Raw genomic sequence first — 72,089 nt, forward strand, 5'->3', positions numbered from 1 at the left:
GTTTAGTGTATGCATGTGTGCTAGATATCAGTCTAATCCTAAGGAATCCATCTAATTGCAGTCAAGAGAATCTTTAAATATCTAATAGGAACAAAAAATATAGGTTTATGGTATTCTAAAGAATCTAGCCTGAACTTAATAGGATACACAGATTCAGACTTTGCTGGTTGTAAATTGATAGAAAAAGCACCAGCGGGTCATGTCAATTCTTAGAAGAAAATTTAATCTCATGGTTTAGCAAGAAACAAAACTCGGTTGCATTATCTACTGCTGAAGCTGAATATGTTGCTGCCGGGGGTTGTTGTGCTCAAATCATGTGGATCAAACAACAACTGGAAGATTATGGAATTAAACAAGATAAAATTCCTATTAATTGTGACAATACAAGTGCTATTAATTTAACCAAGAATCCAATTCAGCACTCAAGAACCAAACACATTGAAATAAGACATCACTTCATAAGAGATCATGTACTGAATGGTGATGTTACACTTTAATTTATTTGCACTGATGATCAATTAGCTGATATCTTCACAAAACCCTTGAGTGAAGAGAGATTTAGTGTGCTTAGGAGAGGATTAGGAGTGATTGATCCATCCTAGTGATGTTCTCTTCTAGTTCATTGATTTTGTTGATTAGGTTGTGTTAAATATAGAGTCTCTCATCGATGATTATCAAATCAGATCATAAACTTAGTAATTATCCCTTGTTTGGCACGAAATAGCATGATTTTTAGGTGTGTGCCAGAGTTCGAGTCGACTCGGATACGTTTCAGAGTCGGCTCATGAGGTGGAGTCGACTCGCACACAGATGGGAGTCGACTCGAGGTCAATGGCAGCATAGGGGGAGTCGACTCGCACATATTTTGGAGTCGACTCGAGGTCGAGTCGACTCGCGACTTACTGGAGTCGACTCGCGGTCGGGATCCGAGGTTTTAACCCTAATCCAAGCGTTTAATCAACACTTCTATTCACCGCCTCCACTGTTCACAAAACCCTAGAGCCGTCTCCGACATCGTCTCCGACCTCCGTTAGGGTTTTTCCGTCGAGGTTCTTCCGTCCATTAAGGTTTTACGCCATCCCTAGGTCAAACATGCCCCGTAAGACGGTTGTCCCAAGCCGGAAGAGGCCCCAACCCGCGAGCGGCGCCGAGCGACGGTCCAAGGCTCGGAACGATCCCGTGAGGCCACAACCTCCGGTTCGTTCCCCGCCGAGGCCGGTTCCCTCGCGCCCGTGCGCCGGGAAGGCGGTCTCCACCGGGAGATATGTCAACTTCGACTATCTCTCCCGGGAAGGCTTCACAATAGGGGATAGGTTGAGGGCCCAAGGACTCGAGTTCTTTTGCTCCCTAGATCTCCCCACATACCCAGGGCTAGTTAGGGAGTTCTATGGGACAGTGTCTAGGGAGAATGGTGGAATACAGGGAACCGTAGCGAGTGTCCCTTTATTCATTTCAGAGGATTTTATAGCGCAGATCCTACATCTTCCCCAAGTAGGGGTGTCCCCTACTCACCCGGCTGATAGGACTGAGGCCCTTACGGCCATATTAGGGAGTCCACCCCAGTCCCCACTAGATGAGGTGTCCGCTAGTTCACTGTCAGTTGAAATGCGGCTCCTCTTGAGTATCATTTCTAGGACCCTTTTCTCTAAGACAAGCCGTTTTGATTTTGTATCTGAGAGGGACCTAGTCCTTATGTTCTACGTCCTTCAGGATACTCCAATTAACTTCCCAAAACTCATTTACAAATACCTATGTGAGCCACTAGACAGACCTAGGCTCACCCTTCCGTATGGGATGATGTATACCCTGATCTTTAGGGAGTCCGAGATCCCCATTCCTGAGAGGGAACCCTCTCGCGCACTGCGATGGACAGATTGCATGGGTGAGGGAACCCTTCACAGGATGGAATTTCATAAGGTAGAGGGAACCTGGGTCAGGAAACCATCCTCCTCCACACCTACTACTAGACACTCCCCAGTCCTGATCCTGATTCTGACCTTCCCACCTATCCCTCCACCTCAGCACCATCTACTTCTGCCGGACCCTCCTCTTCAGCACCACCCACTCAGCCATTAGAGGTCCGGATCTCTTCTGAGCAGCTCCGGGAGCTGCGGCAGGAGATCGTGTGGGATCTTCGGGACGACCTACTGAGGGAGCTCCGAGGTCCAGCCACTGCCCCCTCTTCTGCATTGGTTCCCTCACTGTCAGCCGTGACCGAGATGACGGCTCATCTGAGGGAGGAGATCTACAATGTCAGAAGCCTCATACAAGCCCAATTCTCCAATATGAGCGATGTCACAAGCAACACAAGAAAGATGCGAGATGACATCCGACACGACATGGGCAGCCTGAATCAGGGGGCTGAGCGTCTGGCGAATGTGTTGATCTCGAAGTTGGACACCCTCCAGGAGAGTCTGACTGAGCTTTCCTCGATTCACAGTAGGGCCACCTCGGCGATCATCACACAGCTAGGGCACGTCACGGATGGGGTCAGTCTACTCATGGAACAATCAAGACTGCCCAAGGGAGCCACATCCTCCTCGAAGAAACCCTAGCCTGTTGTTTTATTTTGACATGTATTTATTGCTTTACTCTTTGTATTCACAAGTGTACCTACATATACATCAATACAATGAGTAGACAATTTTCTTCAATACTGTGCAAATTTAATCTCTAATTGCTTGTGTGGTGTGCTTTCTTCCTTTTTGCTATGATGACAAAAAGGGGGAGAAAATATATTGAATAGACATGTAAAGGGAATCAATGAAAATCTATAAAAAGCAAACTTTTAAAACACACAATAATTTGTTCTTAGTGGATTCGATACCTCGAGGCTCATTATATCTCTGTTGGGGCTCCTAACGGAGTAATCTCCAGAATCTATTCAAGGGATATTCGGAGATTAGTTGAATCATACTCAAGAACAAATTGGTAGATTTTCCCTCTAAAAACCAAAAATTTAAGTTCAAAAGCTTCAATGCACTAAAAGAAAATTCTGAGAATCAAAACAAAGTTGAATGCATGTGTTGAGGAGGAGAATCTGAATTTTGAAGAAAGCAAAATTATTAAATATATATAAGCCAAACAATTGATTGCATGACATGAAGGCTTATATAATTCCAAATGAAAGGGGGAGCTTTAACTTCAAAATTTACTGTTTCACACCTTTCAGTTTTGGATAAATTAAAATAACTAGACACTTGAATTCATTTTAAAATTTTACTATAAATCTTCTTGTTTGTTGAGCAATTCACTTTACATATACTCAATGTTTTGTCATCATCAAAAAGGGAGAGATTGTGGAGTGATTGATTATAACCCTATTTGATTTTGATGAGCTCAAAGCATTTGAGTATATCTTATGTTTACTAATGAATTCAATCTAGTATTTCAGTGAAATTCTTGTAAATTTATGGTTAAGTGTCTCTAGATTTGGTTCAAGACATTTTGGATAAGTTAAGAAGTCAATATGAACCAAAGTCTGAGACTCGAGTCGACTCTGGAAGATTACGAGTCGACTCCAAGCGTATCAGAAGCACTGGCACAGGCTCGAGTCGACTCCTGTACATTACGAGTTGACTCCGTCTGAGAACAGGCAGACAGACAGAAAGATCCAACTCAAAACCTGTCAACGAGTCGACTCCTGAAGAATGCGAGTCGACTCCGATACTGCCGAGTCGACTCCAGGGTAGCACGAGTCAACTCCAGGGAGTTACAGACAGAAAGACAGAGAAGTTAATTTGGACCCTGAGAGCCGAGTCGACTCCTGAGGAACTCGAGTCGATTCCGATGGTTGGGAGGTCGACTCCAAAGGAAGTGAGAGTCGACTCCCAGTGTGATACAAGGCAAAAGTCAGAGAGCAACTTTCGGACACTAAGAGCCGAGTCGACTCCCGCAAAGTCCGAGTCGACTCCAAGGCAGCGCTACCCCAAAAAAGACAGAAGACTATTTTTTGGATACTGAGAGCCAAGTCGATTCCGAAACAGTTCGAGTCGACTCCAGGACGGCACGAGTCAAAAGACAGAAGATCGGGAGTTCGGACTCTGAGCGCCGAGTCGACTCCCAGAATTTTCGAGTCGACTCGAGTGAGCAAAGTTGAAGAATACATCTATGGATTCCTTGGAATGAGTCGACTCCAAAAGTGCCAGGTCAGCTCCAAACTTTGGAGAGTCGACTCCGGGTTAAGTCGAGTCGACTCCCAGTCGAGAAGAGTACTTTAATTCAAATCCGGAACAGTTACCGAGCCGACTCCAGAAAAGCATGAGTCGACTCCTGCTGCAGCCGAGTCGACTCCAGATCGCGCGAGTCGACTCCGATCCCAACGGAAACATTGTCAGGATGTGCAGAATGTGCAGAACGGCTAGAAGATTGTGTCTAACGGCTAGTTTCCGTGGAAAATGGCTTAAATAGCCACAGAGAACTGTAGCAAAGTAGTGAAGCGACATTCCATTCAAAAAAACAAGAAATCTTCATCTACCAAAGGATTTCAAAGGAAAAGAAGGGAGAGGGCCATTAACTCCATTCAACCAACTCTTTCCAGCATTAAAGGAGTCTCCTTCAGTCTTCAAGTCTTCAAGACATTCAAGAGGAGACCCCGAGTTCCAGAAGCCCTCCCTTACATCTTCATAAATTTGTTTGAGGGCTCTTAACTTCTCTCTTATTTATATCGCTGTATATCTGCTTGTTTAGAAGCTCTATTTTTTTGTTTGTCTTTGTTCAAACCGTTTGTTCCTTACTTGATTCAATCAGGGGATTGAATCAAGGGTGTAAAGATTTGTTGGTGAGCCTAGGTTGAAACCAACGTGTAAGGGTTTGATTGTGAGCCTGGAAAAACAATCGGGTGGTTCTAGTCGGTGAGCCTGGAAAAACCGACCGAGTTCGTTGTGATCTCGCAAAACAACAAGTTAGGTTGTGAGCTTGTAAAACAACCGGCTGTAATCCGAGGGGTTATAGTGAATTCCCAAGTGAGGCTTGGGGAGTGGACGTAGGAGCAAGGGTTAGCTCCGAACCACTATAAAATTATTGTGTTTGTGATTGCCTTTGTGTATCTTACTTTCATTTCATTCACTGCACATAGCATCTAATTAATCTACTCGCAAAAAGTATTAATTAGTATTTCACAAACCATTTAATTGTAATAATTATTTTAAAACCCAATTCACCCCCCTCTTGGGTTGTCTATCTGGGCAACAGAATTCACTAATGAGTCCTAATTGGCTTGCTCTTTAGAACTTCAATTTTGTACCAATTCATATTTTGGTATTTATGCCACAATGTTTCCATATATTAAAAGAACTTTGAAATCATTAAGAATTAATGATCCAACATGATGTTATATATATATTTTTTTAAAAAGTTTTGTTCTTATACTTTGAAAATTAGTTCAATTGCTCTCATATTGCTAAAATACTTAATATATTGGGTAAAAGATCTTAAATGAACAAGCTTTCATATTTATTACTAAAGAAGGGTTAGATTTTCATTCGTGCTTTCTTTGAATATCATTCTTGGTACTTCTTGAATTAACTTGAGAAAGATTCCACCTACACTTGATTTGAAAACTATCTTTGGAACCACATTCGATGTGTTCTCATTATAATTGGCTCTGATCTATGCTCATTAATCTTTTTCTAACATTATTGCCTTGAGTTATATGATTCATATTCTTGCAATAATTTGACATGCAAATCAGAGTACAAAAAGAAAAAGAAATATTTGAGTATTCTTATCTTTGTGCTTAATGTTTCATTATCTTGCAACCTTTTTGATGTTGTCAAAAAGGGGGAGAAATATCTGAGTATATGCTCATAATGCTTTATGTGTTGAGTATGTTAAGATTAAATCTAAAGCATTATCATGAAGTATATTTTAAAGATATATATTTTCTACTTCATGCAACTTAGCTATGCATTACTTCTAGAACACAATATATTTTATATTGCATATACTCCAAGTTTTGTCATCATCAAAAAGGGGGAGACTGATGACCGAAAGATTGATTTAAAGATTGATTTTGATGATCACAAAACCTTGAAGTATAAATACTAATGTTTGTGTTGTAAGAAGAAAGATAATTTATTTTGCAAGAAACATAACAAGTTGAAAGAATAGAAGAAGGCCTCAAAAGCTCTCAAGAAAAGTTGGAAGAAATCTATACTTCATTGGGCCAAGTTTCAAGTTCAAATGATTCAAGTTAGAGGAGCAAATTTAAAGAAAGATTCAAAAGAATAGTCCTCGAGTCGACTCCTGAAAGTTTAGAGTCGACTCTGGCACTCCAGAGTTTCAAGAAACAGTGCTCGAGTCGACTCCGATATTCTACGAGTCGACTCCGACTGAGAACAAATAAAAAGACAGAGAGTTGATTTTCAGCGCTACAGTGCTCGAGTCGACTCCTACTTTAGTGCTACAGTGCTCGAGTCGACTCCTACTTCAGTGCTACAGTGCTCGAGTCGACTCCTACTTTAGCGCTACAATGCGGAGTCGACTCCCAGCTACAGTGCCGACAGACTACTATTCACAAGTCGACTCCTGTTTCAGCCGAGTCGACTCCTACTTCAGCCGAGTCGACTCCAGCACGCTGGGAGGCATAACGGCTAGTTTTTTCTTGATTCCAACGGCTCTATTTTTGTCTCTAACGGCTAGATTTTTGTTTCCACGCCATCTAAAGCTATAAAATCAAGTGGAGAGCTAGGGGAGAAGGTATGAAAGTGGGAGAGAACATTTAGGAAAGAGATTTCAAAGAGATTACAAGAGAAATCTCCCAAAAGCACAAAAGGGCCATTCAAAGCAAAATAGAGAGAAAAAGAGCATCCAAGTGAATCCCAAAGCTTTCTCTCCAACTGTGCGCTGCCTCAGTGATCCTCTACCTCGTGCCAAATCAGAAGAGGGTCAAGAAAAGAAGAAGCCAAATTCCTTCATCTTCAAAACTTGTTTGAGGGCTTCTCTTTACTCTACTTGTTTACATTGCTATATTTGCTTAGTTAAGAAGCTTGTATTTGCTTTAAATTCTTAGTTTAATATCTTGTAACTTGATTCAATCAAGGGATTGAATCAAGGGGTTAAGGTTTGTTGGTGAGCCAAAGAAAAAACCAACGGTGTTAAGGTTTGTTGGTGAGCCAAAAGAAAAACCAACGGTGTTAAGGTTTGTTGGTGAGCCAAAGGAAAAACCAACGGTGTAAGGTTGTGGTTGGTGAACCGGGGAAAACCAACTGGGTTGGATTGTGAGCCTGTGAAAATAATCGGTTGGTTCTAGTCGGTGAGCCTATGAAAACCGACCGAGTTCGTTGTGATCTCGCAAAACAACAAGTTGGGTTGTGAGCTTGTAAAACAATCGGCTGTAACCTGAGGGATTATAGTGAAATTCCCAAGAGATCTTGGAGAGTGGATGTAGGTGCTGAGGTGCACCGATCCACTATACATCTTTGTGTTTGTGATGCCTTATCTCTTATATTTCATGCCTTACACTCATACTTGATTGTGTAATATCTCTAGTTTTCCATAGAGCTATAAGTGATTGTTTAGAATTTGTTTAGCTTTCACTCCATTCTTACCATACACATAGATTAAACTTGATCATACAACTATAAGTTAATTTTAGATCAATTGCACCCTAAAGCCATAGTATAATTGCTCTAGCTTAATTTTCCACTGCTTTACTTGTAATTGCCTAGAGCTTAAGTAAATAACATCTTATCATTCCGCTGCATTCAATTCAAAGTAAAAATTAGGGAACATAATTTTTAGAAAACCCAATTCACCCCCTCTCTTGGGTTGTCACCTTGGGCAACACAACTGTTAAGGGCTATGACTCCAACCAAAATTACAAGCCAAGGGTTCCTGGCGGCGAAGTGTCCCGGCGTTGCGGGGGCCCGGCAGTCTAAGGGTTCCGGGCGGCGGGGCGAGCGACGGAAGCGTGCTTCGGTGTCTCCCAGAGCCACCCCGCTCATCATCTTCTTCCTTGCAGGGCGTGCTATGGAACGGAAGGGGAAGCAACCGGCGGGGACGGCATCGGAGGGATCCGCGAGAGGCAAAGTTAAGGGTTTCGGTGCCTGGACGAGGCCGGGGCCGTGGGTGACCCAATGGCCCACAGCCATGGAGGTGGAGAGGCTGAGCCGCTGCTTCCTGGAGGTGCTTGTCCTCCCGAAGGGGCCGATTGAGGCGGCTCGCCTGGAGTGGGAAGGGCGGGCGGCAGTGGCCTGTAGCTTCGGCCGTCGTGTCCCAGCCGAGTGGGTGGCGAAGGATGTCACTGCTCGGATAAAAGCGAAGGAGGTGGTGGCTGTCCCGCTAGCGGACGGCTACCTAGCTCTGCAGTTCCGGTTGACGGAGGATCGGGACTGGGCGCTAAGCGAGGGCCCGTGGGTGGTGGCGGGGCAGCTACTCGCCATGAGCCCATGGGTTCCGGACTTCGAACCCGGGGAGGAGGCTGTGCAGACGGCAATGGTGTGGCTCCGCCTGCCTCGTTTGCCGCTGGAGTACTGGTCGACGTCGACCATCCTCCACATCACCGCTCGGGCGGGCCAGCCGGTTGCTGTGGACGGCGTCACCGAGCAAAGGTAGGCGATGGGTTTCGCCCGGGTGAAGGTGGCAGTCGACACCTCAAAACCCTTGCTACCGGGGGTGTTGATCCAGGGGAAGACGAAGGTGAGGTGGCAACCCTTCGTCTTCGAGAATGCCCCGGCTCTCTGCTCCCGGTGCGGGCGGATGGGGCACGAGGCCGTGGCTTGCCGCTTTCCGGCGACCGCTCGTGCCGGGGGGGGGGTACGGCCTCTGCGGAGGTGGATCCGGGGGGCGGGCCTGCTCAACCTCCTCCGGACGTTGGGGTGGAGGTCCAGGGACCGATCTACGGCCCCTGGATGGTGGCGTCGTGGCAGAGACTTCCGTGGGAGAATCGACCGCCGCGGCCAGGGGAGACGATCGAGCCACAACCGGGGCCCGGGTCGTCTTCGACTCGGCCGCTATCTTCGGCGGCTCGCCCACCCACGCCGGTGTCTCCGGCGAACACCGACGGCTGGCAGAAGCCAGCGAAAGTGGCACGCCGCCGGTCGCCACTGGCCGTTGGGGGGGAGGGGCACCCGGAGCTTCCCTTCGCCCCCCTCCAGGCGGACTCGGTCGTTGAGTTCCTGGCCGAGTCAGGAGACCCGGGGTCGAGTCGGCAAACCGGCAAGGCCCCGGTGCGGGCCGATCCGGAGCCCAGCCGGGCGGCCACGGCCCACGTCAAAACCCAAAAGCGGCCCAGGCCGCCGGCGGGCCATGGCCCGCTTGGGGGTCCTGGACAAGGGGCCCAGCAGGCCCACACAAATGTGGGCCGAGGAGCCCAGCATACCCGGGCCCACAGGGCTGGGCGCCGAGGTCGCTGGCTGGCGGGGACGCAGGCCGCTGGCATGGCCCAGGCCATCGGCGCGCCCCGCGCCGCTTGCGCGCCATGCCCCAGTGGCGCGCCACTTCCCGGGCCCGCGCCAGTGGCGCACCACTCCCCGGGCCCGCGCCGGGCGTTGAGATCGCGCCCGACGCTTTGGTTGCGAGGGCGCAGGCTCCGCTGGGCCCGTGCGAGGACGTGCGCGGCCAAACTCCCCTGGCCGCGCAGTCTGCTCAAGGGAATGGGGTTTTGGGCCTTCAGGCCCACCCCACAGGACTTCTCTTGGGCCAGGGGGGTGCAGGCCGAGAGGCCCAGTTACATCCGGGCCTGGGGAGTCAGGATGACCTCGTTCTGCAGGGCCAGAGCGAGAAATTGGTAGGGCCATTTTGGTACAGCCCTCCTTGTGGGGGGAGTGACTTGATGTCTGGCCCCCCGTGCACGACAGCCACGCCCTCCTCACGTCGGATGTGATGCGTAAGGCACAGCCTTGGGACGTGCAGGTGGGCACTGATCCGGATGGATTTTTCCGGTTCGGCCCTCTGCCTCTGGCCGAGGGAGAGCAGGTGGTGGCCACCTCCAGTGGGAGTGGGGCGGGGGACCACCCTGTGCCGCTCTCGGAGGGGAGTCAGGCCGTGCCACTGACGCTTGGAGGGGATTCTGACCACACGATTATTGTACAACATGTCAGGGCGGCAGTCATGCAGGTCATATCTGATGAGCTCGAGGCGGGCCCAGGTAGCGTGCTTGAGGCTAGCCCCACGATCCAGGGGGAGGATGGGTCTGAGGCCGACTATGTGGACTGTGATCCATGAGGATCCTAGCCTGGAATTGTAGGGGGGCGGCCAAGCCGTCCTTCATGTCTTCCTTTAAACGGTTAGTGCAAGTTCACTATCTGGAGATCTGCTTTTTGAGTGAGACCCGGCTATCTGTTGAGGGGCTTGCACGTCTGAGACGGCGCCTGGAGAGGGATTGGGAGACATATGCAGTTGAGTCCCAAGGGCTGTTGGGAGGTATCCTGCTCCCGTGGAGGCGAGGGTGGCGACCTTTGATGTCTTCCACAACTGCCCCCAACAGGTGATTATGATTGTATCGGCACCAGACGCCGCTCCATGGGTACTGTGTGGGGTGTACGCGAGCACGGATTACAGGATCAGGAGGGTCCTCTGGCGAGAGATCACCAGTCTCACTGCCCAAGGTGTCCCGACAGTTGTAGTTGGCGACTTCAACTGCATCTTGAGTTCGAGTGATAAGAGTGGTGGGGCTGCCTTCATGGATAGAGTGGACAGGAGGGAGTTTCGCGACTTCATGTCGCGTATTGGCCTGGTGGACTTAGGGTTCTCTGGACCTCAGTTTACTTGGTGCAATAATCAGCTCGGCAGTGCGAGGGTTTGGGGGCATCTAGACAGGGCCTTTGCATCTCCGGACTGGATCCTCCATTTTCCCACCTGTAGGGTTAGTCACTTACCTCGAATCGCCTCGGACCACTGCCCCCTGTTGATTTCTACATCATCAGAACCTTGTCATCATAGCCCCTTCCGCTTTGAGAAGGTTTGGCTATCGTACCCGCAGTTCTGGGATATTGTCCGTGATGTTTGGCACACCCCGGTGCGTGGGGATGCTATGCACCGGATGTCACGCAAACTAGAATTGGCTAAGAGGCGTCTCCGGCGATGGAATTGCGAGGTTGTGGGCGATATTTTTCGAAGAGTTGAGGGGGTTGAGACTGCGATCGCTGAGTTGCAGAGGAAGGAAGATCTTGAAGGTGCGCTCTCGGAGGATGGCATGGGTGACCACCGGGGGCTTCTAGCGACTCACCACTCACTACTACGGCAGCACGAGATCTTCTAGCGACAGAAATTCCGGGTTCAGTGGGTACATGAGGGGGACCGTAACACCAATTTCTTCCACCGGACGACGGTTATCCGGAGGCAGCGAAGCATGATCCACTCATTGCGAGATGGGTCTGGACATCGGGTGGAAGGTGTGCCTACCATCCGACAGATCCTGCTGGATTTCTTTCGTGCCAGATGGACGGAGGATGAGGACTCCGACGACAGAGTCCACCCCCCGAGGGTGGATGCGCGAATCAAGGATGATGAGAATGCAGTCCTGGTCCGACCGGTGTCGGCTCAGGAGGTACAAGAGGCAGTCTGGGCCTTGGCTCCAGACAAGGCCCCTGGACCGGACGGTTTTCTCCCATTTTTCTTCCGACAGTATTGGGGTATCATTCGGATAGTAGTGGTAGAGGCTGTTCAGTGTTTCTTCTCTCAAGCGGTGATGCGAGGGGATTGGAAGGCTACCTTCATCACGCTTATCCCGAAGCGTCAGGAGGCAGCAGAGCTCAATCACTTCAGGCCCATCGTTTTGTGCACAACCTTGTATAAGGTTGTGGCAAGAATAATGGTCGGAAGAATGAAGCCTCTTCTGCCTGGCATTATCAGCCAGGAGCAGGGGGCGTTTATAGCTGGCAGAAACATTTTCCATAATGTTCTGTTGGCCCAAGAGATGATGTGAGATCTCCAGCGAGCATCGAAGCGACGTAGCTTGATGGCTATTAAGCTGGATATGGAGAGAGCTTACGACAGGGTCAGATGGAGTTTTCTTCAGCAGGCACTGGAGGCATATGGGTTCCACAGGCAGTGGATTGGTTGGGTCTTAGGGTGTGTCAGGGGGCCAAAGTTCTCTATCTTGGTCAACAGCACACCGTCACCTTTCTTCGAGTCCACTATGGGGCTGCGTCAGGGATACCCTCTATCACCTTATTTGTTTATTATTTGTGTTGACATTTTGTCTCATGATTTGCAGAGAGTGAGTGCTCGCAGGGACTTGGAGGCCTACGTCCCCGCCCCGGGGGCCAGTCCTCTTTCTCACTTACTCTTCGCTGACGATTATCTTTTGTTGGCCAGGGCGCGGGTCTCTGATGCATGGATCCTTTGTAGGGTGGTGGCGGATTATTGCGCGGCGTCAGGTCAGAGAGTTAACTTCCAAAAGTCAGCTGTTCACTTTAGCCCGAGCATGGAGAGCAGGGTCAGATAGGAGATCCGAGGGATTTTGCAGATACCTGAGCAGGAGGAGACATTGACCTACCTGGGAGTCTCCATCACAGGACGCAGACTACGGGTGGCAGAGTGCTCCAGTCTGGTGCAGCGGGTAGAAAGCAGGCTGGAGAAATGGAGAGCGGCCTCCTTATCTATGATGGGGAGACTGACTCTGATCAGATCGGTGTTGGGGTCCATGCCAGTATATCTCATGGCCAACACCGTGGTTCCAAAGACGACCTTGCTGAGAGTCGAGCGATTGCTGCGGTGCTTCCTGTGGCGGTCACACGGCGGAGGTCACGGGGTGCATTTGGTGGCCTGGGAGCACGTCTGCCGGCCTACCAGTGAGGGCGGTCTCGGGGTGCAGTCCCTGTTGGAGTGGCGTGAGGCCTTCATCGCTCGGCATGCAGTTCGATTTTTATTAGAGCCACATGGGTTGTGGAGTCAGGTGATGGTAGCCAGATATGGCCGCGAGGGCTCAGGGGTGGCATGGAGAGGGCGGCGACTTTCCTTCATGTGCCATGAGATTGCGAGGTACCTGCCGACGGTGTCGGCAAATACCAAGTGGCTGATAGGTGCTACGTCTTTAATCTTGCTCTTTTTAAAAGAAAAATTAAATGTAGAATACCCCAAGTATAGGGTGTAGCAAAATAATATTCTCGGTGAGTCCGAGATCGTATCCACAGGAATTTGACAGTGAACAAAAACTAAAGGCTAAACAATATTCGGATTGATAAAAATATAACTAAGGTATTAGGATTCAGCCTAACACTTAATCATGGTTTTCTTAAAATCATCTATTAATCATAATAAAATAGATTTAGTTTTATGGGCAGTATTACGGTAATTCTATTTTAAACTACAGGGATTTCTAAGTATCTGTTATACCCGGGGGAAATAACAAATCAAAAAAATATATAAGTTTGAAATAATTCTTATAAATCTACTGCACCATAAATCAAATCAAAAACATTAAAATCCCATTGATGATTAAAGAAAATACATGAAGAAAATGCTAGGCTTTTCCCTAGCCTTAGCTAAAGGAGATTTAGCTATCCATATGAGATGCAAGCATTTTTATAAAAGGGATTAGCATAAAATAAATAAAATAAGCATAAATCCCTTTTTCTTTCTTTTTTTTTTTTTGATTTCGTTTGGTTGAGAAAACAGAGTGCTCTGTTTTCTCTTCTCTCTCGCGTCTCCTCCTCCTCTCGCCCGGCTGGCTCCCTTCCTCTTCCGTCACGGCTTCTGGCCTCTCCTCCTTCGCACGCTCGGCTGAGTAGATGGATCGGAAGAGGAGGTGCAGATGGATGGCTTCCTGGTCGCCTCTCCCTCTTGTTCCGTGTCCTTCTCTCCTCCGTGGCCTCTTGTCTTCTCTCGCTCGGCTGGGAAAGATGGAAGAGGAGATGCTCTGGATCGATCCCTTGGTCGCTTGCTCGGCTGCCTTCTTATAGCATTTTGAAGAGGCCGGATGAAATGCGGCTGAGATGCGGGGTGGAGGGAGTTGCGAATATGGGAAGACTCCTCGTGGATGGAATTAATTTGCTGGGAACGGCTGGAAGAAGATAAAATGATCGGATGCATGGAATATGTTGATGGCCGTTGGGGTGTTGAGAAGACTCCTCGGCTGGAAGCTCTATTCCGAAATGGATGATCCGATTGCATGTGCTGGGACGGTTCTCTGTTGCTTGGAAGCCGAAAGAGCTTGGGGAGTTGCTTCACGGATGAAAGAAAGAGCCAGTTTGGCTTTGGATTTCCCTCGCTGCCGTTGGGAATTTGAAGATGAAACAATTGTTGTGACGCTTCTGCTGCTGGAAAAGAAGTGGAGGACTCGGCTTGGGACTCTTCTCCTCCCGATGGCTGCTGGCCTCCTCCTCTTCCATCGCACGCTCCACGCTTGGATGAGCTGGGAAGAAACAGGGGAGACGGAAGGATGCTGATGAGAAGCGGGATGAATGAAGTTGAATCGACTTTGGGACTCTTCAGTTGGGAGCGTCGTAGAAGTTTGGGAATGGATGAGACACGGGGTGACGCATGCTCTGTTGTGCTTCACGGGTAGATGGGATGAAAAGCTGGGAAGAGTTTTATGTTGGGTTTGTTCCTAAATAAAGGAGATGGGATGTTGATCTTGCTTCAACCCGTTGACGTAGATGCATGAAATTTGTTTTGATGTTTGAGTATAGATGAATGATGGGAAGAATGGAATGCAGCTGAATGTTCTTGAAACAGGGGAATCCGAAACCATGAATGAGATGTGGCTTGAATTGAAGAGCCGGTTTGGCTTAGGTCCCTTGGGTTTGATTTAGGTCCCATGGAGGAGATGCCATGATGCTTGGAAAGCCACATGGATGGTTTTGATGATGCTAGGAAGCTCCACGATGCGGGCATTTGTGCTAGCTGAAACATGTGGTTACAGTGATATGGATTTCATGCGAATGACGGGCGACGTGAGGCTCAGATGAGACGCTAAGGATTTGTTGAGCTCGAACTACCGGGCATTGGGCTAAAATCCAGCATTATAGGGTCTTTTGAATTACATGCACTCAGACACAGATAAAGCATTAATTAATTAATTTTATTAATAAAGATTAGCTATAATACTAATTAAGATAATATAAAAATTTCACTTTTGTACTCTCATCACACCCCCCAACTAGCTTATTGCTAGTCTCTAGCAATTTAGTATGAAAATGATAAAATGAGGGTGCAAAAGTATTGCTTATTTTATTAATATATATATATATATATATCAATATGCATGAATTAAAATAAATACTCACTTTCGTAGAGCATTACGATTGCACTTAGCACGTGCAACAAGCCGTTAAACCCCTAGGTTACCCTAGTGGACGAGTGTTGTCTCGTGAGGGTTTGCAGTGATGTTACCCACAAACATCGTTTTTAAGTTAGAAGATACTTTAAAACATAGCAACTCTTAAGGCAAATGTAAATGTGACGTCTCAGAATACCTATACCTCCACCACAATTGGGTACCCTTTGAGTTCTAGGTGCACTACTCAAATTCACAAGTGTTAACTACCATTTGTTAGCTCCCGATCCACAAAATTTTCCGAATATCACATGTTATTTATCCAGAATGGTTCGCATATAAAAATGAAGCTATCAATCCCAACTAGACATCCCAGGTACACAGAGTTCTAAAACAATGGAGTCAAACCAGTCATCCACACGTCACTTGGTTTAAGTTTAACTAACTTACTCATGTTTAATTTATTTTTATTTTTTATTTTTTATTTTTATTTTTATTTTTTTTTCACATAGTGACTACAACAGTCCAACTCCATTAGGCTCTAGTAAGGTCCATGTAACGAGCTTTGGGTCAATGACTCTTGATCCACTTGGCTCAAGGCATTAGGTGAAACACCCCTCGGACTTAATTACTCGAACCAGACTACGCCACGAGGCCAGACTAGTCACTTATTTTAGTCATTTTCACCTTTTTACGCGAACACTCGCTGCTTTGTAGGCAAGAGGCCCGGTTACTCAGTGAAGACAAACTGTATTATTTCTCTCTTTATATATATATATATATATACATATGTAACGTGACTGTATTGTGACTATAGGTTAACCGAGGTCAGAACATAAGGCACCCAGGTGATCTAGCCGGGAATTTCAAACTCTATCTTTATGTGAAAACCAAAACATGGACTTTAAGACAAGGACACTCGTACTTCTTTTGCGAATAAGGTCAACAAATAAATAGGTAACACAAGTAAACTCCTGAGGCTTTCCTATTGTCATTGAATACTTGTGTGGGGATCTAATAATAGGTCTCTGATAAGTCATAATATGCTCCTTGCCTTAATAGCTACACATGTTTAATTCTTTGAAAAAATTAAAGTGGTAATTAAATGAAACAAAATATATGTTTGTTATTATTATTACTATTATTATTATTATATATATATTATTATTATTATTATTTTGAAAGATTTTTTTTTTTTGAAAGATATGACAATTGGTATGATATATAGAAAAATACAGTAATCTCTCCCCCCCAACTTAATTTCAACATTGTCCCCAATGTTTCAACATGAATACATTAAATATGATAGTATGAAGGATAATAAGGCTGAAGGTTAGAATTTACCTGATAGAATGACTGCACACTGTTGTTGCTCACCAATTGTCATATGAAAGAAAGAAAAATTATGTACAAACAAAGGATCTCTAGCAGATATAGAGATCAATCCTGATAAACAGGATCTCCCAGATTAGTCGATTCAACCTCTGGGATAAAGTTGTCTAAAAATAACTTCAAACGTTGGCCATTTACTTTAAAAATATTACCAGTGTTTGGATTCTCTATCTCAACGGTTCCATACGGATAAACAGTTTTAACTATAAACGGGCCGGTCCACCTAGATCTCAATTTTTCTGAAAATAAATGAAGTCTTGAATTATACAATAGAACTTTCTGGGAAGGCTCAAATGTTTTCCTTATAATATTTCTATCATGAAAGACTTTCATTTTGTTCTTATAAATTCGAGCATTCTCATATGCTTCATTCCTGATTTCCTCTAGTTCATTAAGTTGAAGTTTGCGTAGTGAACTAGCCTTATCCATATCAAAATTAAATCTCTTAACAGCCCAGTATGCCCTATGCTCCAATTCCACAGGCAAGTGACAAGGTTTGCCAAAAATAAGACGGTACAGAGACATACCAATCGGACTTTTAAAAGCAGTACGATAAGCCCACAGTGCATCAGTTAAACGCAAAGACCAGTCTTTGCGATTTGGGTTAACTGTTTTTTTCAAAATATTCTTAATTGATCGATTTGATACTTCAACTTGTCCACTTGTTTGTGGATGATAAGGGGTGGCAACTTTATGGGTGATCCCATATTTTCGCATTAAAGCCTCAAAAGGCTTATTACAGAAGTGTGAACCCCCATCACTGATGATGGCTTGAGGCATTCCAAATCTGGAAAGAATGTTTTCCTTTAAAAATTTTAGAACAGTTTTGTAGTCATTATGTTTGCAAGGAATTGCCTCAATCCATTTGGAGACATAATCCACAGCTACTAAGATGTACAAATTTCCGAATGAAGGAGGAAATGGGCCCATAAAATCTATTCCCCAACAATCAAATATTTCAATAATTAAAATTGGGTTGAGAGGCATCATATTCTTACGAGTTATCCCACCTAACTTTTGACAACGCTCGCAAGCTTTGCAAAAGTTATGGGAATCTTTAAACAAGGTGGGCCAATAGAAACTGCACTGTAAAATTTTTGCAGCCGTTTTCTTACCAGAGAAATGACCACCGCAAGCTTCAGAATGACAAAAGGAAATGACACTAATAAATTCGTCATTAGGTACCATCTCCTAATAATTTGGTCTGGGCAGTATTTGAAAAGATAAGGATCATCCCAGAAAAAATTTTTTATTTCAGTCAAAAATTTTCTTTTGTCTTGTTTGTTCCAATGACTTGGTATTTCACCTGTGACTAAAAAATTTGCAATGTCTGCAAACCAGGGTGAAGATGTGATCTCAAACAGTTGCTCATCAGGGAAAGTGTCTTTTATGGGTGAATTGTCTAAGGAATCTGAAAGAGTCAGACGGGACAAGTGATCAGCTACTACATTTTCTACCCCCTTTTTATCTCTTATTTCTAGAAAAAATTCTTGGAGCAGAAGGATCCACCTAAGCAAACGCGCCTTAGCATCCTTTTTTGAAAGAAGGTACTTAAGGGCAGCGTGGTCAGTGTAGATAATGATTTTGGATCCAATCAAGTAAGACCTAAATTTGTCTAGTGCAAATACTACGGCAAGTAGTTCCTTTTCCGTAGTGGTGTAATTCTTTTGTGCACTATTTAAAGTCTTACTTGCATAGTAGATAACATAAGGCTTTCTTTCTTTTCTTTGCCCTAGAACTACCCCAACTGCATATTCACTGGCATCACACATAATTTCAAAAGGAAGTGACCAGTCAGGTGGTTGCATGATGGGAGCAGAGGTCAGCAGGCTTTTGAGTTTATCAAAAGCTTTTTGACATTCTTCAGACCACACAAATTGGGTTTCCTTTTGAAGGAGATTACATAAGGGTTTAGATATTGAGCTAAAATCTTTAATGAATCTCCTATAAAATCCTGCATGACCCAAAAATGAGCGTATATCTTTGATAGTTTTTGGGTTGGGTAAGTTAGCAATTAAGTCAATTTTAGCCTTGTCTACTTCAATTCCTTCAGATGAAATGACATGCCCGAGAACAATTCCCCTAGTTACCATGAAATGGCACTTTTCCCAGTTTAAGATTAGATTCTTCTCCTCACACCGAATTAAGACTAGTCTTAAATGGTCCACACAATTTTCAAAAGATGAGCCAAAAACTGAAAAATCATCCATGAAGACTTCCAAAAAGCGCTCAACCATGTCGGAGAAAATACTGAGCATGCATCTTTGGAAGGTTGCAGGAGCATTACATAATCCAAAAGGCATTCTCTTGTAAGCAAATGTGCCAAAAGGACATGTAAAAGTGGTCTTTTCCTGATCTTCAGGATCAATTGCAATTTGGTTGTAACCTGAATAGCCATCTAGAAAGCAATAATATTTATGACCTGCTAACCTTTCTAAAATTTGATCAATAAAAGGTAGAGGAAAATGATCCTTCCTAGTGACAGAATTAAGTTTCCTATAGTCAATGCATACACGCCAACTAGTGGGGACCCTAGTTGGAACTAATTCATTGTTAGCATTTTTGACTACAGTAACACCAGATTTTTTCGGGACCACTTGGGTTGGACTTACCCATTTACTATCTGAAATTGGGTAGATCATACCTGCATCCAGAAGTTTCAGAACTTCTGCTCTAACCACATCCTTCATGTTTGGGTTTAATCGACGTTGAGGTTGACGAGAAGGTTTGGCATCAGCTTCTAAGTGGATTCTATAAGTGCAAATTGAGGGACTAATTCCCTTGATATCAGCAATTGTCCACCCTATTGCTCCCTTATGCTCTTTGAGAATTTCCAATAATTTTAGTTCTTGACTTTGTTCGAGTTGGGATGATATGATCACAGGAAAAGTCTCTTCTTGACCAAGGTATGCGTACTTGAGCTCAGATGGCAAAGGCTTTAGCTCAAGTTTAGGTGCTTGAACACTAGATGGTAGAGGACTATTGTTGCGTGTGGGCAATTCTTCAAAACGAGATTTTCACCTATCTGTATCCAACAAAGGAGCTGAATCTAATATAGCACTGATTTCTCTAAAGTTTTGGTTGATATCTGTATTTCCGAAATGAGTTAGGCATGTTTCTAAAGGATCAGAAGAAAGAGATGGGACAAGAGCATCCTCTACAATGGAGTCGATCAGATTAACTCCATGAATTTCATCATTTTCGTTATCATTATCGGGTTGTTTACAAATGTTAAATATATTAAAATCTATAGTCATATTCCCGAATGACATTTTCATTATTCCATTTCGACAGTTAATCAAAGCATTGGAAGTAGCTAGAAATGGGCGGCCTAGAATGACAGGTATTGGAGTGGTACAGTTCATGACAGGCTGGGTATCTAATACTATGAAGTCGACTGGAAAGTAGAATTTATCAATTTGGACAAGTACATCCTCGACTATTCCTCTTGGTATCTTTATAGATCGATCGGCAAGTTGGAGAGTAACCTTGGTGGGTTTTAATTCACCAAGTCCTAACTGTTCATAAACTGAATAGGGCAGTAAGTTAACACTTGCACCTAAATCAAGAAGGGCTCGTTGTATCCTGAAGTTTCCTATGATACAAGATATGGTAGGACAACCAGAATCTTTATACTTAGGTGGGGTGTTGTGTTTGAGAATAGCACTCACCTGTTCAGTTAGAAAAGCTTTCTTTTGTACATAAAGCTTTCGCTTTATGGTACAAAGATCTTTTAAAAATTTGGCATAAGATGGGATCTGCTTAATGGCATCTAATAGAGGAATGTTAATCTTTACTTGTTTAAAAATATCCAGAATTTCTTGGTCAGGTATTCCCTTTTTAACTGCAAGCAAGCGCTGAGGAAATGGAGCAACTATCTTATGATGAGGTATTGGATCATCTTGTTCAGTATTATTTTCATCCCTTTTCTCAATGGATTTTTCAGGTTTGTCATCTTTTGTCGGAATTTCTTTGTTAATTATTTTTCCACTACGAAGGGTTGTGATAGACTTAGCTTGTTCAAATCTAGGTTGGGATGAACTTGTTTCATGGACCTCATGTTGACCCTTTGGGTTAGATTGAGGTTGGGCTGGAAATGTCCCTTTTTCCCTAACATTGAGTTGAGCCTCAATTCTACCTACAGAATTTTTAAGTTCTTGGAGTGATTGCATTGTATTCTGATTTATTTGAGTCTGCCCTTGCATGAAGGTTTGCAAAGTATCTTCAAGGGATTTCCTATGTGGTGGCACATAAGGAGTAGGAACAGAATTTCCTTGAGATTCATTGGCAGTGGGTCCATGTCTCCAGCTAAAGTTAGGATGGTTTCGCCAATTAGGATTATATGTTTCTGGAAATGGTCTTTTATAAGTATTGGTGAAATTTGCTTGATCATGCAACACTTCTTGAAAAGCAGGGATTGTAGGACAATCCTTGGTCACATGTGCATTACTCTCGCAAATTCCACATATACTTTCAATAATAGTTTGTGCTTTTCCTATATTGGCTTTGCTTAATTCCATGGCTTCAACCTTCCTAGTCAGATTAGCAATTTTTACATTGACATCATTATCATCTTTAATAAGATATATTCCTCCTTTTGCATTAGGTGCTATTTTAGATTTTTCATTTTTATCTGTTGTATCCCAAGCTTGTGCATTTTCTGCTAAAAGATCAAAATAATCCCAAGCTTCATTTGGTTCCTTACTCATGAATTCACCGTTACACATCATTTCTACAAATTGTCTCATATTGGAGGACAAACCATCATAAAAGAAACTAATGACCCTCCAAATTTCATATCCATGATGTGGGCAAGCAAGGAGAAGGTCCTTAAATCTTTTCCAACACTGAAAAAATGTTTCTCCATCTTTTTGTGCAAAGTTCATGATATTTCTTCTAAGTGTGTTTGTTTTATGTGTTGGGAAGAATTTCTTTAAAAATTCTCTTGTCATTTCTTGCCAGGTAGCTATGGTCCTAGGCCTTAAGGAGTGTAACCATGACTTAGCTTTTTCCTTTAAAGAAAAAGGAAATAACTTAAGCTTAACTACCTCTTCAGTGACATCATTGAAATGAAGTGTTGAACATACTTCATCAAATTCTTTCAGATGCAAATAGGGACTTTCAGAATCAAGTCCGTGAAACTTTGGAAGTAATTGGATTATTCCTGGTTTCATGTCAAAAGCTCCCGCAGCAGTAGGAATAACCATACAGGATGGGGTACTGGTCCTAGTGGGTTGTAGATAATCACGAAGCGATCTAATAGGTAAGTCATCTTGGAATTCATTATCTCCCTGATTACTACCATTATCTTCCATTTGATTATTTGAATTTTGAATAATTAAATTTTTATCTTTTGATTCAACTCGAAATAATCTATTCGTTTTATCTCTTTGCCACAACCGCATATACTAAGTTTTTTATTATTTTTTATTTTATTTTATTATTTTTTATTTTTATTTTTATTTTTATTAAATTTTTTTTTTACACAAACACCCTAATACAGCAAAACAAAAGTTTAATTAAAACATGCATCACCCAACAATTTCTAAGGTTTTCCTAAAAATTCTAGACAGCTCCTAACTGGGTTGAAGAGTACACTTAAGCCTCCAATCCGGTCTAATAACCTAGTCGGCCAGGTAAGCTCCCAGGTAAGTGGAGGGGTCACGATGCATGTAGCAAAGGTCCCACTTAAAAACCACTTTCCTCGAACAGAAACTGTCTCCCTTTAATCACTTAGAGGGACAAAGCTTGTCTAGACATCGACCGGGGTCATAGAGCGAAATTGGTGCAACTTTCAGTGGTCTTCGTCCTATTGAGCTCGATTATCCTTAGGGGCCAACGTCTAGTTAATTTTAATTAGGCTTAGGATATTTATGCACTTGGATAATTTTTGGGCTAAGGACGAGTGATGAAATTCCGACCTTATCTTGTTAATGGGTTCAGCCCTTAGATTATTTTATGCAAATGCTTTATACTATATGCAACAATCAAGAAGATTTTTAACATTTTATGTCATGACATTAAATTGCATTTGAATAGTTGATCAAGCAAACTAGCTAAATTTTTTTTCTTCTTTTTATTTATTTATTATTTTTATTATTTTATTATTTTAATTAATAATATTTTTTTTAATTTTTTAAAACAAGAGTAAAATTCTAATCTAGGAAAAATAGGACTAGTATGAGCAAAACAGGAAAATTAATTTAAATACTCACGGCCGGAGTTCGTTCACTCCGGGAATCCAAAAATGTGATCTTGATCTTCCTCGTTACTAGTCCCGCTTTGTGTCACCCTTGAATCTGAAAAGATTTGAAATTTCAGCTGTGTTAAAAATAAAGAAAAATTGAAGAACTAAAAATAAAGAATTGAAATTTTCAGCCTTGTTCTCGTTCGCACGTTGCAAATCCCCGGCAACGGCGCCAAAAACTTGCTACGTCTTTAATCTTGCTCTTTTTAAAAGGGAAATTAAATGTAGAATACCCCAAGTATAGGGTGTAGCAAAATAATATTCTCGGTGAGTCCGAGATCATATCCACAGGGATTTGACAGTGAACAAAAACTAAAGGCTAAACAATATTCGGATTGATAAAAATATAACTAAGGTATTAGGATTCAGCCTAACACTTAATCATGCTTTTCTTAAAATCATCTATTAATCATAATAAAATAGATTTAGTTTTATGGGCAGTATTACAGTAATTCTATTTTAAACTACAGGGATTTCTAAGTATCTGTTATACCCGGGGGAAATAACAAATCAAAAAAATATATAAGTTTGAAATAATTCTTATAAATCTACTGCACCATAAATCAAATCAAAAACATTAAAATCCCATTGATGATTAAAGAAAATACATGAAGAAAATGCTAGGCTTTTTCCTAGCCTTAGCTAAAGGAGATTTAGCTATCCATATGAGATGCAAGCATTTTTATAAAAGGGATTAGCATAAAATAAATAAAATAAGCATAAATCCCTTTTTCTTTCTTTTTTTTTTTTTGGTTTCGTTTGGTTGAGAAAACAGAGTGCTCTGTTTTCTCTTCTCTCTCGCGTCTCCTCCTCCTCTCGCCCGGCTGGCTCCCTTCCTCTTCCGTCACGGCTTCTGGCCTCTCCTCCTTCGCACGCTCGGCTGAGTAGATGGATCGGAAGAGGAGGTGCAGATGGATGGCTTCCTGGTCGCCTCTCCCTCTTGTTCCGTGTCCTTCTCTCCTCCGTGGCCTCTTGTCTTCTCTCGCTCGGCTGGGAAAGATGGAAGAGGAGATGCTCTAGATCGATCCCTTGGTCGCTTGCTCGGCTGCCTTCTTATAGCATTTTGAAGAGGCCGGATGAAATGCGGCTGAGATGCGGGGTGGAGGGAGTTGCGAATATGGGAAGACTCCTCGTGGATGGAATTAATTTGCTGGGAACGGCTGGAAGAAGATAAAACGATCGGATGCATGGAATACGTTGATGGCCGTTGGGGTGTTGAGAAGACTCCTCGGCTGGAAGCTCTATTCCGAAATGGATGATCCGATTGCATGTGCTGGGACGGTTCTCTGTTGCTTGGAAGCCGAAAGAGCTTGGGGAGTTGCTTCACGGATGAAAGAAAGAGCCAGTTTGGCTTTGGATTTCCCTCGCTGCCATTGGGAATTTGAAGATGAAACGATTGTTGTGACGCTTCTGCTGCTGGAAAAGAAGTGGAGGACTCGGCTTGGGACTCTTCTCCTCCCGATGGCTGCTGGCCTCCTCCTCTTCCGTCGCACGCTCCACGCTTGGATGAGCTGGGAAGAAACAGGGGAGACGGAAGGATGCTGATGAAAAGCGGGATGAATGAAGTTGAATCGACTTTGGGACTCTTCAGCTGGGAGCGTTGTAGAAGTTTGGGAATGGATGAGACATGGGGTGACGCATGCTCTGTTGTGCTTCACGGGTAGATGGGATGAAATGCTGGGAAGAGTTTTATGTTGGGTTTGTTCCTAAATAAAGGAGATGGGATGTTGATCTTGCTTCAACCCGTTGACGTAGATGCATGAAATTTGTTTTGATGTTTGAGTATAGATGAATGATGGGAAGAATGGAATGCAGCTGAATGTTCTTGAAACAGGGGAATCCGAAACCATGAATGAGATGTGGCTTGAATTGAAGAGCCGGTTTGGCTTAGGTCCCTTGGGTTTGATTTAGGTCCCATGGAGGAGATGCCATGATGCTTGGAAAGCCACATGGACGGTTTTGATGATGCTAGGAAGCTCCACGATGCGGGCATTTGTGCTAGCTGAAACATGTGGTTACATTGATATGGATTTCATGCGAATGACGGGCGACGTGAGGCTCAGATGAGACGCTAAGGATTTGTTGAGCTCGAACTACCGGGCATTGGGCTAAAATCCAGCATTATAGGGTCTTTTGAATTACATGCACTCAAACACAGATAAAGCATTAATTAATTAATTTTATTAATAAAGATTAGCTATAATACTAATTAAGATAATATGAAAATTTTACTTTTGTACTCTCATCAATAGGCGATGGGCGGAGTATTGATGTGACGACGGACCCATGGATTGATACTGTTCCACTGAGGTGGTGGCCGACCATGATCGATGTTGAGGCAGTGGAGGGGTTGCGGGTCTCCGATCTTCTTTCTCCGGGAGAGTCTGGGTGGGATGATGCCAGGCTACGACAGCTGTTCGGAGGACACCTAGCTGAGAGGATCCGGTCCCTCCCGGTGCCTAGATGTGGGGGGCCAGATGTCAGGATCTGGGGCACCTCTTGGCGGTCCAGCATCAGACTGGGAGACCTTCCCCAGGTTATCCAGCGAGAGTATGAGCCGGGGCAGGACTGCACCTGGATCTGGAGGTCGGGGCTTTACCCGAGGGCGGCACTCTTTCTATAGAAGGTGGTGTGGGACCGCCTTCCGATGAGAGCAGTGCTGAGTAGGCGAGGCTAGAGGATCCCAGCGGAGTGCGGTACATGCAGTGTCGAGGAGTCGGTCGACCACGTGCTCTTCCAGTGTACGTGGGCGAGGTTGGCATGGCAGTGGATCCCGCGAGAGGTCTGGAGTGGGAGGCTTCAGTTCTTACAGATGATACAGCAGTGGTTGGCCCGCCCTCAGACATGTCGGGAGGCTATCAGAGCGACCTGCACAGCTCATCAGATCTGGTTGGCCCGGAACGCCCGCACCCTCGGTGAGCGTAGGGTGTCACCGAGGTTTGTAGCGGAGTTCGCGCGAGTACAGGCATTGGAGATCGGACCCTCTTCCGATGGACCTTTGATAGCTTGGGACGCCTGGGGTTCCCTCTCTACTTCGGCAGCTCCTCAGATGGTGTTTTTCACCTAGAAACCCCCACCCCCGAGTTTCCTCAAGGTCAACTTCGACGGATCTGTACAGGATGAAGGTGTGCGGGGTGGTGCGGGTTTTGTGATACAGGGCCCGCACTCCAGAGTGGTGGCAGCAGGTGGTTGTCAGTTGTTCGGCATTTCGGTCCCCGGGGCAGAGCTACGAGCTGCTTGGGCGGGTCTTCGATATGCGAGGCAGGTATTGCGGGCTGGCTCGGTTGTCCTGGAGGACGACTCGGCCACAGTCATCAGGTGGATCCAGGAGGGGCTGAGGGGTGTGGGCATAGATCACCCCTTGGTTCGGAACATTGGGATGATGTGTGGGGTTGGGATGGCCGTCGAGGCCAAACATGTATTCAGAGAAGCCAATGGGGCGGCCGATTGGGTGGCTGCCTTTATGGCTCATCATTCAGGGTACATCCTTTGGATGGGGGAGGCGGAGATGCCATTGGCCCATTTTCAGCAAAAGAAAAAAAAAAAGAAAAAAAAAAAGGATAGATAGAATCCTTTTCACAACTCTATAAGACACGTAAAATAGGAAAGATCGGAAGTTTTTTTTCTTCTTTTTTTTATGGTTTGGGGGGTGGGGGTGTTGAGGTGGGGGGTTATGTAGTTTAGGGATTTAGACTCTACAACATGAAATTAAGTTTTTATTCCAAACTTGCCTGCCAAATGTGGTGGATTTTGAGTTGTGAAAGTGGTCCCTTAATACATTTTTAATGTACTTTAACATGTGATGAAATTTTGAAATATAAAAAGCTTCCATATTTACTACAAACCCTTCACTTGGCAAACATCTACGATATTTTTTTTGAGAAATTTGACGGGGATGATATCAGGTCCAAACCCTGGACCTCTTCCATATAGAGATAGACGCCAAGTAGCTAAGCTAAGGCTGATTGACAGAAAAGGCTTATTTACTGAAACCTAGACCTAATCTCTTTGACTCTCTCTAATCGAAAGCCTTGAGCACGGAGATGAAAGAGACAAAACCATTGATAGGAAAAGTTGTCGACAACATACCACGGACACGCAACAATTACTAGTTATATTGATTTGGGATTGTCTTTTGATAATCTAGACAATGGACCTAAAATATTAAAGACGATGCAACAAACACTTGGAATCCAATGTCCAATCTAACATTAGCTAAATAGCAGTATTCCAATGCTTTTTCATAACTTTAAATCAAACTCAACTTGACCTAACCTAATTAATCCAAGGACACCCAACTTGAATTTAGATTAAGAAGGGATTGGTTTGAGGTAGGCTAGATATCTCGCCTGAAAATGGGTTGCATCAGGTAAGGATTGGTCTGACTCTCAACATGGCCAGCCTAAGTGGTGTGAAAATTTCTGAATACATGGTATTCCAAAACTAATAAGGAGGTCAAGAAAACACATAGATAACCATAAAAAAAAAAACTATAAAACCCTTCTACAATGGGAAATGATGCAAGCAAAATAGTTGAGTTAGCTCGAAGCTAGACCTGCATGCAAGGCTGTGTTTCCCTTTTCCCACAAATTCATTTCCAATGTCCTAAGAGCATTTTATGACAGGAAAAAACCATGTTGTGGGGTTAGCTGCTCCCTGGCAAACATGGATTGAGCAAGGAAACTGCTAATGTTCTGTTTAAAAGAGAAACATGGAAAATCAAAAACTAGATGAAATAATGCACCTACGACCCCAAATTGTCTTTAACTAAAGATAGGTAAATTGAGAGACAAGGGATGTGGGAGCCCTTGTTTTAATTACTGTTGGTACTGAGAGAAGATCTCTCTTAAACTTAAAAGGAAGCTCAGATCTTAGAATGCTGAGATATAAGCAATTTAGCAGTTTCAAGAATACTACTAATCTATGCCTGATCCCATTTCTACAACTTGATGTCAATATAAGCAATGTCCATGTCAATATCTCTGGGTTGGTTATTTTGAATGTCATGGTCCTCATGATTATGGCACCTACTGTTTCAACATATGTGCAAGAGCACCTAGGTATAAAGGTCATATATCGACAAGCTTCAGTTAGCAGGTCATCTTTGACATATATTGGCTTAAGCATTGTTTCTTTTATTCAGACTAGGAAGGTATAATCTCCACCTATTTTCTACTCATTCAAGGAACGACCCCAACCAGAATCGAACCTCCATCTCCTTGCCCAACTAACAAGGGGTGCTACCATCCAAGCTATTGCTCGCTGATAACTGTTTTGCTACTCCGAAAATGGTGTAAGAACTGAGATGCCACTAGTTTTGAAAGATATGCAGGCCTCAAAATCTGTACAATATTTGATAAACTCAGGCTATGAAGTACTCTTTGGACGTCCAGATCGTGTCGATAGATGAATTCTGGTGATGTTGCATTCATCGATCTGCATAGAGAGGACTGCTCAAGTGCAGGTGAATGGGAAGTGGAAAGGACAGGCATAGGAATATAACTGTCATTCAGTAGGTGGATGGAGTCTAGGACAAGAGCCGCAAGACAGAAGCTAATTTCCATGAAACTTTCCAATACTTCGTCTAAATTAATGTCCATCAGTGACAATTATGGTTCAATTGGCTGTCAATATAGGGAATGTGTAAACAATTACCACTACAGTGAATAATTGGATGGAAGCTAAGGCTAGAGGAGAGCCATTTAAATCCCTAACTGACGCTAGTTACATAATTGATAGCTTTTAAGAATGATTCCTGTGCAAGGGCATGGATATTAGCTGTTATGTGAAGAGTTTGAGTTAATGACATCATTGAGCTGCACAACTAGATTTGAACAATGGAGTGTCTCCTCTACTAGTGGCAGAAAAAGTGCTCTCAGCAACTAGCTCCAAAGATTACATCCTAATGATCCATACTAAACCTGCTCTATTGATTGATAAAAGCCATCGATATTGACAAATAAAAACTTGGCAACATCTGTAGTATATCTAGCTTGTTGTAAAGAGAAGATATCATAAATATATATTTCCCATTTGTTCTCTGTATTCAGTCTCCATTGAAATGGAAGAAATAAGCAACATCTGTATTATATCTAGTTTGCCCAAAAGAAAACATTCCACTATTATAGATTCTCTATTTTTCTCTGTATTCCGATGAGAACAGACAATACAACAATGATTTCAGTATAAAAATAATCTTAATCTAAGTTTCATGAATCTTTTTGTATAGCGGATCAATATACATACTAATTTACATAGTTGCAGGAGGCTAGGATTGAGAACAATGCAATTCTACAGCATCCAAATGTTTCAGACAGTTTAGGATGAATGATCGAATGACCTGCCACTATTACCTTGGTGATGACAACATGGAAGCCCATTATGGCATAAAGCCATAAACAATGCAATCATCACTATAACCAATGACGGAACAAAGGCAAGAATGGAAAAAATCTTTAGGAAAAGAAAGGAAATAATAAACATTGCAAGGGTTAGAAACACCAATGCTGCAACCTTGAGGCCTCTGAAGATTGCAATAGAGATGCAGTTGCTAAGATTGACTTGTGCCAGAAGAAACATGCTGGCTCCACAACCGAAGGTGGCCAGCATGAAGAAGGTGCACAACTTGAGATGGATTTTATGGGCATGTCCTGTTTGATTTCCGAGATATCCAGAGTAAATGCCTACTATTCCTGCACCAGCAATGCCAGTTGAAAAATAAGAAAATTTTAAGGCACGCTTCATCTCTTCTTCTGCTTCTGTCTCTCTATGCCTCCCTTCGCTACTCACTCCTTCACCCTAGCATTTGGATAAAGTGGCTCCAGTTTAAGATCATCACAAAAAGTAACAATGAACATTCAAGTAACAAAAGATAACAGAGAAAGCATCAAAAACAGGACACAAGCTAGCAGAAATGGTGATGTATATTGCATCCAAATGTAATTTGAAAAAAATAATGCTGGATTTGACTGCTTATAAGCCAAGATAGAACTATGACTATATCTGATTTTAGACAGAGAAATAAATCCATTTCTCTAAAAAGGAAAAACCACCACTCATGTGAATGCTAGCCATGAACAAGGTACAAATTTCACTGCCAATCTTCTGTAGATACATGCACGCAAAAAAAAAACGAAAAAAAAGAGAAGATATAAAAGCCCCTGAAAATTTATATGATCACTTTTCAAACAGATTTTCATCAGCTTGCTCTAGCATGTCAACAAAATATTGTTATTTGCAAACCTCCAAAACCAGGAGGTATCATTATTCTAATGAGATTACCGTGTAAGAATGCACTGCATGCATCCAGTATAGAATATGAGAAGAAAATGATACTATTCTTCACAGAATATGATTACAGAGAGATGTTAAATAGAGAACAAGATGACTGCATGAGCTGTAGGATAAGCTCGACTGTTACAACAGAAGTAACAGCATACAGAAGGCTACGAGTGCAACAGAAGGGAAAGAGAAAGATAAAGGTTGTTGCTGTAACAATAGCTTAGGTAATATCCTATATACGCCCCCGCAAGATGGGGGATCCGTCGGCAACACCCATCTTGGAACGAAGAAGTTGAAAACGCTGACGAGCAAGTGGTTTGGTGAGAAGATCAGCAAGTTGATCCTAGGTACTAACATGAGAAACGTGCAATAACCCCTTGCGAACGAAATCCCGAACAAAATGTAGATCAATGGCAATATGCTTCATTTTCGAGCGAAGGACAGGATGAAGACTCAACTGCGTTGCACCAATGTTATCACATCGAAGAATCGGGGGCTGCGAATCCTGAAGCAATGAAACAACCCAGGCAAGCTCAGAAGTTGCCGTTGCTAGAGCGCGATACTCAGCTTCAGTCGAGGAACGAGCAACAGCCCGTTGCTTGCGAGTAGACCAGGAAATAGGCGACGAACCAAGAAAAAGCAGAAAGGCCGAAGTAGAGGTTCGGTCAGTGGGATCCCCCGCCCAATCGGCATCAGAAAAACCATGAAGACGAAGTGGCAGAGAATGAGCTGATCGCCTTAGAAGAAGACCATGAAAAATAGTGTGCTTGAGATAGCGAAGAAGCCGCTTCAGCGCAATCCAGTGAGTCTCAGAAGGCTGATGCATGTATTGAGCGAGCTTAGTGACAGGGAAACTAATGTCCGGTCGGGTGAGAGAAAGATATTGCAAAGCACCAAGGATGCTGCGATAAGAAACCACGTCCGCAGGAGGAGAACCATCATGAAGATGTAAAATCGGCTTGGTTGCCATGGGCGTGTGAACTGTTTTGGAGCCATCCATATGAGCACGTTGTAAGACATCCCTGATATATCTGTGCTGGGTAAGAAACAACCCCTGACGTGTAGGGAGAACCTCAACACCAAGAAAATAGTTTAATGAGCCAAGATCCTTCAAGGAAAACCGCCGACCAAGACATGCAATGACATGAGAAATAAACTGAGGCCGATTCCCGGTAAGAATCAGATCATCAACGTAAACCAAAAGATAACATTGAATGGCATCTTTGTTGTAGATGAAGAGAGATGAATCAGAACGAGAATTAACAAAGCCGAGCCCAAGAATAAAAGTATGGAGTTCCTGATACCAAGCACGCGGTGCTTGTTTGAGACCATAAATTGCTTTCTTGAGACGACAGACATGCCGGGGAAAATTTGAATCCACAAACCTAGCTGGTTGCGCCATGTAGACTTCATCAGTGAGAGTCCCATGCAGAAACGCATTGTTGACATCCAATTGCCGCAACTGCCGACCACGCTGAATAGCTAGTGAAAGAATCAGGCGAACGGTAACAGGTTTAACAACTGGACTGAAGGTTTCAACGTAATCGATACCCGGACGCTGATGGAAGCCCTTGGCAACCAGACGAGCTTTAAACTTGTCAATCTCACCAGTAGGTAAACGTTTGATACGAAATACCCATTTACAACCAAGGATATTCTGGGAAAGAGAGGGAGGTACCAACTCCCAAGTGCCATGACGAAGTAAAGCCGTGAACTCAGCAGACATTGCAGCACGCCACTGAGAATCTTTTAAAGCCTGAGTCACACAGGTTGGTTCCAGCATAGAGGGCAAGGGATGCTTCGTAACGGAATAGAACTGCTTAGGTTTGAATATATTATTCATAGACCTGGTGACGATGGTACGACGAGGAGGAGAAATGGTAGGAGAAGACCTGCAACCAGAAGAAGAAGCAGGACGGGGCGGAAAAGATGATTGATGAGCCGACAGCAGGGGAGACGAATGAACAGAGTCCGAGTGCACACCTGATCCAGATGAAGTGGCTGAAGAAGGACCCAAGAGAGAAGACAGGTCAGATGATACCACTGGAGGGATAGGCGGAAGAGACACATCCAGCGGTGCCTGTTGGAACAATGTCGAAGAGGAAGCAGAAGAACTAGACGATCCAGAGGCTCTAAAGGGCATAGTTTCTTCATCAAAAACAACATGCCGAGATAGAAAAACTCTGTGTATTTAAATCCAAGCACTTGTATGCACTTTGATTGGAAGAGTAGCCAAGAAAGACACAAGGTCTGGATTTTGCCTGAAGTTTGTTAGAGTTATACGGCCAGAGCCACGGAAAACACAAACAACCAAAGGTTTTGAGAAACCGATAGTTTGGATGGCGCCCAAATAAGGCAAGAAACGGACTCCGAAGTTGAAGAACAGTCGTGGGCAAACGATTGATGAGAAAAACTGCGGTTTGAAAAGCATGAGACCAGAATTTTAAGGGCATGGAAGCCTGATGAAGGAGAGTAAGACCTGTTTCAACTATATGTCTGTGACGGCGCTTACAGGTGCCATTTTGCTGAGGTGTATGAGGAGCCGTCGTGAACCAGCCAATACCATTTGCTGAGAGAACAGGCTTGAGTTTTAGAAACTCCCCACCATTGTCAGAGTATAAATTCTTAACAGGCGTTTCAAACTGTTTCTCTAACAATGTTCTAAGCTGAATGAACATCTGCGCAACTTCAGATTTGTAAACCATGGGAAATAACCAACAATATTTCGTATAGTGATCAACAAAGATAACATAATAACGATAGCCATCAACAGACTCAGTAGCAGCAGGACCCCAGACATCAGAGTAAATAAACTCAAGTGGTCGAGACGTAGCAATAGACGAGGAGCGGAAAGGCAGTTGGTGAGCTTTATTGCAATGACAAGAAGTACAAGCAGAGTGAACTGCCGAAGATGTAGAAACTAGAAGAGAGTGAAGCTGAACAAGCTTGGAAACAACCTTGGAGCTGGGGTGACCAAGACGCCGATGCCAACCAGTAAGAGATGTTTTCTCACCAACACAAGCCAGAACCCCTGTGGAAGATGACCGGGAAAGAGCACGCAGGGGATAGACTCCAGCTTCACATTGCCCCCGGAGAAGTGGGACTCTCGTTCGCAGATCCTTTACCAAATAATACCACGGAAAGAATTCAACTGAGACACGATTAGTTTTGGAAAATTCATGAACAGAAATAAGATTTTTGTGGATGGCAGGAACACACAACGTGTCATGGAGCTTAAAATTGGAGGAAGAAGAAGGAATAACAACACGACCAACATGAGTGATGGGCAAACCTGAACCATCGCCAATAACCACTTCATCAGTGCCAGTGTACTCAGAATGAATGGACAAATTTGCTAAGTCAGAAGTAACATTGTGAGAAGCAGCGGAATCAAGCAGCCATTTCTTCGGATCAGAAGTAGAGGGAGCAGCAGTATAGTTTGCATGAACATCACCTCCTTTGGCCTTAAGCATTTGACGACAAGTGCGAGCAGAATGGCCAAACTTATCACACCATTGACAAATGACTGGAAGCTTGGATTGTTTGGAGAAGGGTGGTCGATTACTGTTGGAAGCAGTATGACAACTTTGTTGACGATGAGAAGATTTATGGAAACCTTGCCTACGGTTCGTGGCATTAGCTGTAACAACGAGAGGATGGACAGTAGCATCCAGACGTCGAAGATAAGCTTCACGAGACACCAAGAGATCATGAAGCTCTTCGAAACTAAAAGGTTTCTCCCTGGCACGGATAGGTGCTACAATATCTCGAAATTCAGAACCTATTCCATTTAGAATGTAAAGAGTGAGATCATCAGATGACAATGGGGTGTCAATAACAGCGAGCTCATCTGCAAACTCTTTGACAGTTCGCAGGAAATCAATGACAGATGTTGTTCCTCGTTGATGCTAACTTGACTGAAGAATTATTGGTATATAAAATGCCATAATAAGCAGTCTTAGCAATTTACCTCAGGATCTGTAAAACCGCATCAAGATGTGGCTGCCGAGGACGCTGCATATATCGGTTGATAATGCCAATTGCATAAGAAATATCTAGCCTCGTGATAGTCAAATAGATCAAACTACCCACAACTTGTCAATACATGGTAGGATCATCAAGAACTTTGCCTTGCTCTTTGCTCAACTTTAATTTGATTTAATTGGTATCCGCATATGCTTGCAATTAGCCAATCCATACTTATTCAATAAATCAAAAGCATGTTTTCTCTAACTAATAAAATAGCCATCCTTAAGCTTAGTTACTTTAATGCTAAGAAAATATCTCAACTCACCAAATTCCTTCATTTCAAACCATATGGATAGCTATCCACGAACACAACGGACCTCATCAACATCATCACCATAACGTTCAAATCATCACTATAACAGCAAACAATCACTATACCTTTACTGATGTGCTTAACAAATAAACTAGAATCCGCAGAAGATAGAGAATAGCCACCAAATAATAAAAGCTCTGCAATTTTTCCATACCATGCTCTAGGCACCTGCTTGAGACCATAGAAGGCCTTCTTAAGTGTAATAACCCCGAAATTTTTTTTTATAAAGAAAAAGAAGAATAGAATAATCCTTAAGTTAATAGGAGGGGTAGTATTGGAAGGAATCAAAAGTTAATGGCATAATTGAAGATGCATTGAAGTGGAAGGGGCAAAATGGAGATTTTTGTTCTTGATGTGATGGAATTAGGGGTTTTGAGGGTGTGCTGTGGCTTTTGGGATTTAAACCGAGAGAGAGTCACAGAGAGAAGGGAAGGGAATTGGCCTTAGGCGGTGAAGAAAGAAAAGAAGAAGAAGAAGAAGAAGGAAAGAGAGAAAGGAAAGGAATTTGAGGTGGAAGGGAGCCCCGGTTGCGCTGCCAGCTGAAGGAAAAAGCATAGGTCTCCTTCCCCTCTATGCAAAGACCCCAGTTTTCAGAGAAAAAAAGGTAAATACCCTATCCCTACCTAGTATTCTAGAGAATTTAGGCTATAGAAAGGGTAGATGAGAGTTTTAAAGGAGGTTAAAAGAGAAGAGTCGGATTTCGACAAGATTTTTCCGGGACTGCAAAAAACCTATATCGATGTCCTGACTTCAGTGACTCAGTGGCCTCCAAAATCTATGAAATTTATACCTAATATTCTACACTTATAGAAATTTCCAGAGAGGTAATATGCATCACCATCGGAGGCCGATTGACCCCCGAAACATGTCACTGAAGTCAGGACATCGACACAGATTTTCCGCAGTCCCGAAAAAACCTTGTCGAAATCCGACTCTTCTCTTTTAACCTCCTCTAAAACTCTCATCTACCCTTTCTATAGCCTAAATTCTCTAGAATACTAGGTAGGGATGGGGTATTTACCTTTTTTCCTCTGAAAACTGGGGTCTTTGCATAGAGGAGAAGGAGACCTATGCTTTTCCCTTCAGCTGGCAGCGCAACCGGGGCTCCCTTCCACCTCAAATTCCTTTCCTCTCTCTCTTTCCTTCTTCTTCTTCTTCTTCTTTTCTTTCTTCACCGCCTAAGGCCAATTCCCTTCCCTTCTCTCTGTAACTCTCTCTTGGTTTAAATCCCAAAAGCCACAACACAAAAACCCTAATTCCATCACATCAAGCACAAAAATCCCTATTTTGCCCCTGCCACTTCAATTTATCTTCAATTATGCCTTTAACTTTTGATTCCTTCCAATACTGCCCCTCCTATTAACTTAAGGATTATTCTATTCTTCTTTTTCTTTATAAAAAAAAAATTCGGGGTTATTACATTAAGTTTGCAAACAAGCTCAGGATGACTCGAGGAGGTCCACAATATTTCACTTCATTTTCATCTTGTTACTTTTCGTTTTTCTTTTTCTTCTGGGAGAGTGGGGCGATCTTACATAGGTACTTTTTGCTAAACAATCAGACAAAAAAAATCATTTATTACCTTTGAATAACATCAGTTCTTCTGGTAATATGGATATTGCTAGCAAAAGTGCAAGAGGACTACAATATGGAGTTTTTTTTTAGTACGTATGACCCACTAGTGGGATGAGAGAAATAACTGACTGAAAACCTCCATTTGGAGCTAGCTATCAAATAACATGACAAATTCACTAGTAAGAACAGAGGTGTGCAAAAATTAGAATGTCAAAAGTTAACTTATACACCACAGGATATTAGTATAATCATGTTACCAAGATTATCATAAAAGAGAACATGCAGAGGTTATATATTTCAGAATTCATCATACCGACTCTAAATCTCTATTGATTTCTGTAGGAGCGTTGGCTGTTTCAGGTGCATGTCTACCAGGGGTGTCTTCAGGAATATCCGGCTGCTGTCATTAATAACTTTGAGTCATCATATTGCTCTTCAGAACATAGTGCTTTAAACAACAAAAAGAAGTGGGTAACATATAATTTAGCCGGAGTACTTGATCTAATGGATTGTTGCCAGTGTGATCATGCAACGGACTCGCCTCTTCAGGAAGGTTCTGATGGATATGAAGGTTCTGATGGATATGAGCTGTGGAGCGCTTATCTTCTCCGCCGCAAGATGTTTCAGCTTGTGAATGATGATGCTGCTAGAGGAAGGCAAAAAAGCCCCCTTTGACTTTAAAAAATTGTAGAAAATGATATATACATATGCAAATTATGCCAAATCAGCATTTATATATGCATTTTTGTATTATGGAAATTCCAATAGCAACAAATAGCATGGGTGCATGAACAGAAACATGTTCACTTAGCCTTGCATTAGTTTTATCATACTTATTTGTCAATCATTCTTACCAAGGCACAAGTAAAAGCATCGATATTTCAGTAATTCTGTGTATATCATGAGTTTGAAGAATGCATCTAATCAATATGCTCGTAAAGAAAAAAAAACATGTCACTAAACAGACATTGGAGCCACTATCTCTGCGTAAACCCTAAGAATTGGATATTGACAAATGTAATAATCTTGTATTATCCATGTATGTCCAAGAATCAGATTCTACTATCACAACTAGAGGTGTAACTGAGAATTTTTCTCCCCTCTTCAAGGATGAAGTGCATTCTTTCCTGCACCTTCTAGTTTCTTTCACTTCTTTCTTTCCTTAATTGATCATCATCTTTGCTAGTGTTAATCAACCGAAATCTCAATGACATAACAGAGGTAGTGGGTCTTTAAGCTTGCAATGATTCTATTTGAGGCTAAGAGCTATACCAAATGATGTCCTCATTGGCATGGCCGAATAAGGCGGCAATGAGTTTTCCATCTCAAAGAAAGATGTCATTAAAGTGAAGCTAAAAGCTGTGACGCTTAAGTTATATGGTATTTTCTATCTCAACAATGTGTTTTATGCATCTTGTGCTTATCTTATTCAATGATTTTTATTAAAGAGATCAAAAACAAGGTATTCCAATTGCAGCCAGGGAAACGAGGACATGGATAGAGAGGGAAAAGGGAAGATTGAAGAGGAAAGAGGAAAGAGGGAAACAGCACAATCAACTGTTTAAAAAATTAACCATTTGGAAGTGACTGTGGCAACTAGATAGTCTCAGCATATATTTTTATAGAGAATCCCTCCTTCATATATTAAAAGAAAGAAAGAAAAGAAAAAAGTGAGGATTCACCTTATCTGCTTCTGAATCTTCAGGAGTCACACTTAAGAGAATTTTGTCACCAGAAGCTCTTGTCCCCAGCCGATCCTCCAAGTCCTCCATCAGTAAAGAAAAAAAAAAAAGAAAGAAAGGGAAACATGGAACCTCTTAGCATCAACAAAAAGCAAAAGGGAAACATGGATATCAACTCCTACAAGCGTCTTTTAATCAAATTCACATACCTCAGTACTGCCGAGGGAGCCCTTCCTGCTACCCCTCCGCTGCACCAGCCGCGGGCCAACCCCTGCCCGGGAAACATACACTTCCGGGCACTCGGCGCTCCCGGCCAGCACAATTTTATCAGCTGCTCCTCCTCTCCCACTCTCCTCTACAACAACACCACCCTGTAGCCACCCGAAGGTGGACCGCATCACTCTAAAGCAAGACATAAACGGCATGGGACAAGAAGCAATCTACCTCATGGACTTCAGAGCAGCTCTGCCGGGTTCTTGGATCTATCTCGGCTTCCGCCCCTTTCGCCGGCTGGCCCTCGACTTCTTCAGCCCAGTTCACCTGGAAAGTAGAAGACTAGAAGCAAATGAGCTGCCGAAATATTGGTATATGGATATGAGAGCGAGGATCGGTTTACCTCGTCGGCAATGAGGAGGACAACTTGGAGAACGGAGAAGAGAGCCATTTTTGCCCGGAGATGCGTTTGGAGATCCATTTTTGCCCGGAGATGCGTTTGGAGAGCCATTTTTTCCCGGAGACGCGTTTGGAGAGAGGAAAGAGATGGAATTGTGGATGGATAGTTCCAGTTTATTTATAAAAGGGTGTCGAGCTAGATGACGTTAGCGGCAAAGAACAACGCGGGAATCGGTCAGGATGGAGAAATTACCCGCGGGTCTTGCGAGGAATCTTCCGCCCTGAAGCTGATGGTGGACTAATTGGATTGCAGTTGACAAATTTTCAATTCCATGCATATCCATCTAGCCCAATTTTTTGCCAGACCTGTCACTACCATTTGCTTAGCCTCATAAAACTAAGTTTATATTATATTAGGCTCCTTGACCTTTACCAAGTGCCATTCTTAGTGTTTGTTTGAGTAAAAACTATCACATTAAGGGCCATTATAACTTTGTTCAAAATAGATTGACCACTATAATTTTTTCTTTCTTAGCAAAACAATAGGAAGCTACCCACAAATACCATTTCATAAATAATACAAAAGAAGAAAATATAATAAGAAAAAAATAAAGAAATCAGACTAGAAATGGCAAATAAAGAAAAAGAAGGCATGGGAGTTGCTATTTGCCCATGTTATTCGGAATTATTAATTACTAAAATAAGGATTATTATAGTGGCTATCTGTATTATCTATTGAAAGTGATCCCGACAGTAGGCCTAAAATTGGATCGGATACGTTCAGATACCAACATATCTAGAATCATATATATCGATATATCCAGAATCCAATTTGTTTTGTTTAACGAATACGGTACAGGTATGGATATTATCGAATGCAAAAATTCATATACATATTTATTTTAAACGAATATAAATATAAATAAAATACTGAAAGTATGGACACAAACATGAATATAAGTTGAATAATTAATTGTGACCACAAAATTAAAAATATTATTAAATAGATAGTAAATCAAATAAATTGCATGTTAACATGGTTATATATTTTTCTTAAAAGTTTAAGAGCGCTATATAAAATTAAATAGAGTTCCAAATGAATTGGATATTTGGATACAAATCGAGTACTTATCTATCTATATTCATATCCATTTTTCTTTGACGAATATATAGATATGTATTGTGGCTTAAATTTGGCCCGAGGGTGACCACGCCGGTGGAGTCGAGGGAGCCGCTGGTTGTTGGAAGAAGAAGACGGGAGCCACCTCCTGCGCGACGGTGGCAGACCTGCATAAAGCCTCACCGGTGTTTCCAATGAGGGCCCTCCAACGATCAAGTTAGAGTGGGATAAATTTGGTCCAGCCAAGAGTCCCTTAGAAGTTACCTGACTGGGCTATTTACAGTTTCGGGGGAGAGGCCCAGGTGGCAGAGGCATTATCTGCCCTCATCATGAGGGGGCGTGGCTCTGAGCCGAATGGCACGCAGCTAAGGCTGGTTGGTGGCGTGTGGTGCTGTCCGTTCTTGAGAACGGTAAGGTGTTGACAGTCGCAGCAGGGTATGGCTAGAGTAGTCATGGTGTCGTCCTTTGACTGTTGAGGGCCGGCTATGGAGGCGTGGCATGGTGGTGTTATAACGTACGGCCACGTAGGAGGACGTAGGCACGCACGTGGATGCAGTTGTTGGCGAGGCCGAGCCTGGTGAGAGGTTGCGTCGTGCGTCTGGCAAGGTCAGCTAGACAGGTGCTGAGGGTAGCTTGGCTTCTCGAGTTCCGAGGTGTGCTCGGTGGAGCGCCCCGAGCTCGAGGGTCGGAGCGTACTACTAAAGTAGGCACCCCAAGCTTGGTCGGGGCGGGTCGGCGAACACTGGAGACACCCCAAACTTGGTCGGGGGAGTCGACGAATATCTGAAGTCGATGAAGCTTTTGGCGGAGTCCGAAGTCGAGCTGATTCTGGGCCGAAGTGAAGATTCAACCGGTCGGCGTTGGCATTTATTGGGCCGAAACTGGGTGGCCTTTTAGCTGTGGACTGGACGATCCATTTTGCCCCCCATCATTTGCCCCCCACTTCCGAGGTCGAGTTATCCTTTAGCTCGGACGATGGAAGTAGACAGACTCCTGATCGTTTAGTGCTTTGGTCAAGTACTCGAAAAGGGGTGCGTACCGAGCTAGATATACCTTGGCACGTTTCATAGTTGGGAGCTCGGCGTCAGATTTGGGAGGCTTGAGCCGCCACATTTTTTTGAGTAGAATCCGCCGTAGGAATTTTTCGGTGTTCCACGTGGGTGTTCTTTTCTGAGGGGTTGCTGGAATAGGACGAGGAGGGTTTCGGCCATTAATACCCCATCCCCCGAATCATCCTGTCTCGCGGAATGCAAGAAGCCGACTATTAATGCTTCCTTCTTCGAAGTGTCTCGCCTGATGGAATGCAAGAGGCCAGCCATCAACGTTTCGAGCTCCGGAGCGCCCTCCATAATGATCAGCATTTAGTGCGGTGATTCGGAGAGATTTGTTAAGGCCGTCTTAAGGCCCGCCACGTGGCGAACCCCGGCTCGTCTAATCGTTTAGGCTACCTAATCGGAGCTGCTACAGTGGGCTATATATATAAGGCCTGAAAAGGGGGGCCCTAGGATCGTTGCTTGACCCTCCCCCCCCCCCCCCCCCCCCCCCCGCTCCTGGTCTTCTTCCTTCAGCCTCCATTGCTGTGGTGTTCGAGCTTTCCTTCGGGCGCTCTAGGAGCTTTCCGTCAACCTTCACATCGAGCGTTACTTTCACCTTCGAGCGGACATTCTCTTTCTTTTCCTGATCACCCTTTCCGGCGAACTTTCGGGTAGGCATTTTATCTCTTCTTTCGGTCGCTCGGAGAGTCTTTCATCTTTCCCCCCTCTTATAATATTAAGACCAAGGCAATGGACTCGCCGACGAGGGCATCGATGTTCGATGTAGGTTCATAGCGAGCTCAGGCCTCTTCCGATGTGAGGGAGGTTGAGCTCGAGGTGGGCCCGAGCCCGTATGGAACTGGCTCGCTCATGAGCGACGAGGATCTGGGCTCGGTTCGAGCCCAATTTTTCATTCCTCCGGAGTTCGTCCTCGAGTTCCCAGACCTTGGGGGATGAGTTACCAACCCACCAAGTGGTTGGGTCGGAGGGTACGTAGATATGCTCTAAGTAGGGCTGAGGTTCCCTCTGCACGGATTCGTGGAGGAGCTCTTGACGGCCTATGGCCTGGTGCTTGCGCAGCTCGCCCCAAATTCGTGGAGAATAATCATCAGCTTCCTCGCCCTTTGCCTGGCACATGGTCTGTCCCCCTCAGTGAATGTCTTCAGGAGTTGCTTTATATTAAAAGGCAACCCTGTGGAAAAGGATGATGGTACTTCTCCCCTCGAGGAGGCCGCAAGCTATTTGGGGGCATGCCCACTTCCATCTACGGATGGAAGGATAATTTTTTCTTTATTTTCTTCGAGCGGCCGTGGGGATTTAATCCGACCTGGAGCTTTCCGCTGGCTTCAGCGAACAATAGGCTCTCGTAGTTTTCGTAGTTCGAGCAGGGGACCTTAGATAGTTTGCTCGGATTGAAAGAAACTCCTCAGCTCCCTGACCTGCTCAGCAAGAAGAACTTAGTGAATCTTTGTCTGAGCCCAGCTCGTCCCGAGGGTAAGAGTAGTTTAGCTTTTTCTTCTTCCTTTTTATATCGGATTCTGGTAAGACCTTTTGTCTCTAGACATTGCAGGGATGATCTTCAATACCAAGATGCTGATGGCCGCATATTGGAAGAGGGCCGCCCCCGAAGGGGTCCGGCCTGAGGGGAGGCCGAAGAAAGCAAGAGTCGCCTCTAGCCTCAAGACTGAGCGGGGAGAGCTTGAGGTCGCCACCCCTGCCCAGGTTGGACCCAGTCAGGGGATTGCGGAAGAGGCCGAGGTGCCTCGGTCGATGGCTGGAAGGGATCCTTCCGACCGAGCAGCGGTTGCACTCGCCGATCAAGTCCCGGAGGTCGAAGCAATCACCCATCCATTCGGATCAGATCCCGAGCTAGGGTGTAGGCCCGGGAGTTCAGTCCCCTCCATGGTCCCGTCGCGCACTGAGGCTGCGACCTTTTCCGAGGTTCCGGCCTTGGCAAGAGTCGAGCCAATGTTTCCCGAGTCCGGCGGGGAACAATCGCGGCATCAACGTCGCACGCCTGAGAGCGATTCGGCCCTCGAATCTGAAGATGTTGCTCGCAGGCTCATGCGCAACATCATGCTCCCGTGCGACCACGCATTGATGGAGGAGAACCTTGGCGACCTCGTCCATCACGTCTACTCGGCGAGTGTACGGGTGAGTGATGCCGCCCTTCTGTTCCTTATTTATTTCCTTTGTGAATGCTCGGTTTTTGTTGACACTTTATCTTTTTGTGCCAGTCTCTTCACGTGGTCGACGTGCTAATGTCCAGCATACTCGCCGACCGGAAGGAGCTAAGGGCGCTCAGGCCGAGGATGGAGCGTGTTGAGCTCGAAGAACAGGAGGCCAAAGCCTGGGCGGCAACTGCTGTGCGGCGGCAGCAAGAGGCCGAAGATCGGGCGGCGGTCGTTGAGCAACAGCGGCGTGAGGCCGAAGAGAAGGCTGCAGCTACCGCGCAATAGCTTCGGAAGGCCAAGAAGAAAGTGCGAACTACCAAAGTCCTGATAAAGGACAGGCTCGCCCAGATCCAAGATATGGAGGCCGAGCATTTTCGGGCTCGCTCATCTGCTGCAAGCCGCATTTCCGAGCTTGAAGCCGCCCTGATCAGCCTTCAGGGCGAAGCGGAGGAACGAAAGCTGAAAATCAGGCGGCTCGAGAGTTTAGTGGAGTCGTCCGCCCGTGAGGCCGCCGAGAAGTTTTGCCGGTCGGAGGAGTACTTCGCCGAACTGGCGAAAGGGGTTGCTGCTGCCATGGTTCAAGGCTTCGATAATTGTCGCCTTGAAGTCCAGCAGTTCTGCCCTAGAGTTGATCTTAGCAGCCTTGAGCCAAACCTGGATGGGGCTGCCGAGGCGGATGGGGATGCTGCGGAGGCCAATGCCGAGGTAAGGCTAGAGATTGCCCCCGAAGCTGCCGATGGGATGGAATCAGTAGCCTTTCTTGGTGTCGGCGTTGGAGCTGAGGCCGCCTCTGAGGCTAGCAGAGACGGCGCTTCTGAGGTCGCGACCAGGATGGAGGCCGCAACTGATGCCAATGTAGAAGTCGTCCACGATGATTGATTTTTTTTTTTGTTTTATTTTTGTGAAGTTGGTCATTTGGGCCCTTTGTAGCTAATCCGACCTCAAGGTCGGGCACCCTTGTATTTGACCTTTGGCCTTTATCAATGAAGTTCATATTTCTTTCAATATGTTTTGCCCTGGATCAAGTATTTGAGCTCATCCCTCTTCATACTTGGATGTCGAGATCCGAACTGCGTAACTTAGGTCCAGGCCTATCTCACATAGCAAGAGCCACATTTGGCATTTGCAGAAGTCTTCTAGCTCGGCATATACCTCTGATTCAAAGATAAACCTTACATGGAGCGAGCTTGTAGCTCTTTGTTTAATAGTGCGAAATCGGAGGAGGAAGAAACTAACTAGAGATTAACTTAAGGATAGAAGCCCGCCCGAGGGCCAACGCCAACTCGGGAATACAGGTGAGCTCGGGGATAAGCATCCACCCGAGAGTAGAAATTTATCCGAGGGCTAATGCCAACTCGAGATTCCGAGGGACAATGCCAACTTAAAAATAATAATGAACTCGGGGATAAGCATCTATCCGAGAATAAAAATCCACTCGAGGGCTAATGCCAACTCGAGATTAGACGTCTGCCCGAGGGACAACGCCAACTCGAAAATAATAATGAGTTCGGGGATAAGCATCTACCCGATAATAAAAATCTACTCAAGGGCTAATGCCAACTCGAGATTAGACGTCTGCCCGAGGGACAACGCCAACTCGAAAATAATAATGAGCTCGGGGATAAGTATCTACCCGAGAATAAAAATCCACTCAAGGGATAATGCCAACTCGAGATTAGAAGTCTGCCTGAGGGACAACGCCAACTCGGAAATAATAATGAGCTTGGGGATAAGCATCTATCCGAGAATAAAACTCCACTCGAGGGCTAATGCCTACTCGAGATTAGAAGTACGCCCGAGGGACAACGCCAACTCGGAAATAATAATGAGCTCGGGGATAAGCATCTATCCGAGAATAAAAATCCATTCGAGGGCTAATGCCAACTCGAGATTAGAAGTCCGCCCGAGGGACAACGCCAACTCGGAAATAATAATGAGCTCAGGGATAAGCATCTACCGGAGAATAAAAATCCACTCGAGGGCTAATGCCAACTCGAGATTTAAACAAACTCGGCAGTTGCCCCCTTACTCAGATCAGAGGCATACTTGTAGAATCCTGCAGACGAGGGTGCTCTTCCTCGGCTCCCCGTTGACGCCACAAGGCATCCCGAGCCGAGCTCGAGGGATGACTTTGTAGATAGCACCTGCAGTTGCAAAGCCCTCGGGCTCTTGCTAAGTCCTGCAGGGCGCCCCAAGGCGAGCTCTAGGGGCGACTTTATAGAGCTCTTGCTAAGTCCTGTAGGGCGCCCCGAGACGAGCTCCAGAGGCGACTTTATAGATAGAACCTACGGTTGCGAGGCCCTCGAGCTCTTGCTAAGTCCTGCAGGGCGCCCCGAGGCGAGCTCCAAGGGTGACTTTATAGATAGGACCTGTAGTTACGAGGCCCTCGAGCTCTCGCTAAGTTCTGCAGGGTGCCCCGAGGCGAGCTCGATGGGCGACTTTATAGATAGAACCTGCAGTTGCGAGGCCTTCGGGCTCTCGCTAAGTCCTGTAGGGGCGACTTTATAGATTTTTCGGCATATCACTCATGCTGCTAGGGCATCTAGAGCGCGTCAAGCCCACGGGGGTTTCAAAGATGCCTTGGGAAAGTCCCGGAGGATAACTTCATTAATTTACACGGCTTGTAAAAAGAAAGCCCTGACCTGGAGAGGCTTAGGTCCTTTCCTGGAAAAGTAATTTACATCTCGAGTCGCCAGTCCTGGACCGATGAGTGTGGCCTCTTCTTGGGCCCTTGGGGCCAAGGCGGCATTAATGCATAAGATGCGTAGGCGGGGCGTTGATAGTACCCACGCTGGGGCGTCCGTCGTCGGGCCTGTCAGATGGTCCCGAAGTCTGTCCATCGAGCTTCGCTCTGTCGGTCGATCCACCGACGAACCGACTCAGGAGGTCTTGGCGGACGATCACTTCGATCTTATCACGGAGCTGGTAACAATCCTTTGTGTCGTGACCGTGATCCCTATGGAAGCGGCAGTATTTGCCCAAATGCTTCAGCGACTTGGATGGTCGCATCTTTGGAGGAGATTGGAGGTAGCCGCAACCCTCAATTTCCGTAAGGATCTCGGTCCAGGAAGACGTGAGAGGAGTGTACTCCTCAAAACTTCGATGGGAGACATGTCTTCCAAACCTCCAGGGGACCTAGTCCTCGATCGATAGCGCTTTTCGCGGAGTTCCGCAACCTGGTCCCAAAGCATCTGGATTTGTCGCCCCGCTTCCTCGACTTTCCTGTCGAGTTCAGCGATTGATGATGCTCCGGCCGGATGAAGGGTTTGAATAACCACAACCAGAGCTTGGACTTGCTGGGCGAGCAAATAAAACTGTTCTGGCTAGATTTGAGAAGTTTGGTCTGCCGGTACATACGGTGCAGTGGTGGGCTTTGGAGGGAGCAGTCGAGCACTGATTTCCAGCTGCTCGACGCGTTTGGGGTTCCCTGGCTCGTTATCTTCGCAGTCATGGCTCAGAGCCTTTCTCTAGCGCTAGAAATGTTGTGGTTCAAATTTGGCCCAAGGGTGACCACGCCGGTGGAGTTGAGGGAGCTGCTGGTTGTTGGAAGAAGAAGACGGGAGCCACCTCCTGCGCGACGGCGGCAGACCTGCACAAAGCCTCATCGGTGTTTCCAGTGAGGGCCCTCCAATGATCAAGTTAGAGTGGGGTAAATTTGGTCCAGCCAAGAGTCCCTTAGAAGTTACCTGACCGGGCTATTTACAGTCCTGGTGGAGAGGCCCAGGTGGCAGAGGCACTGTCCACCCTCATCATGAAGGGGCGTGGCTGTGAGCCGAATGGCGCGCAGCTAAGGTTGGTTGGTAGCGTGTGGTGCTGTTCGTTCTCGAGAACGGTAAAGTATTGACAGTCGCAGCAGGATATGGCTGGAGTAGTCATGGTGCCGTCCTTTGACTGTTGAAGGCCGGCTATGGAGGCGTGGCACGGTGGTGTTATAACGTACGGCCACGTAGGAGGGCGTAGGCACGCATGTGGATGCGGTTGTTGGCGAGGCCGAGCCTGTTGAGAGGTTGCGCCATGCGTCTGACGAGGTCGGTGAGACGGATGCTGAGGGTAACTCGACTTTCCGGATTCCGAGGTGTGCTCAGTGGAGCACCCCAAGCTCGAGGGTCGGGGCGTACCACTGAAGTAGGCGTCCCGAGCTTGGTTGGGACGGGTCGGCGAACACTGGAGACACCCCGAACTTGGTCGGGGGAGTCGGTAAATATCTGAAGTCGATGGAGCTTTTGGCGGAGTCCGAAGCCGAGCTGATTCTAGGCCGAAGTGAGGATTCAACCGGTCGGCGTTTGCGTTTATTGGGCCAAAACTGGGCGGCTTTTTAGCTGTAGGCTGGACGATCCATTTTGCCCCCCATCAATACGGATATTAGTCGGATGCTTAAATTTCTATCTATATTCAAATATATTCGAATATGAAAAAGAATTTGGATAGATACCATTCCGTGCACTTTTACCCCTATTCGACATGGATAACAAAGAGATATAAAGGAGTGAGGATTTATCAGCCATATATAGATGTAGCCACCTAGCATGTTATAATTTGTATTTCTTATTTTAATCCTGGCTCTACCAGGAAGAAATGAAGTAGAAATGTAATCAGTGGCAATGGAGGTGACGGTAAACACAAAGTGATATAGAACATGGAGAGCCACAAAGGATGACTCTCCCACTTGTATCCCATTACCAAACGGAGGAGTGAGTTGGTCTCTCCACCACTCTTCAGGCCTATATGGTCTCTTTGCTGCACATCAGGCCTACACATCGTGTAAGTCAACTCATCATGCAAATCGGCCGGATGACACGGCCACATACTCCCTAAGACAAGATCCAAAAAAATATACAAGATGTATTGGATGACAAAATAATTTATCTTTCCAAAAGTAGATTAAGTAACATTAATATTATATAATTACAATATAAAACAGTCCAAGTACATATTATTGTGGTATATGAAAATACTATTACTTCAGTTATCGCTCACAAATGGACCAACTTCCATCAAAAGCTATGCATCATGAGGCTCTGAAAAAAAAAAAAACATCAAACAACTGACATAAACTAACCAACTCAATAAGAAATCCCCAATGCAAATACATCAATATCACATAATACAATGATATACATGAAATAATTAACATAGCCATTGAAATATAGAGCATAATGTCAAGACATGTATATATCATAACATGAGCAATAATCAAATATGGATGCCATCTAATAAACCAAATATGCATCAAAATATGCTAACAATAGTAATTATCTAAACTGTATTTTCAATTAAGTATCTTCTCATCGATTAATTCAAGTAAGACCCAGTGACAATCTCAGAATGTCCAATCATCTTTTAGGTATTAGACTTAGCTACGGCCATGCTCCCGCTCGTAATTGATGAATTATACCATACTCCTGCCCGTGGCTAGCTATTTACATACCACATTGTTGCCCATGGCTGGCTATTCATACATCATGTTTCTGTACATGGTTGGATATTCATATACAACTTTCCTATCCATAGTTGGCTTATTGGTTATTCATACACCACATTTCTGCTCGTGGCTAACTATCTATAATTAACGTGGCTAGTCCAATACCCCTTTTTAATTAATTTCTATCTCATCCTAGGTTTTAATCCATTTAATCAATTATGCCATCAAAACATGACCATAAGATGATGAATGTAACTCAAAATAATTTCACTTCATAAATATGCAGTTAAACAATCGATACAAAATACATATAGTAATAACATGTGTACATGTAAGAGGTTTCCTACCAATTCCAACCACCAAGCTAATGATGCCCATCGGTGCAGATATAACCTAAAATTTCCAATAAACCCTGATGCTAATAATTATTATAATTTAGGATGTCTAGAATGAAATTGATCTTAAATTTGAAGTATCCAAACTCTTCTTAATTTAGATCAAATTATCCAAAAAAATTAATGAGGAGTATTTGAAATTTACCGAAATTAGAGATCCTAGTATGACTGCTCGCTTACAAAGTTTAATATCGCCAAAATTAGAGAGGAGCACAAAAGTGGTCAAGACTCACCAAGTAGTGGTGTCCAGCACCTCTCCAATGGTCAAATCTGAGGAGGAACAAGGCTCAATCTGTTCAGTCTAGATCAAGGTCGATTAGTAGCGATCAATACGGAAATCTAACGGTGAATTTGGAGTCTAAAGGATTCAACGGTGGAGATGCAATCTAAGGTTGAGAGAGAGAGCTCAGAGGAATGGTGATCGAGGCCCCCTCTCTGCGACCCATGGCACTCCTACAGGGTAGGCAGAGGCTTACCCCATCGGCCTTCAGCGCCTGAGAGAGGAGGAGCCGTCGGCGGTGATGGAAACTGCGGCAGACGGCCGGATCAAGCGGTCTCAAAGGACAAAATACAAAGGCAGTGTGGTCTGAGGGCATCCAACCCTTGATAGAGGGCTCGACCGTGGAACAGGGTACGAGAGAAGATGATCCCAGATCAGCCATCTGACGGACGGCGAGGCCGGAGAGGGCGCTGGCCACGCAAGCAGTGGCCGGAGAAAGGAAGACCTGAGGAAATGGTAGTTCGGTCGAAGAGAATAGGGAAACAAGACCACCGAGCCGGTGCTTGGGATCGACCACCACCCTTGTGGCGGGATGCAGCGAGCTTGCGGCGTCGACGAGCCACCCACGAGGAGAAGAATGGGAGAGCCGGGGAAGAAGAAAAGAGGGAGAAGGGTTTTCCTCAAATAGGGGAGGCGGAACGGCTCGGGTCGGATCTCGGGATCCGGCGAGGGAAAATGGATGGCGCTCGGACAGGAGATTTAGGAGGAGGGAGAGGAGGATGAGAGGGTGATGGGGGGTGGTGTCCTTCACTTCGATGGTGGAATTGAAGGGAAGAAATAGAGGAAACGGAAAACAACGGGCAGCGGAACCCGGTCCGAGTTATCACAAGTGTGACGCCCAGAGATTCAGGGTCCGAGGTGAGGTGCGCTACCGATATTCGCAGATTTTTAGATGAGTGTGTCTTTTATCGGGCTATACATGTCTACAAAAAGATGAACAGTATTACAGGCTCGTCGGATGACATATGTCTATAAAAAGATGAACAGTGCTGCAACTGAATGGCCTTTTATGCGACTCATCACTCTAAAAAGTTTATCTGAGAGAACTATATGTCTGTCCCTTCTTCTTTGCACTATCTTTTTTTTTTTTAATTTTTTAAGTTGTACCTATACCTATTATGTGTGAGCCGCCTATGTACTAAAAAAACAAAAAAAAATCATACACAGATGAGGTGAATTCTTACTTTTTTTTTTTTATTATTATTTTCTTTCTTTCTTCCTTCTAGCATATGAAGGGATTCTCTATGAAATATATGCCAAGACTCTCTAGTTGCCACAATCGCTTCCAAATGGTTAATTTTCTAAACAGTTGATTGTGCTGTTTCCCTCTTTCCTCTTCAATCTTCCCTTTTCCCTCTCTCTCCATGTCCTTGTTTCTCTGGCTGCAATTGGAATACTTTGTTTTTGAGCTCTTCTATGAAAATCATCGAAAAAGATAAGGTTACATGCTTGTTGCTAAGAACTTCTATCCCTTAAATGTTTGTGAGAGCGTATTACTAGCAAAGATGGGGACTAGGGACCGTTAGCCTACTGGATTCAGTGAAACAGTTTCTAGTTGGTGCCGAATATTATTCCGTTTGGAATTGTTTACTGCTGGTTATGCGATTCACCGCGAAAATGCAGCTTCTAGTCAGTACCTAATATAATTTATAAGGGGTATTAACTTTATGCTATTTGAGATCATGCAAGGCCAATATGATGAAAGCAATTATAATAACACCAAAAATCAAATTAAATTATAAAATTTGGTCATAATATTCTAACTAAATAATGTTGGGAATATACTGTCCCAGAAAATTTTAAATCTATAATACTCTACTTCAACAAATAATAGGCAGAAATAGGCTTAGAGAAAATAAATAGAAAAGGTGGAAAAATGGAACCCGAGATGCTGAGGCGTGGTATGTTGGTCACTTTCCTTGAAGTAGATTTCGCCGCCTTACAGTGCACTAGGCTTGGATGGCGTTCTACTCCTGAGATACAACAGCCTCTCGCACTGTTCCTTCTGCCTCAATGATTTGCACGGATCAAAGAAGCTTTCGAACCCAGAATCAGTATGCAGCAAGCCCGTTGATTGAAAGAAAAACAGCAAACAGGGAGAATAGAAGTTCTCTGGTTTCAATTTTCTATATCCTGTCTAATCTGAAGAGGTCTATTTATAGACTTCTTCGGGACAGACGCGACCCAAAACCGATCCAACGGTCAAAACCGGTAAGAAAGTTTGAAAAAACACTGGGAGTATGGCCAGCGGATGCGAGGTCGGTTGCGAAGAGGTGCTAACGAGGAAGCGACGTGGCTCCTCGTGCTATGGGTACGAGGCACGGCCCACGCACCTCTTGGCTCATCGTACCCGTTGTCCGACCTCGGCTCCTCTGGGCTCATCACACCTGTGGTCCGACCTCGGCCTCGGCTCTTCGCGCTTCAATTAAGGTGGGTCGGACGAGCACAGGCGCACAGAACCTCGGACGAGTAGGGCCGAGCGAGCACAGGTACAGGCGCAAAGAGTCTCGGATGAGCAGGTCGGACGAGCACAGGCGCACATAACCTCGGACGAGCAGGGGCAGGGCCCAGCGAGCACAAGCACATGCGCAAAGAACCTTGGCTCGGACAAGCACAGGCATAGCTCGGCCGCAGAGAACCTCGGCTCGGACAAGCACAGGCACAGAGAACCTCGGCTCGGACAAGCACAGGCCCAACGAGCCGAAGAGAACCGAGCTTTACGTAATAGAAATAAAAAGGAGGGAATGGGGAATCGAACCTATTATCTCATCCCCACCCAAACAACGCACCAACCACCAAGCCAAACTCCCTTGTTAACATATATGTATAATATATATATTTTAAGTATGAAAACTTTTAATCATTATTTTAAAAAAAATCTAACATTCCCTCACCTGATTAAAATGTTTTCAAAACTTTATAAAATAAAAAATAGTCAAACCGGGCTTGTTTATGTCACGACTTCAATAAAGGTAGCTTGCGGCTTTGAACCTTTACCTAGTGAAAGTATATTTTCATCTGAAAGGTATAGTGGTAGCTAAAAAGCTTTGAACCAAATCTTTTGGTTCAGATTTCTATATACTTCACCTATGACAAATGCAAATACTGGGTTCATTATAGGTGGTGCTTTTCTGGCCTTATGCACCAATATCTCAGTTTCATGAGTGCTCTAGGGGTTAAACCCTTATCCCCATAGACTGCGGCCACACAGTCACACTCACATAGGTGAGTCCTCCAAGGGTGCTCGCAGCACAGCACCTTGCCATAGACTCGGACTCATTCAGAGTTTTAAACTCTTCCGTATACCTCTGCTGTATTTAGCACTCACATCACAGGGAGAGACCAAATGACATAAAGTCATTTTATAATAGTGCTAACTAATCATTAAACAACTTGTTTTTCCCGTTGAACCTTTCATCTTGGGATCTCCAGTCAGAATAGGTTGGGTTGCCATTGTCAATGATTCCTTATGGGTTTCAGTCCCATCCCCTTTGATGTTTCTATGACTTTGCTTCTAGCCAGTCCTTTAGTTAAAGGATCTGCTAGGTTATCTTTAGATCCAACAAATTCCAAAGTTATGATACCATTTTTAATTAGGTATCTAATGGTCTTATGTCTCACACTAATGTGTCTTCTGTTTCTCTTGTTATACTCAGTATTTCTACAAGTATTAATTGCAGCTTCATTATCACATAACAAAGAGATAGCAGATATAGGCTTTTCCATAATAGGTATTTCAGACATAAGATTTTTAAACCATTCTGCTTCTTGACTTGCAGAATCTAAGGCTACAATCTCAGCCTCCATAGTGGATCTTGTGATCACAGTTTGTTTGGATGATCTCCAAGCAACAGCTGCACCACCCAACATGAATATGTATCCACTAGTTCCTTTTCGATTCACTGAATCAGTGATCCAACTAGCATCACTGTATCCTTCAAGTACAGTGGGAAATCTTGAGTAATGTAAACCATAATATATTGTACCTCTCAAGTATCTAAGTACTCTATCCAGTGCTTCCCAGTGACTAAGACTAGGGCAACTATTAAACCTACTAAGCTTTCCTATAGCATAAGAAATGTCAGGTCTACTTGTATTTGCAACATACATCAGTGTCCCAATAATTTGAGCATATTTCTCTTGGGCCACTGGATCACCTTTATTGCACTTCAAGTTCAAACCATGCTCATAAGGTGTACTCACTGGTTTACAGTTGTACTTATCAAATTTCTTCTTAAATATCCATTTACAACCTATAGCCTTACTACCAGGTGGTAAGTCAGTTAAAAACCATGTTTTATTAGTCATAAGTGAATTCATTTCACTATTAATAGCTTCCTTCCAAAACATAGAATCTAATGAGTTCATAGCATCTTTATAAGTTTTAGGATCATCTTCAATCATAAAAGTATAGAAATCAGATCCAAAATCTTTCTTTTTCCTAATTCTTTTTCCTTTACCAAGTTCATTAATATCATTAAGTTCATTTTCATTTTCATTATTAGGAATAATTAGAGAATTAGATGGCGAACTACAAGATGCATCATTAGATCTATCTATTACATGCTTTTCTATTTTATCCTTAAATGAAAAAATGTTTTCAAAGAAAGAAGCATCTTTAGATTCAATTATAGTATTCTTATCTATGCCATTAATATCAGAACTAATGACTAAGAACCTATAAGTAACACTATTAAGAGAATAACCAAGAAACACATCATCAAAAGTATTAGGTCCTAATTTTCTTTTCTTGATTAAAGGAATATTAACCTTAGCCAAACAACCCCAAACTTTTACAAAGTTTAGGTTAGGTTTTCTTCCTTTCCAAAGTTCATAAGGAGATTTATTAGAACCTTTAAATAGAACCCTATTAAGCAGGAAACATGCAGTAAGCATTGCTTCCCCCCACCAAACCTCAGGTAAACCTGAGTTGGCAAGCAAAGATCTTACCATATCTTGCAGAGTCCTATTTTTCCTTTCAGCAACTCCATTAGACTGAGGTGAATAGGGAGGTGTAACTTCATGTAGAATTCCATTAACTCTACAGAATTCATTCAAGTCATTAGAGGTGTATTCTCCTCCTCTGTCTGACCTGAGAATCTTTATTCTCTTGTCAAGTTGATTTTCTACTAAAGATTTATAAGTCTTAAACATCTCAAATGCTTCATCTTTAGATTTCATTAAATAAACTTGACAATACTTAGAATAATCATCTATGAAGGTAATGAAATACCTTCTACCCCCTTTAGTCAAAGTTCCATTTAGATCACATACATCTGAATGTATTAATTCTAATAAAGTTGAATTTCTATTTACTATTTTAAATGGTTTTCTAGGTTGTTTAGATTGAATACAAATTTGGCACCTTTCCTTTTCATTTAATGAAACATTAGGCAATAAACCAGAGCTAATCATTCTTTTAATAGTATTATTATTCACATGTCCTAATCTAGCATGCCAAAGAGATGAAGAACATATTGAAAGCACAATTTTATTATTATTATCAGAAGAAAAATCCAAAGATACATTATTTATTACATACAAGCCATCACACTCATAGCCTTTGCCTACAAATGTTCCATTCTTTGTTATAATCACTTTCTTAGATTGAAATAACAAAGAATAACCACTCCTATTTAGAAGAGATCCACTGATCAGATTCCTCCTTCCATCGGGCACATGGTACACATTAAATAGTGTAAGCACATTTCCAGACGTAAGCCTTAGAAGTACTTTTTCAGTTCCAAGCACTCGTGCCGAGGTGGAGTTCCCCATAGTTACTGTTAGGCCACTCCGGACCTGATAAATAGTAAAAAGGGTATGATCAGTACACATATGAACATTCGCACCTGTATCCACTAACCAATCGGTAGAGCAAATTGCCAAATTTAATTCTGGACTTAAAGTTACATACCGATCATCAGTACTAATAGGACCAATACTGGATAGCACCATGTTGGTTTGTGGATTTGCAGGTTGAGAAGGCGCATGTTCATAGTTCTGATACTTCTTCCTCTTCATCCGGCATACTCGAGCCATATGACCGAGTTTTCCACAATTGTAGCAAATCGGCTTCCGATCATTCTTATTGATATGGTATTTTGGCTTCATAGGTTTTCTTTTGTTTCTAGGTCCACCTTTTTCAAATTTGGAGTTCTTGAACTTATGGGTCTTATTCTGGCCTTCTACAAAGTTCACCTTGGTTAGAAGCTTAGGATTCATGAGTTGCTCATTATCTTTCTCAAGGTGTTGTTCTTGGATCCTAATGGCAGACAATAGAGTTTTCATTGTCATATCCTCGGTTTTATGTTTCAGGGATAACCCAAAGTCTTTCCAAGAAGGTGGGAGCTTGTCAATGGTACAAGCAACTTGAAGGCTCTCAGTTATACCCATTCCCCTTAAGCCTAATTCATGATAAATCACTGTTAACTCATGGGCTTGATCAACTACGGGCTTGGTGTCAACCATCTTATAAGACAGGAATTGACTAGCAGCATACTTGTCCATTCCGGCATCTTGGATACCATATTTCTTATTAAGATCATCCCAAATCTCCTTGGAGGTTTTAAAAGTGCAGTAGACATCAAAAAGGGGATTAGTAAGATAGGACAGAATCCTTCCCCTACACAGGTAGTCTTTCTTCTTAAATTCCTCCAAATTACAAGTTCTAGCTGGTTCATTCTCTTCCTCATTTGGAGGAGAGTCAAAGATTATGGAAAATAACCCAAGTGTGGTTAAGAAGATTTCCATCTTCTGTCTCCAACGCTTAAAGTTATTTCCATTAAATTTTTCAGGAGGAACTGGATCACTTGCATTGGCCATTGGGGTAACTCTAAGTACTAGCCTATTATATGTAGGAAGAAGATCTACTTCAAGAATGTTGGGAATATACTGTCCCAGAAAATTTTAAATCTATAATACTCTACTTCAACAAATAATAGGCAGAAATAGGCTTAGAGAAAATAAATAGAAAAGGTGGAAAAATGGAACCCGAGATGCTGAGGCGTGGTATGTTGGTCACTTTCCTTGAAGTAGATTTCGCCGCCTTACAGTGCACTAGGCTTGGATGGCGTTCTACTCCTGAGATACAACAGCCTCTCACACTGTTCCTTCTGCCTCAATGATTTGCACGGATCAAAGAAGCTTTCGAACCCAGAATCAGTATGCAGCAAGCCCGTTGATTGAAAGAAAAACAGCAAACAGGGAGAATAGAAGTTCTCTGGTTTCAATTTTCTATATCCTGTCTAATCCGAAGAGGTCTATTTATAGACTTCTTCGGGACAGACACGACCCAAAACCGATCCAACGGTCAAAACCGGTAAGAAAGTTTGAAAAAACACTGGGAGTATGGCCAGCGGATGCGAGGTCGGTTGCGAAGAGGTGCTAACGAGGAAGCGACGTGGCTCCTCGTGCTATGGGTACGAGGCACGGCCCACGCACCTCTTGGCTCATCGTACCCGTTGTCCGACCTCGGCTCCTCTGGGCTCATCACACCTGTGGTCCGACCTCGGCCTCGGCTCTTCGCGCTTCAGTTAAGGTGGGTCGGACGAGCACAGGCGCACAGAACCTCGGACGAGCAGGGCCGAGCGAGCACAGGTACAGGCGCAAAGAGTCTCGGACGAGCAGGTCAGACGAGCACAGGCGCACATAACCTCGGACGAGCAGGGGCAGGGCCCAGCGAGCACAAGCACATGCGCAAAGAACCTTGGCTCGGACAAGCACAGGCATAGCTCGGCTGCAGAGAACCTCGGCTCGGACAAGCACAGGCACAGAGAACCTCGGCTCGGACAAGCACAGGCCCAACGAGCAGAAGAGAACCGAGCTTTACGTAATAGAAATAAAAAGGAGGGAATGGAGAATCGAACCTATTATCTCATCCCCACCCAAACAACGCACCAACCACCAAGCCAAACTCCCTTGTTAACATATATGTATAATATATATATTTTAAGTATGAAAACTTTTAATCATTATTTTAAAAAAAATCTAACAAATAATTCCACCATTATCGAAAGCAAAGTTCATTCAATTACAAAATTTTAGATATTCGTCTAGTATTAGAAAATCAACGATCTAACTATGCCTAAACCCATTCGAAACTAGGCATTCTGCAACTCTGAAAAAAATTTTGCAACAAGAGATATAAGCTTCCTAGCCCATTAAGAATCCTTCACATACACATACCGGCATGAAGATGAAAAATAATTTTTAGCAAATATATAGCTAATAGAAAAATAGTAAGATTCATACATCAACAATCTAGTAATTGAATAAATGCTTAATAGATCCAGTATATATTTACATAACACACATATAAGCAATACCAGCATGCACATCAAGTTTTAATCGTGTAATAATTCAATTTCATGCATATCATCATAGTAACAGTCTCGAGATGCACATCATATATCACCATAGTTTTGTTATACACATCGTACATCAGACACCTTATAGCACCCCTTGCCAGCTTGCCGCCCGCCGCCTCTTTCTTCACCATCTCCTTCCGACTTGGTCTTACATGCCCTCCCTCTCTTCTCCTCTTCTTCTTCCTCTCCTTCTTCCCTTCTTCTTCTTCCGCTCTTCCTCACTCCGACCTGAAACCCTCTCTCTCCTATGTTCTCTCTCTTTGTCCCTCTCTCTCTCTCTCTCTCTCTCTCTCTCTCTCTCTCTCTCTCTCTCTCTATATATATATATATATATATATATATATATATATATATATATATATATATATATATATATTCCCACTTGTGCATGTGTTGGAGAGCAAGGGGATTTTTTCTCCCACTCTCTTTTGCCCTCTCTTTTTCTCTTAGATAGGCCTAAAAAGATCTATACGGTGCCAACTCTCACGTCCCACCCTATAAGTGCCAACTCTCACGTCCTGCCCTATAATCGAATACAACAAGGGATTAGTGGCTCAAATTCCCTGTTATATAATAATTAGGGTAGAAATTGAGATTTTAAAATTTTTAAAAATTTTAGAAAAAATTTTAGAATTTTGGAGAATTTTTAGAAATTAATTCTAGAACGTTATCGTGATACTGAATTGATACGTTTATATGATTTTGGACTATGTAGGTTTTGAGGAACAGTGAGGTGCTTAAATTGTTGGATGGTAGACATCTCTTCAAGATAAGCAACATTTCCACTTTATATTAATTAATCAAAAATAGTTGGTAATTATCTTGTAATTAAATGGTATAAGTTATTATGGTAAATTCAAATTTAATTATGTATGAAGTCTCAGTAAATATGGTTAATTAATCGGTGATGGCGACTATATTATTAAATTGTATGATGATACCCATTATGATTGGATCAGACATACAAAATCATGAGCATTGTATATTTGATGGTACACTTTAAGCTAGATTCACGAAAAGAAAGAAATGTTTCAATTATATATGTATGTATATATGTGTCACTTGGCTCTGAATATGACTAGGTATAGACCAGATTTGATTAGAACCCCACCACGGGGGTAAGCGTGGCGACCTCATCATGGGTTTAAACATGGCGTGACCCTGCTACAGGAGATATCTGTGGTGACCCTGCTATAGGGATGAGCATGGCGTGACCTAAGCCATGAGGCCTAAATGCGGCCGTGTGATCACTATTTTGATTGAGAACCCAAACCATAGAAGTTAAACATGGCACGACCCTGCCATGGGGGTTAAACATGGCATAACTCTACCACAGGGGATATATGCGGTGACCCCACCATGAGGATAAGCATGGTATGACCTATGCTACAGAGGCTAAATACAGCCGTAGTCATTGATTGTATAGCAGAAATTATAAATCAGATACTTAAGTATAAGAATGTGTATAAACTGATGTATCAGTATATAAAATTGTACATAGTATGATCTTGAGACTTAAATAATTTTACTCTAGTTTCAGTGATTCATTCATTGTATGTAAAGTATTGAAAAGATAAAATGTCTCATATTAGTATATAAAAATTGTCAAGAATTGATTGTTATAAAATTACTTGTACCAATGTATCGTGTTTATATGATTTGATTAAGCCACATTCTATAATTAATTTGATTTAATTCTATAAACTGATTTGATTAAGCTCATAATCTTTATATATATTTTTTAGATCCAAGAATCTAATTTTGGGTGGCGAGTATTGGCCTTTTAGTGCATGTACATGGAGGCAAGGCCGGCTTGTAGTTGGTAGATATAGTCCTTGGATCAGTTGATATAATATTGTGATATACGTGAATTATGTATGCATGGTTTAAATATTGTAAGCTTTGGGATGTAAGTATAATAGTTATTTCTAGTAAACTCGACTGTATGTGTTTGGAATATAGTATTTTCCAAAATTATATGGTATTGATTGACAGGTAGAATGCCTTGCATGCTTATAAGGGTCATTCTTTGTAAGTATGCAGTGGCTGTTCACGCCCTCGAATAGTAATTTTGAGGTGGGAGATGTGACATATCGATGCTGTTATTTTTCTTGAACAATCTTAATCTAATTTTCATGAATCTTTTCGTGTAACAGATCAATTTACATACTAATTTACGGTAGGCAAGGATTGAGAACAATGCAATTCTACATCATCCAAATGTTTCAGACAGCTTAGGATAAATGATCGAAATATTACCTTGGTAACAACTCCATGGAGACCCATTACTTCCTAAAGCCATAAGGAATGCGATCATCACAACAAACAATGCCGGAACAAATGCAAGAATGGCAAAAGTCTTTAGGAAAAGAAAGGAAACATCAAACATTGTAAGTGTTAGAAACCCCAATGTTGTGTACTTGAGGCTTCTGAAGGTTTTAATAGAGACACGGTGGCTACGACAGAGGCACGTCGGAAGCAGCATGCTGGCTCCACATAGGAAGGTGACCAGCATGAAGAAGGTGCAGACCTTGAGATGGATTGTATGACCATGTCCCATTTGACCTCCGAGATATCCAGAGAAAAAACCAAGGATTCCAGCACCAGCAATGCCAGTTGAAAAATAAGAAAATTTTAAGTTGCGCTTCCTCTCTTCTTCTTCTTCTTCTGTCTCTCTATGCCTCTCCTCTCTTCTCAGTGCTCGTCCATCCTAGCATTTGGATAAAGTGGCTCCAGTTTCAGATTCATCACAAGAAGTACTAATGAACATTCAAGTAACAAAAGATAACAGAGAAAGCATCAACAACAGGACACAAGCTAGCATAAATGGTGATGTATATTAAATCCAAATGTAATTTGAAAAAATAATGATTGATTTGACTGCTTATAAGCCAAGATAGAACTATGACTACATCTGATTTTAGACACAGAAATAAATCATTTTCTCTGAAAAGGAACAACCAATCTTCTGTAGATACATGCACTCAAATAAGCCCTTAATTTCTTTAGGTGATAAGAAAGCAGAAATTTTTGGGAAATAAAAAATAAAAAGGTGACTTCAGAAAGTATGATATACACCTACATTTGTCTACATTAGAAGATTGTTACATGTGAAAAAATTATAAAAGCATGAGAGACAACAAATGCCATAATTAATTATTCAAGTATTTAATTAAATAGTTGTGAGAACATGAAAGCATGAATACTTCATGAATAGTTATGGCATGCAATTGTACAATTTCTAAGTCCTTTCACTGAGATCAGTCGCATGATCTTAAGACTTAGTGAATGGTGTGACTAGATCTTGTTTCGCACCGCTGTCATAAATATACTATTAATTCACTTTTATGTGCTCAATACTCTAATGAAAGATTGAATAAAAAGCAATGTTATATGCTTCCCGATTGCCTTAGCATCTTTCAACACAAACAGTGTCTCTAGTAAGAGCAACTTAAGCCAAAAAAATCAGAGAATAATAAAAAGAATCATTCTTCTACATAAATGTGCTCAACCCCTTGAGGGATGCTTTCATAGATCTGTGGCCATCTTTTAATAGAAACCTAGTTTTCAATCTCTCCAAAGCAATGTTAGCTGAACCAGTACTGAGACTCATACTGGTTGGCCACCAATATCGGTTCAGTACATGTCTTGACATACCGGTCGGCTGACCGGTATGCCATTTTCTTTTTTTATTATTTTTTTTCTTTTCTCAATTTTTTTATTTGTGGTTAAAAAATGTAATATAATTCTTTGCTAATTTCTAATCTAATCCTGTTTTGACACATATTTGATGCTTTTTTGATGTTTTTGTTATCATAAAATGGAATAATAGAAGACCAAATGACTAATCAATATATTTATAAGTAAAAATACAAAGTACAACATATTTAAGTATTGAATGAATTTTAATGTATTCAAAGTACAAAATACATATCGATGTCTAAAATCTGGTGGAGCGTTGATGTGATTCGGAGACGTTAGGATCATAATAGTACTCTAGAGGAGAGTCACACCAACTCTCCATGTGGTCCTTATCACAATAGACCTCCAAGATTTTTCTAGGGTCCACTGGATAACTACTCTGGGCGGAGTAATCCGTCCAACTTTAAGCATCCAAAAATGCCCATAGCCAAATTCGACCAGGAAGATGGTTGGAGAGGAATCCAAGTTTTTACATATAATCCAAATAATGGAGAAGACAATCCTAGATGAAAAGAGTATTTCAATATATTTGTTTATTAGTTTATTTATTCATGAAATAATGTTTTATCAAATGTTGCACTATTGTTAATATTCATATTAACACAGTTCATTATTTTAGTTCATTGTCTTTATCATATTGGAGGGGTTATAAATTTTCAACCAGCCGAACTAGAGGTAGTTTATGAGTTCATAGGTGTAATTACTAGATATAGTTAACTAGATTTCAAACAACAATCCTAAGAAACAATTTTCTCATATTTAGTCAAGAACCATAAATATGAACTCTTGTTTCCCATGACTCAGGTGAAGGTCACCCAGAAGATTAGATTCGTCATTTATTGTGGTCCACAATATTTCACTTTATTTTCATCTTGTTACTTTTCTTTTTTTCTTTTCTTCTAGGTGGGGTTTGGAAGATCTTACGTAGGTAATTTTCACTAAAAGTCAGAAAAAATAAATCATATATTACCTTTAAATAACATCATCAGTTTTCTGGTAATATGAATATTGCTAGCAAAAGTGTAAAAGGACTACAGTATGGAGTTTTTTTTTGTTTTAGTACATATTATCCAGTAGTGGGGTGAGAGGAATAACTAACCAAAAACCTCTATATAGAGCTATTTAACATGACAAATTCAGTAGTAAGAATAACATTGTACAAAAATTGTGAGGACCCATACAGACGTGCGCATAGTCCTACATTGGTTATTTGCCGAAGAGATCTTGGATACTTATACAGGATTAAGGAATCCAAAAGTACATTCCGACTAGTCTTTTTGGGTGAGGTCTTGGGTTGTACAAATGATATCAGAGAAGACTCCACCTATAGCCTATATAGAGTAGAGGGCACTGCAGTATAGATTCATGAGGGCTGATCACAGACCGATCGGTGGTGCTTGTGATTAGATTTGAATGGTTTTGGATGTAAGCATACGTCTCCATGTAGGAGGCTTAACGTGGCCCACATGCCACATCTAGTTTTTAAATTATTATAATTATGTAATAGTATTATTTCATTCAAAAATCATATCTGGGAGTTGAGATTTTAACGTAACTGCTTGTAACCACTCAATTAGATCATGTTAACGTTGAGGGCTAGTTAACGTTGAGTGGGTATCTCCACTTCTTTGATGGAAGGAAAGTGGGTGAGATATTCAGGTGGATATGGGTCTTGGCCTGTCTATAAAATTGCCTGTGATTATCCATCAGGTCGCATACTTATGGGAAATAGACTAGGCTGAAAACTCTATCCTTTACTCTCCATATAGACAGTGAGGGTTGTGAGGTTTGCTGGGATTTTATCTAACTAATCTCTTGGTTCTCTAATCGGCTTAAACAACTATGGCTGGAGGTCAGTCCGTATTATATATGATTGTCTTTTCTTCCGCTTATAGTGTTATTATTTCTCCCAAGTTTCTTTCATTATTGGTATCAGAGCCTGCTTCCATGCTATGTTGTTTAGTCAAAGGGTGGATTACATCTAAAAGTACCTGCAAGCATTTATCAATTGTTGGATAGGGTGATAGAATCAAACAAATTTTTTTTTTTTTTTCTTCTTGCACTCTATTAAACAAAGGCATCTGTGATTTCTATTATGGCCCAGCATGTTTATCCTTCTAATAGAAATTTGTGGTCTTGTTATCTGAGAGCTAGCTTATAAAAATTATCACTGATTTGCCTCTATTTACTGTGTTTCATTTGATATGACTTGCTAGTTTATTGACCACCTATATTCTTTTACATGTAATGATAGAGTTGTAGTACTTTAACTTTGTTATCAACTCTATATTTAAATTGAGATAAACTTATGATATTAGCAAGTGTCATGATTTATCGGAGAAATACCGTGAATTTTGAGTTTGATTGCACTTTATCGTGATTATCTATTCATGTATTAGAGAGGTGTATTTCAGCTTGCATCAAATACACATATTCATGATTATCTATTCTTCTATTTATGATTATCTGTTCAATTAGAATTTTGCTGTGTTAAAGAAATCTGGTTTTAGGCGAAATCCTTGAGGGCTAACGTTCTGGTGATATCAAAACTTTAGAGAAGCAAAGTTCAAATACAGCATTGACTTGTTTTAGAAATATTAGTTGAATGCATGTTGCAATACTGAGACATTTATCAATTTCTATATGCCTATAAGCTTGTCAATGTGTTTGATAAATTAAAGGCTTCGAATTTCAAATTGACTATGCTGGAATCATATATGAAGATTATATGTGACAGTCATTATCACATATCAACACATAGTCTATTGGCACTTGAATTTTAAGAAGCTAAATATGATGTGGACTCCAATACATAACGAATTTCATGGCAACTATTATTGCCTGTATGTGTTGATAGTAGCATTAAGTTCATTTTGAAGTCTGCATATAAATATTTGTACACACCGATTACTTATCTGCTTGCTTGGTGTGCTGGTGCCATGCGTAATTCAAAGTGCCGAATTCATTGCATTCTGTTTAAGAGAAATAAATGTAGATGAGATTGACATTTGCTCTTATTTTGCGAACGTGTGCATTTTATATCTCTATGCTTATGTGGCTTCACTTTGCTAGATTTTTAGTGTGCCTTTGGTACTGTGTGCAAAGGGGTTATATAAATATCCTATAGGACTATTGTCACAGTCTTGCTCATGTTCTGTTGTACACGCCATGATAAACTATGCACTTCGGATTATTTGAGATGTATGGTTTTATTGTGCATCAACATATTTTAAATGACTGCATAAGCATAAAAGATTTTGAAATATTGGATAAGGCCATATTAAGGACATGAACATCATTGTGTATTAAGACTAGCCACAGCATCTTATGACACCTAGATGTTGCATGATATTTACACTAATGGCAATCCATATTGCAATTAAGTCATTGTAAGTGGTTACTTGGCCCTACAGGGAGGTGATCATTTGGGTGATTTAATTGGAATAAGATAGTGGTTTAAATATTAAAAAAGGAAATACTAAATACCCACAGGTGTAGCGTTCCTTTTTCAAAAGTACTGAAAAAAAAAAAAACCATTAGTCTTATCATAAAAGCTATAAGCAAATCTAATGCATTTTGCAGCCTCTACCCACAGGAAGGTTTAGATTTTGCTATTGAATTTGACATTGGTTGATTCAAATTACAGTTATTGTTTCAAAGCATTAATTTTATTCTTGGTTATTGCAGTTGCTGCTAATTCCTTTTTGAACAATGATTCTCATATTCCAACCTTGAATGGTGAAAATTTTTCGAACCGGAAAGACAAAATCCTTTTGACATTAGGGTGTATGGACCTTGATTTAGCACTCCGTGTGGATGAGTCACCTCTGCCCACGGAATCAAGTCCCGCTGTGGAAAGGATGGGCTATGAGCGATGGGAGCGATCCAATCATTTAAGCCTAATGCTCATCAAGGCACATGTTAGCAAGAGCATTAGAGGCTCTATTCCACAGTGTGATAAGGTAAAGGACTACATAAAGGCCATTGAAGAGCAATTTGTTAGTTCTGACAAGGCATTGGCTAGCACCCTGATGAACAAGTTGTCAATGATGAAACATCACAAATCTAGGAGTGTGCGTGAGCACATAATGGAGATGAGGGACATTGCAGCCCAACTCAAGTCCTTAGAGATTGAGATTTCAGAGTCTTTTCTTGTTCATTTCATACTCAACTCTCTCCCTGCAGAATATGGACCATTTAAAATATCATACAACACACATAAGGAAAAATGGTCCGTTAATGAACTTCTGACTATGTGTGTGCAAGAAGAGGAGAGGTTGAAGCATGAAAATCTAGAGAGTGCTAATTTTGTCACTCATCAAAGGGGACAAGGAAAGAAAGGCAAAGGTGTTGATACTAAGCAATGGAGGAAGAATGGGAAAGCGTCATTCAAGCGACGTGGTCATAAGGATGCATGCTTCTTCTGCAAGAAAAAGGGGCACCAAAAGAAAGATTGTCTGAAATACAAGCAATGGCTTGAAAAAAAAGGTAGTCTCAATGCTCTTGTGTGTTATGAATCTAATTTCATTAGTGCTCATCATAATACATGGTGGATTGATTCAGGAACCACAATTCATGTTGTCAATATCATGCAGGGCTTTCTCAGCCTAAGGAAGCCGATGGGAAGTGAACAAGGCATCTATTCAGAAAATGGGATGCGTTCGCACGTCGAGGCTGTGGGGACTTTTAGACTTATTTTAGAAAATGGCTATGTTTTGGACCTTGTAAATACTTTTTATGTTCCTTCATTTTCTAGAAATTTGGTTTCTGTATCTAGGTTGGCACTATTTGGTTATGAATTTAATTTTATTGGCTCAAATCTCTTTTTATCTAAAAATTCTTTTGCCATAGGCTCTAGGACTTTACTTAATGGTTTGTGTTGCTGGAAATTGGACCCGGGGGCGATCGACGGTCGAGGAGGGGGAGCGGCGGTGGACACAGGAGTGTGGCGGTCCGTCGGCGGGCGGCATCCTCCGTCGGGGTGCCTACAGAAAAGCCGGTGGCCGGGTCTTCCGGCGCCGGCCCTCCGATGCTTAAGTCAGAGGGAGGCAATCAGTGTTTAAAGGAGAGAGAAAGCAGTATATTCTGAGTTTTCTGTGTCCAACCCCCCTTTGAGAAGCGAGGGTTCCCTTGTATAGGGGGGTCGGTGTACCTGTGATGTGATGGGGCGAGGCCGTCGTACGGCTCAGCATGTTGCTTGGACTGGCAAACGATCGGGCGAATCATTACATTAATGTCGGAAATGAGGCCGTCGTACGACCCGAGCTAGCACGCGATCAAGTGAATTATTGCATTGGTGTCGGAGGTGAGGCCGAGATCAGAGACTTATCACGGTTGATTGGACTCCGCTGAGCTGATTTGCCGTGCAGAGCCATGGGTCCGTAGACAATAGGAGCCATGCGCATTAATTGTTGAGTAAGCCGGAGGTGTGCATTAATTGTTGAGTAAGCCGGAGGTGCGCATTAATTGCTGAGCAGGCCGGAGATTTGCATTAATTGTTGAGTGAATCGGGGGTTTGCAGAGGTCATGCGTAATAAATGCTGGGGCAGTGGCAGGATATGGCCCTCGGAGGGGTACGGCCGTAGTAGGTGGTCGACAAGGACAGACCTTTGAGGTCGGGAATTCTCCAGGTCGGAGGTTCTGAGGTCGGACGCCGACCTCAGTCGTCCGGGGTCGGCGGCATGCGGCCTTCCAGTGGCGGGGTTACTATATTACCGGGGGAAAACTGTATTCCCCCAACACTACCCCCCGACTTCCGAGTCCGAGCAGCTTGCAAACTCGGACGCGGGAAGTAGAAATTGTCATTGTGGTTATTGAGGTCGGAGGGGATCGCATCCGCACCCTTACGCGTCTTGGAGCTTTTATAACGGAGTCTGCGCCCTTTGGCACTTCGAGGTCGCTTTTAGATGGCGAACTTATAACGGGGTCTGCGTCCTTATACATCCCGAAGCGGCTACAACGGGGACAGCGCCCTTTGGATCTCCGAGATCGCTTCGTACGGCGAACTCATGATGAGGGTCCCTGGGCCCAATGAGGCGGCGCCTCGATCTCGTGGTCGAGGCTCCCCTCTTAAGTAGGTACGCCGTTTCGTGCCTCAAAATGAACACGCGGCATGATCCGAGGTCGGATTTTTTTGATCTCGTATTGGCAGGATAATGATCCGGGGAGGCGGAGGTTAGATCGACGCTCCACGTGTCCCTGAGGATTATTAAATGGAGGGAGCGGGAGTGACGTCTGCTCGTCTTTCAATGTGGTCCAGTTTTGCGGACCCATGATGAGGCCGTGAGATCCGATGGGACGGCGCTTCGATTTTGTACCCGACTTATTGATCCGAAGTGAATGCGGTGCTTCGGCTTCCGAGGCCAACACGTGGCGCAATCCAGACGGGGGGTGGGAACCGAACCCGCCGATCTGGGCCGTCAGGGGGGTCTATATAAACCCCACGAATCTGCCCTAAGAAGGTTGCCTTTCATTTTTGCCGTTTCCTCCTTCGCTCCACCTTTCGACCAAATCTTGCCGACGGTGCCCGGAGCGATTTCCGGTGACTTTTCCGTAGGTTCCCACCCTGTACTAGCTAGGGTTCCTCTTCTTCCTCCTCTTTACTCCCTTTACCTCTAGTTTATTTCATTTCTCTGTAAAATGGGTTCTGGTCCAGAGGATGTAGGGTCGAGTCTGTCGGGGGAGGAGTTGGAGTTAATCCGCTCCCGGTTCTTCTTCCAGCCCGGGTTTCATCTCGAAATCGCGGGGCCGGAGGATAGGGTGACGCGGCCGCCCCCGGGTCCGATCGCGATCCACCGCGAGACGCTCTGGGCCGGCCTGTGGTTCCCTGTTCACGAGTTCGTGAACAACTTGCTGGTAGAGTATCAACTCGTCCCAGCACAGCTTGCTCCGAACTCGTGGAGGACTATAATCGGGTTCTTGTCCTTGTGTCTTGCGCACGGAATTCCGACCTCGGTGAGTGTTTTCCGCCGGTGTTTCTTATTAAAGAAAAAACCGGCGGATGCGGGGTGGCTATACTTCGCCTTTCGGGGCGGTATGTCACTCTTTCAGGGTGCCCCTTCCTCTATTCACGATTGGAAGGTAAAATTTTTCTTTCTTGCGTCCGAGGTGCCGTGGGGGTTCAACCCGAGGTGGGGGCACCCTCGGCTGAAAGCTCTCAATAGGCTTTCCGAGCCCTCGGGGAAGGAGCTGAGGGTCTTGGACTCCCTACGGGCCCTCGGAAAGGGGTTCAACCTAACCGAGCTCCCACGGGAGGGCGCCTTGGCGAGCGTGGGCTTGAGTTCGGCGCGCCCCGAGGATAAGAGTAGTCGCATTGCTTTGTTTTTATCTGTTTTTTCTTCTAACATTGGTTTGACACTTAGGAAAATTTTTTGTTTCAGACATCCCCCACATGCCGACCAGCAGCACGTCCCTCTTCTCTCGACTGAAGAGGCGGGAGGCCGAGGCCGGAGGGGCTATTCCCCAGCCTCGGAAGAAATCGAGATCGGCCGGTGCTTCCACATCGGCCGGGACGGGAGGCCCGGAGGCGGGGGCCTCCACAGTTGATCAGGGGCGGACACGGGCCGTCGGCGATGCGAGCCCAGCGGCCCCTCCTCGTCCCGCCCCCGTTGCCCAGCGGGAGGGGCCGGCCGTAATTCGCTTACGGCGCCCGGGGCCTGAGCCGACCAGAGGCCCCGAAGTTAGAGGTCCCGAGGTCCCTAGCTCGGACGAGCCGAGCTCTTCAAGGGTCCAGAGGGAGGAGTCGGCCGAGCCAGGATCCCCACTCCTCGAGGGGAGCTCGGCCATCCACGACGCCGATGTCGCACGCGCCGTATTTCGGCGTGCGATGCTTCCAGCGGACCGGGCCGAGTTCCGGAACTTGCCGCTGGAAGAAATCGTCGACGGTACTTACCGCAATACCGCTCGGGTAAGCTACTTTTCTGACTTTCCTTAGACTACTGGCGAATATGTTATGTTTTTTAACTCGTGATCGCTTTACCCTTTTTCTCTTGCAGCATATCCACGAAGTCGACACCCTGGTATTCATTGCCCAAGGGTGTCAAGAAGAAACTCGTCAAATAAGCCGGCAATTTGAGCTGGCCAAGAAGAAGGTCGTCGAGTTGGGGGCGGCGCTGGCCGAGGCTGAGGCGCGGAGAGAGGCCACTGAGGCCGGGCGCCTTGCAATGGTCGAGGTGCTCGAAGAAGAAAGGGCTGCCCATTCTTTGGCCAAGTCGGCTCTGCGCGCCTCGGAGGCGCGCCTGGGGGAGGTCCAATCCGAGGTCGCGGGCCTTAGGTACGAGGGCGGGGTCCTGCGCCTCAAGATCGAGCAACTGGAGGCTCGAGAAAGGAGGGCACTCGAGCGGGCCGAGCATGCCGTAGACTCCTTCAAAGAATCAGAGGAGTTTCGCGACATGTTAGAGGAGAAAACCATCGACGGGTTCCTCCGGGGCTTCGACAACTTCCGAAAGCAGATGGCTCGGATCTGCCCCCAGTTCGATCTTTCGACGATTCGTCCGAGGATGAAGCTGGATTATGGCTCCGATTCGGACGACGTTCCCGCCGCCCTGGCATCCGAGGCGGAGTCGGCTGAGTTGGACGCAATCGAGCCTGCGACGGCGGTGGCCAAGTTGGAGGGTGTTCCCGAGGCACCCGCTAAGGCCCCTGCCGCAGACCCCGAGCCCGTGCTCGCTGAAGACCCTCCAGTCATTGCCATAGATGACCCCGAGGGTGACGCCGACGCGACCGCCGCTCCTTAGGACTTAGATTTATTTCTTCTTTCCATTGTAATCGAGGTCGGCCTTCAAATTTTTGAATGGCCGACTTCCAACTTTGTACTTAGCCTTCGGGCCTTTTATTAATGAAAAATCTTTTTGTCACTCCGCGTTGATCTTTTATTGTAAACGAGGCCGAAACTTTAACTTGTTTTACCGACCCTCAACTGTGTATATTAGCTTTCGAGTTGCTTGATAAAGGCATGTTTCTCTTTGACTATGTTTCGCTTTCCCAAGTTCCGATTACGCTAACTAGAGGGAGCTCCGCGCTTAGATTCTAGGAAACTTTTCTAAGTCCTGTAGCTCGGACTTGAAGATCGCGAAGGTCGCCATGTTTGGCTTTTAAATTTTTGAGGCGTCGAGCTCGGGCCTCAGACCTCCGAGCGGGGCCGTGCTAGACCCGCATAGGCCGCTGTCTGGGGGTCTAGCCGAGCTTTCGGGCTCGGCTCTCGGACCGTAGGTCAATAGAAAAGTTAGTTGTCGCCCTCGGACCCCGCCGAGGCTTCGGTGAGCGGGGCCGGAACCTGTGGCGGATACCCCGACCTTCTCGAGCTCGATCAGTGCGCCCGCGGTCGAGGTCATCTTCATAGGTCAACATTGGGGTTTCTGCGTATGAGGGCCGAATTGGGCCGTGGTGTCTTCTGTATTTCCGAAATTGCGCTCCTCGTAGCGAAGTGGGTGGCCTTGTTTCCTTGCCGACCTTCGGAGTCATTCTTTGACTTTCGGAGAACTCGGGCTTCTCATGGGCCCGATGGCGCCCGTCGAGGTTGAAGGGGTTTGGGAATGCTCCATTAATCTGCCACTCTTTCCGAGGTCGAGGGAGTTTGGGACTCTATGGTCGACCCTCGAGGCATCCCGACCTTGGTCGAGGAATCGTACATCGGGTCGATGGGTCTCGGAATGCTCTATCAACCTGCGACGCTTCCCGAGGTCGAGGGAGTTTGGGACTCTACGGTCGACCCTCGAGGCATCCCGACCTTGGTCGAGGAATCGTACGTCAGGTCGATGGGTCTGGGAACGCTCTATCGACCTGCGACACTTTCCGAGGTCGAGGGAGTTTGGGACTCTACGGTCGACCCTCGGGGCATCCCGACCTTGGTCGAGGAATCGTACATCAGGTCGATGGGTCTGGGAACGCTCTATCAACCTACGACGCTTCCCGAGGTCGAGGGAGTTTGGGACTCTACGGTCGACCCTCGGGGCATCCCGACCTTGGTCGAGGAATCGTACGTCAGGTCGATGGGTCTGGGAACGCTCTATCGACCTGCGATGCTTCCCGAGGTCGGGAGAGTTTGGGACTCTACGGTCGACCCTCGGGGCATCCCGACCTTGGTCGAGAAATCGTACGTCAGGTCGATGGGTCTGGGAACGCTCTATCGACCTGCGACGCTTTCCGAGGTCGAGGGAGTTTGGGACTCTACGGTCGACCCTCGGGGCATCCCGACCTTGGTCGAGGAATCGTACGTCAGGTCGATGGGTCTGGGAACGCTCTATCGACCTGCGACGTTTTCCGAGGTCGAGGGAGTTTGGGACTCTACGGTCGAGCCTCGAGGCATCCCGATCTTAACCGAGGAGTCTGAGGATCACAAACGACCCGACATTAGAAGAAATAATCATAATTATTGGAACGGACGAATCATTTGTAAAAAGGAGATTGAGTCCATGTTCCTGATTGCCTAGAACCCCTAGGGGTTTCATTGGTAATACATCCGTAGATTCTCGGAGTTCCAGCTTCGCGGAATTGGAGTCCCTTCGAGAGATTTCAACTTGTATGCCCCGAGTCGTTGTACTCGTGCGATTTGATGTGGCCCTTCTCAGTTTGGGGCGAGCTTTCCCTGCTCAGTTGGCTGAGAAGCCTCGGCTCTCCTGAGGACGAGGTCCCCCACTTTGAAGAGCTTGGGCTTGACTCTGGAATTATAGTATTGGGCCGTCTTCTGTTGGTACCTTGCCATGCGGACCCGGGCGACCTCTCGTGTCTCTTCAACGAGATCTAGATTATTTCTGAGTCGGAAAGAGTTGGAGTCGGGGTCATAGTGCTCCACCCTTGAAGAAGGGAGGCCGATTTCCAGCGGGATGACAGCCTCTGTGCCATATGCTAGGTTGAAGGGGGTCTCTCCTGTGGGCAATTGGAACGTAGTCCGGTATGCCCAGAGGACGTTGTACAAGTCCTTGACCCACTGTCCTTTGGATCGATCAAGCCTAGCCTTGAGTCCCTGCAAAATGGTACGATTTGTTACCTCAGTTTTCCCGTTTGTCTGGGGATGGGCGACCGAGGTGAAGCGGTGGTCGATGCCGAGCTCGGAGCAAAATTCTCTGAAGTGGATGTTGTCGAACTGCCGACCGTTGTCAGATATAAGGATTCGGGGGAGTCCGAATCTGCATATTATGGACTTCCACACGAAGTCCCGCATCTTTTGCTCGGTGATCCGGGCTACAGGTTCAGCTTCAACCCATTTGGTGAAGTAGTCGATGGAGACGACCAAAAATTTTTTTCGCCCGGTGGCCAGAGGAAAGGGCCCCAAAATGTCGATCCTCCACTGGGCAAACGGCCA

At 44.1% G+C, this 72,089-nt stretch overlaps 1 protein-coding gene and 1 non-coding gene across 4 annotated transcripts; one reads left to right on the forward strand and one right to left on the reverse strand.

Annotated features, from left to right (window-relative positions):
* The first annotated feature begins 21,352 nt into the window (after positions 1-21,352).
* On the forward strand, positions 21,353-21,459 carry LOC120113206. Its single transcript, XR_005515008.1, has one exon. It is a non-coding gene; the product is annotated as a small nucleolar RNA R71 (small nucleolar RNA).
* A 7,535-nt stretch (positions 21,460-28,994) lies between these two features.
* LOC120113077 lies at positions 28,995-38,571 on the reverse strand. Of its 3 annotated transcripts, none has more exons than XM_039133797.1 (7): positions 38,299-38,571; positions 38,127-38,222; positions 37,892-38,053; positions 37,683-37,766; positions 36,497-36,646; positions 36,314-36,397; positions 28,995-29,600 (listed from the first exon to the last, which is right to left on the reverse strand). In XM_039133797.1, exons 1-7 carry the CDS (start codon positions 38,404-38,406, stop codon positions 29,121-29,123), a joined length of 1,164 nt encoding a protein of 387 aa, XP_038989725.1. In that variant the 5' UTR covers positions 38,407-38,571; the 3' UTR covers positions 28,995-29,120. The 3 variants fall into 3 exon arrangements, with proteins under 3 accessions (XP_038989725.1, XP_038989723.1, XP_038989724.1); XM_039133795.1 differs by having other exon boundaries at positions 36,314-36,400; positions 38,299-38,569; XM_039133796.1 differs by having other exon boundaries at positions 36,314-36,400; positions 36,497-36,643; positions 38,299-38,566.
* Between the last annotated feature and the right edge of the window lie 33,518 nt (positions 38,572-72,089).

The sequence above is a fragment of the Phoenix dactylifera genome, chromosome 14 (assembly GCF_009389715.1).
Source record: "Phoenix dactylifera cultivar Barhee BC4 chromosome 14, palm_55x_up_171113_PBpolish2nd_filt_p, whole genome shotgun sequence".
Lineage (NCBI taxonomy): Eukaryota > Viridiplantae > Streptophyta > Magnoliopsida > Arecales > Arecaceae > Phoenix > Phoenix dactylifera.

What these genes read in the sequence shown, in the direction of transcription:
- LOC120113077 (XM_039133795.1), bottom strand. Translation starts at nt 38,406, where the DNA reads ATGGCTCTCCAAACGCATCTCCGGGCAAAAATGGATCTCCAAACGCAT. An exon ending in AAGATTCAGAAGCAGATAAG is followed by an intron (nt 36,647 to 37,682) that starts GTGAATCCTCAC and finishes GCCTTCCTCTAG; the next exon opens with CAGCATCATCATTCACAAGC. An exon ending in GCAACAATCCATTAGATCAA is followed by an intron (nt 36,401 to 36,496) that starts GTACTCCGGCTA and finishes TATTAATGACAG; the next exon opens with CAGCCGGATATTCCTGAAGA.